At 36.1% G+C, this 54,625-nt stretch overlaps 3 protein-coding genes across 10 annotated transcripts; 1 reads left to right on the forward strand and 2 right to left on the reverse strand.

Annotated features, from left to right (window-relative positions):
- Positions 1 to 437: 437 nt before the first annotated feature.
- On the reverse strand, positions 438 to 24,186 carry LOC120627207 (acyl-CoA Delta(11) desaturase-like). Of its 2 annotated transcripts, none has more exons than XM_039895080.1 (6): positions 24,169 to 24,186; positions 6,364 to 6,709; positions 5,766 to 5,896; positions 4,538 to 4,743; positions 3,382 to 3,564; positions 438 to 1,341 (listed from the first exon to the last, which is right to left on the reverse strand). In XM_039895080.1, the coding sequence occupies exons 2-6, from the start codon at positions 6,704 to 6,706 to the stop codon at positions 1,107 to 1,109; spliced, it is 1,098 nt and encodes a 365-aa protein (XP_039751014.1). In that variant the 5' UTR covers positions 6,707 to 6,709; positions 24,169 to 24,186; the 3' UTR covers positions 438 to 1,106. The 2 variants fall into 2 exon arrangements, with proteins under 2 accessions (XP_039751014.1, XP_039751013.1); XM_039895079.1 differs by lacking the exon at positions 24,169 to 24,186 and adding an exon at positions 17,008 to 17,165.
- Positions 17,296 to 36,996, forward strand: LOC120627205 (probable glutamate receptor). Of its 7 annotated transcripts, XM_039895073.1 has the most exons (13): positions 17,296 to 17,477; positions 17,868 to 18,027; positions 20,221 to 20,331; positions 20,796 to 20,965; positions 24,946 to 25,528; positions 25,927 to 26,131; positions 27,044 to 27,214; positions 28,078 to 28,292; positions 29,725 to 29,933; positions 33,098 to 33,249; positions 34,015 to 34,134; positions 35,237 to 35,403; positions 36,524 to 36,996. In XM_039895073.1, the coding sequence occupies exons 5-13, from the start codon at positions 24,961 to 24,963 to the stop codon at positions 36,601 to 36,603; spliced, it is 1,887 nt and encodes a 628-aa protein (XP_039751007.1). In that variant the 5' UTR covers positions 17,296 to 17,477; positions 17,868 to 18,027; positions 20,221 to 20,331; positions 20,796 to 20,965; positions 24,946 to 24,960; the 3' UTR covers positions 36,604 to 36,996. The 7 variants fall into 7 exon arrangements, with proteins under 7 accessions (XP_039751007.1, XP_039751006.1, XP_039751005.1 ...); XM_039895072.1 differs by lacking the exon at positions 20,221 to 20,331; XM_039895074.1 differs by lacking the exons at positions 17,296 to 17,477; positions 17,868 to 18,027 and adding an exon at positions 18,075 to 18,155.
- A 572-nt stretch (positions 36,997 to 37,568) lies between these two features.
- On the reverse strand, positions 37,569 to 51,680 carry LOC120627208 ((11Z)-hexadec-11-enoyl-CoA conjugase). Its single transcript, XM_039895081.1, has 7 exons — positions 51,588 to 51,680; positions 47,422 to 47,598; positions 42,962 to 43,092; positions 41,690 to 41,895; positions 40,418 to 40,603; positions 39,813 to 39,919; positions 37,569 to 37,789 (listed from the first exon to the last, which is right to left on the reverse strand). The coding sequence occupies exons 2-7, from the start codon at positions 47,588 to 47,590 to the stop codon at positions 37,593 to 37,595; spliced, it is 996 nt and encodes a 331-aa protein (XP_039751015.1). The 5' UTR covers positions 47,591 to 47,598; positions 51,588 to 51,680; the 3' UTR covers positions 37,569 to 37,592.
- Positions 51,681 to 54,625: the final 2,945 nt, after the last annotated feature.

The raw sequence follows: 54,625 nt of genomic DNA on the forward strand, positions 1-54,625 counted from the left end.
GGAGGAGTGGTTTTTTTTATTAATAGTGTTTTTTATTTTTCTTTTTTATTTTCACGGTTTTAAATTTAAAAAAAAGTATATAAATGAATGAAAGAAAAAATAATAACAATAATTTATTCCCAAAAATTGAATACAATTATTTATTTTTTACCAAACAATAACAAACACAAAAAAAAAGTTATACATGATACATTTCGGAAATTCATTTTATTAAATAGTCTGATAGTAGAAAAAAATAACTTATGACTATAAAAATATATTTAATTATTCATAATTATAATTTTAATTATTTAAGAAAAAAGCAATTGAATTTTCTAACAACCAATATATTAAAAAAATGTAATACGTTTTCTATACATACCTAAGTTCTTTCTAAGAATTTTACAATAAATCCAAATATATTTGATATATATACTTTGATATCACAGTGGACAAAAATTATAAATAAGTATAGTTAAAATAAAATTGATATAAATTATTACAAAATCCGGAAATCACTTATTTAAATTAACCAAAGCTAAGGTGTCAACAACAATATCTTGTAGTATTTTATGGTTAACGTGCGTGTGACATTAAAATTAAAAATGCAAATATTCTTTTATTTCAATTAGGCCTATTTCACAAGCACTTTTGAAACGACAAATGTGTCTGTATTTAGTGTCTCTACAGTATAACACGTTATGTCTGAAATAAAATATTTTTTTTACGACGCTATAAAAGTAAAAGTGTCGTAAAGTTAGAATAGTTATGCAGTGTGTTCACCAACATATAACGAACTATTCCAACGCTAAACCACATTTATTCATAAAGGTTCTATTGTTTAGAAATGTAATCACCATTGCCCCACTATTGCCTTTGTACATTATTTTGCCTGGTTACGGGAGAGAAAAACGTATTAGTTTGATACGTATACATTTCATTTGAAATGTAAGGAGCGTCACTTTGAGATAACGCATTAGAAGAAATTTGCTCTACTAAGATTAAAAATTCATCTTGTGGCAAATAAATTATTGAAAAAAAAAACTTTGCAATATAAATAAATACAGTATAATATACATATAAATATTTACAGTATAAATATTTACAGTTAAGCTATTCGTAATTTATCAACTTTTATATCCTCTTTTCTTTACAATAGCTTCTATAAGGGATGGCGACGCCTTCTTCAAGTCATATGCCCATCCCAGGGCCGCAAACAAGTCTATGTACATCGTAGTAACGTTCAGAAAATAAGAGAGCTCCGCCGCTTTGTAGTCCCATGGAAAGGTGTGGTGATAGTTGTGCCAGCCTTCACCCATTGCAAAAAATGATACTTTCCAACTTTCTACGGGCATTATATGTCTGAAATAAAAAAAAAACAAATATGTTCACATTTCCCATATCGTACTTGATTGAACATTAACTGAAAATGGTAAATACCGCCGTAAGAGAGGCGTTTGACCAACGAATTTTTCTGTTCGTTATACATCATATGATATGGACATTATTCAAAATCCGAATTTAATCCGAAACACACGTAGCTTTTTCGCACCCAGTTAAAAGTATCAACTTAGTCTTAGATCTAAGACTTTTCTGAACAGGGGCAAAACATGATTTCACGCACGCGATAGGCGCTTTACTGAAGCAAGTTTTTTCTAAATTCTAACACATGGATTTGGAGTACAGCTCTCTGATATCCCTGAAATACTGAAGTCTTTTTTTCTTTCGTTCTTTCATGTATATTATATACGATGCCTATTCGCTCTTGATTTGAAGGTACTCAAGTATAGGTTGGGAAAAAGGAAGCTGGAAGAGCATTCCAGATCGTTGCGGTGCAAGTAACGAGGATGTAAAGCGCTTCGTATGTGTCCAATGTACAACAACGTTGGGGTGCAGATTTCTAGAGTGCCCCGCGGTTCAATGGTAAAAAGGTGAGGGGTGAACTAGATCAAATAGTTCGAAAAATATCTTGATAGTACACTGGGTACCACATTCTAAGATATTGGTTCTTTATGTACGCATTGAAGACAAATGGGACAGTCCACACATTGAACGGTGGACACCTTTTGGCAAGTAATTTGGACGCGAGGGCTCATATAACGTTTTAAATATTTGCTTCTAATATAAGCTGGGTTTGAAATCGATTTCAGAATAACTGATATCTATAGGTTTGTACCGTTTGATAACGGCAGATCAGAATATTGATGTATTCCAACACCTGTACTCTTCCCGCGGATGTCGTACGATTAAGCGAATGTAAATAAATAAATATACTACGACAATACACATACCGAATCTTACCCCAAAGTAAGCGTAGCTTGTGTTGTGGGTACTAAGATAGCTGATGAATATAATTTTTTATGAATATAATACACATAAATACTAATAATATACAGATAAACACCCAGACACTGAAAAACATTCACAAACATTTTCCAGTTGCAGGAGTCGAACCCACGACCTTGGACTCAGGAAAGCAGGGTCGCTGCCCACTGCGCCACTCGGCCGTCGAATAACTTATAACAAAGGCCAGGCAGCAGCATCTTCTGTGCTAATACTACCATCTACTGCGATCATCAACCCGTCTTTATAGTAAGTTATAATACGCCAACTTTCACATGGATGAGTTTTTTAGTCCAGCAGTAGACTGTTAAAACGCTATTGAGGATCTCATTATTTCGGGTTCTTTTCAAAAAATTATTTGTGAACTGTACCTATATCAAATCAATCTTCAAACTGTTTCTTGCGGCGTGCTTCTTGCACATGTACACGGGGTCAAGAAAATTGTTAGAGCAATACCGCTCAGATTTGCGGAAACCTCGACATGGATTGCGTTCCCTAAAACTTTTTTACAGCGATAAATATGATGACAGAATACGTCGTCTTTCGATTATCGTGGAGTGGTGATAGCCCAATGCTTAGCAATTCAGCTTCACTGACGCGGGGCTCAGTTCGCTTCCCAGAACGCACCTCTAACTTTTCTAAGTTATGTGCTATGTAAGTAAATTAAAAATAAGCTAATGCTTTAACGGTGTAGGAAAACGTCGTGAGGAAACTTGCATACTATATACTGCATAATGTTCTCAAATTAGTGTGAAGTCCACCTATCCGCACTGCGCCAGCGGGGTGGACTACGGCCCGAATCCTTTTAATTGTAGGAGGAGACTCGTGCCCTGTAGTGGGCCGGTAATGGGTTGATATCATGATAAAATTATCGTCGTTAAGGCGTTAGTTGTTGTCGTAAGAGATGACGTTGATGGTTAAAGTTATCGACCGAGTGCTCTTAACCTTTAAAATACCTACAGTTACGTTTAGAGAAAAAAATACAGCAGTCAGCATATCGTTCTGTTTCATTGTCTCTGTATCCGCTGAAAAACATGTTTAAGTTTAGAATAAACTTACTTATCATAGGGCCTGTTACCCCACAGATGTGCAAAGCTGTTCACAGACCAGGTGAAGTTAACGCTTGATAGGTATCTTACTAACGTCGAAACTATGGCGGCTTTCCAGGTTTCATTCCATAATAGCACTTTAGTTATAGAGGGCAGAATCAAACACAATGTTATTTTGAAAAAATTGAAGTATCTGAAAGGAGTAAGTTGATTAAAGTTTTTCTAGGAAATGGTGTAAAAAAATGACAAATCACTTTGCTTGCTGCCAGTTCTACACCGACCAGTATAAATGAAAGCTACGTTTTTAGGGTGCAAAGGGTAAAACGGGACACTATAATATATAAGCCGTTCTGTCCGTCTGTCACCTGGCTGTAACACAGGAATCGTGATAGTTAGATAGTTGAAATTTTCACAGATGATGTACTCGTATTTCTGATGTATATATTATTATTCCTATAACAGAGAATACTTAAAAACAGAATAATATAAATATTTATGGGGCTACCATACAACAGACATGATTTTCTTGCCGACTTGCCTTTATATATAATTGCACTTGTCCGGTTTTTACTAATATACTTTATATATTTGTGTGTTTTATATATTTGTTTGTAGTTATAAAATCGATCAAGGGGCTTTTCTTTCACTTCGATCAAGTAATACGGACTATGTTGCCTTAAACATGTAAAATATGCGTCATACTTATCTGGTGGTGACACCAAAATGTATTGAATTTGGTATCAAATAATCCACAAAATTTTACACTCGATAGGTAATATGACAGGAATATCAAAAGTTTATCATATAAACTTCTATACTAATATTATAATGAGAAAAGATTTTTGTTTTCTGTTTGTTTGCCCAGCCCAATCGGATCCGAAAGTACTGGACCGATTTTTAAATGATGATCCTCAAGAAAATTGCAATATTTTAACCCAAAGTAGCAAAATTTTGTGTGTTTCGCCTGCGCTGATACTTAAAAAATATGTACTACATGATAAAAGTACTCATATTATCTTAAGAAAATCTGAAATAGTCTACAAGACTATTCTTTACCCAATTTATAATAAGTAATCGATACTCCTTTACAGTAAATATAGCTTATGGCACTATCCAATTATTTGTCTGTTATAAATGTACCTAATTTGTTTATCCTTTCGACTTACTTTGTATGAAACTTGACCACTGGGTCATTGATAATGTCACTCATATCGAGTTGATTTCCTTCTTTGACAACAAGAGGATGTTTTTTCATTAAAAGCCACCCGACGTGGGCAAAGAAGAATCCTCGTCGCGCATCGTGCGGGTCCGCTATCGTCTCAGACCTTTTGTGATGGACGCGATGGTCTCTCACCCAATTAAATATATTGTTCTGAAAAAAGGTGTTAATTGTAACAATGTATTCATATACTTAAAACAAAAAATAGCACACAGGGGTATTTTGTTGGGAGTTGTCAGTGAGGGAACAATTTTGGTCATTGGAGGCAGAGAAATGTGGTCTAAGGAATCGTGCCAGCGATTTAGTAGGAATAATCAATAATTTCCAACATTACAAGATTTCTGAAACGTTTTTAAGCCTAATTTTAAGCCTTAAAATTAGGCTCAAAAGAGAAATAAACAGGCTCAGGGATATTGAATCAGAAAAGAGGAGATCTGTAGAAGAATTAGAGTCGCGTTAATAGCGAAGCTGAATCGGTAATGGTTGCAACACATAGATCGGACAAATGATAAACGGTGGAATACCAAGTATCTCGAATGCCGAAACAGCATCGGAATAAACGCAGGGTTTTTTTTATTTAATTTATTTATTATTTATCACATAAATGGATAATGACATAACAAGTACAACAACCAATAAAATAAAACTAGAAACCACGACATGCGTGTACAAATGCAGCCAATAAATGTGACAAACTAACGTACTAGGATATTTTTTTCTAAATAAACTAGTAATTTACACATTATTCACGAATTTACGCGACTAATGTGTAAGTGAGAATAGAGTTTAGGGATATTAGATCCCTTACCAGGTTTATTTGATATCGTCGGTCGGTTGACCGAATTTATCGTGTAAAGCTGTTGTTGGATAATGCTATTTGGAACTCCCTACAAAAGACCTACGTCCCACAGTAGGCGTCAATCGCTTGACAAGTTGACATGATAAAAATGTTGCACGAAGTTAATTGGATAGTGGTTATTAAAATGAATTAATAAATGATTTATTTATTTCTCCACATTACATATATAAGTACGATATAATGTTGCTTACGGACTAGTTTATTACACAGTTATAATGAGAAGACTAGGTTACACCTGTGTCCACTAGGCCCTTTCCCCAATAAAAAAAGATAAGGATGAATATAATATAGTTTAAGAAATAATAATGAATCATACCTGACCCGATAAAGAAAAACAGAGCATGAATATGATTCTTAGTGGCGTCGTAGCTTTGAACGCTCTGTGCGTCCAGTACCGATGGGCACCTGCGGTAACACCAAACCCGCTCACACCTCCAAGGGTCAATTCTGTTGATGGATTCATAAAAATGTATGTTACTAATCGATGTCGAACTTTCATAATTTTCCTTAGCGTTTCGTTAGCGGCACGTCTTTACCGGGGGGGTAACTAGCCGCTGCCGAAGCCTTTCATCAGACCAGATCAGAGAAATATCACAAATTAAAAATTCTCAAATTGCCCCTGATGGGGATCGAACACGGAACATCTCATTTAAAACCGTTCAGTCAGGGAAGTTTTTGTAATCGGCGCAAACGACTATTTGCTGAACCTACCTGACCACACATCCTCCATTGTGTATTTGTATGTGTAACGAATACGCATTTAAGTAATTCTACAATCAAAGGCAGCCATTAATCTTCACTCTTTAGTCTATTTTATACATGAACGAAGCCGTGGCGGGGCATTAGTTTTGTATTCATCCCAAGATAAGTTACACCGGATTATTTATTTATATAAAACAACAGAAATTACTTACCAAAAAGGTTAGTCTGCCATTTAGGCCCTTCACCCATTATAAATATATATGCAGTACTTGCTACAGTTATTATGTGAAATAACGATATGACAATAATGTTTATCCATCGGAGTGGGGTCAGGAACCCCATCCGCTTTTCCCATCTTCTTACGGGTGCAAGGAATTTTGGGTCATTTTTCGGTAGCGCTTCGTCATAGTAATCTACAGCTCTATGAGCTGCAACACTTTTGCTATCGCAGTTTTCTAACAAAGTATCTTTTGTATCATGTTCTTTAATGCTGTGTTTATCATAGAGCAGCTTTTGTTTTTTTAACACTTTCGTAACGGTGACTACTGGTGCCATTTTCTGTAATTACAAAGTAAATTCTGTCAATTTGAGATCTTGAATTGAACATAAATCCTGAGATTTCCCGTAGGTACCTGATTTTTATATATTCAATGTCAAAGGTCTCAAAAATGGGTTCGTTGCGTTTTCTGGTAAAACGGTAATTTTTATGATAAAATTAGGTCAGAAAATTGTAGATCATATAATTATCTATGAAAAAGGGCCCAATACTTTTGCCACTGTCTCTGAGATACATAACGATTCTAAAAGTTGAAAAGTTTTAATCTTCATAATATGCATAAGTATTAAGTAAGCATTACTGGTACTAAAAACATTACTGAAGCTTTATATATACGTGTATAAATATTTTTCTATCGGTAAATGTAATTCAAACATTCAAATTCAAATATGGTTTATTCATATAGGCCTATCACAGGCATATATGAAGCGTTCATACATATATGTTTACATAATGATTGTGAGGTGATGGTGAAAACTACGTTCGGCAACTTAAACTTAAAGCTAGGCGGGTTCCAAACGCGACCTGGTCTAAAAAGAGCCCTCAACAAACTTAGTCGGGTAACTTTTTTTTGTTATCACTATCTCACACATATACAGGATGTTTGGTGCATCGTGTGCCAAATCGAATCTGATGATTGGAGGGGTCTTTGGCTATCTCTTCAGCCCTCGTAAAAAAATCTTGCTCAAACGGTTTTTTTTATACTGATTTTAAATTGTTTTTTTAAAAATTGTAAAAATTCTACATTTAAATTTTAATAAAAAATAAAGTTGTTAAGTATTAATTAATTTTCTTTTTAATCTTTAATTTGTAACGTTTTACGCTTCTTTTGAAACTAGAATTACACGCCAGCAACATCTAGTTTTTGTTTTACAGCCCCGCAAAGTTTTTTTTACGTAAAAAAATAAGCTTGAACGTCAACTTTCGGTTTTAATAAAAAAAAAACTAAAAGTGATCATGTTCTTCCAATTTTTTTAAAACATCTCTGGACTGTCCCCTTTCTAATGGTGTGCAATATGCCATGAAAAGTAATTAGTAACATCACTAATTTTCAAATTTTCTAAACTTGGTCGCAATTTTCTAATATTCAACAGGTGAAAGAAAAACAAGGGTTTGCGTAAATAACACTCACAATTCACAAGGCAGATGACATTTTCTGTCTCTTTCATAAAGTTATACGCCCGTTGTTCGTTTAAACAGGCAAAAATAGTTTTTTCACTCTAGTGAAGCGAAATCTATCTTCTATTCCTTTCTTGCATAGTGCAAACCTGTTTGAACCAATCGCGAACGGGCCCCGCGTCGCGTCGACACGGCGGCCATCTTATTTTTTAGTCGAGACATCACTGCCTCTGCTGCCTAACGTGTGTGCTAGCTTACTGTACTCCACGATTCTTTTATTTAGTTTTCGTTAAGTTTTGTTGTTTTTTGTTACGTTTTATTTACTTTTGGTGTTATTGTTAAACTTTGTTGACTTTTTTGTTGTTGCAATGACGACATACTCTAACGAGGAATATGCGGACATCATAATGGTTTATGGTGCAGCCCGTGGTGTCGCTCGTGCAGCGCAACGACTTTACCAGGAACGCTTTCCTGGTCGACGATTACCTGGCCGCAGAGTCTTCCAAGACACATACCGACGTTTACGCGAGACTGGGAGTGTCAATTTTCATGAACCAAGGGGACATGTTGTGCGACATAATGTTGAAGTGGACGAGAGAATACTGGCACTTTTTGAGGAAGACGACACAAGAAGCATTAGATATGTGGCGGCACAACTTGATATTTCAATATGGAAAGTGTGGAAAGTCCTTCGACAAAACGAAAAATATCCATTCCACGAGACTCCGGTTCAAGGTACGTAATTTAAAACCTTTGTTTGACGTTGCCTTTGTTTAGCAGGTATCCATAATCTTCTAGTGCAATTAATTACTGCTCAAGGGGAATTAAAAAGATTTTTGGTTGTTGCAGGTCTTGAGGGTGGCGACTTTGACAGACGAATGCACTTTTGTCGGTTTTTGTTACACACAGATGTGGATAATCCTGATTTTTTAAAAAGAATACTGTGGACTGACGAATCCAAATTTACCAGAGAAGGGATTCTTAACTTGCACAATTTACACCATTGGGCACCGAAACGGCAAAACCCACATGCCAAAAGACAGCAATCTTTTCAAAGACGGTTTAGTGTGAACGTTTGGGCAGGAGTGATTGGGAATCAGGTAATTGGACCGCACTACCTGCCTGATAACTTAAATGGCGATAATTATTTAGAGTTCCTGCAAAATGATCTGCCGGAATTATTGGCCGAGGTGCCCGTGTTTAATGAAGATGTGCCCATAGTATTTCAAAATGACGGCTGTCCCGCGCATTGGCGTTTAACTGTGAGGGAATACCTCGATAATGTGTTCCCCAATTCGTGGATTGGGCGCGATGGGCCTATTGCATGGCCTCCACGTTCCCCAGACTTAACTCCGTTAGATTTTTATGTCTGGGGACGTGCCAAAGAGCTAGTATACGCCACAGAAGTCCCAACGAGGGAGGTACTAATACAACGCATAGAAGCGGCCTTCGGTACAATTAAGAACGAAATACGGCTTCGGACTACAACTGTAACAATACGTCAAAGATGTCGGGCCTGCATTCGAAACAGGGGTGAACAATTTGAGCAGAATTTGTAAAAATTATGAAATAAATGTTTCAAATGCAATGTATTATTTTTATTTCAAGTAAAACCTACGAAATTTAAAAATTTTACCTGCTTGTGAGTTTTATTTACGCAAAAACTTGTTTTTCTTTCATCTGTTGAATATTAGAAAATTGTGACTAAGTTTAGAAAATTTGAAAATTAGTGATGTTACTAATTACTTTTCATGGCATATTGCACACCATTAGAAAGGGGACAGTCCAGAGATGTTTTAAAAAAATTGGAAGAACATGATCACTTTTAGTTTTTTTTTTATTAAAACCGAAAGTTGACGTTCAAGCTTATTTTTTTACGTAAAAAAAACTTTGCGGGGCTGTAAAACAAAAACTAGATGTTGCTGGCGTGTAATTCTAGTTTCAAAAGAAGCGTAAAACGTTACAAATTAAAGATTAAAAAGAAAATTAATTAATACTTAACAACTTTATTTTTTATTAAAATTTAAATGTAGAATTTTTACAATTTTTAAAAAAACAATTTAAAATCAGTATAAAAAAAACCGTTTGAGCAAGATTTTTTTACGAGGGCTGAAGAGATAGCCAAAGACCCCTCCAATCATCAGATTCGATTTGGCACACGATGCACCAAACATCCGGTATATACATAAATTAAAAATTAAAAAAAAATCCTTTTCTTTCAATATAGTTTACATTATGTTACTAGTCAAGGCCTTTTATATTGAAGGAGATTTAGAAAATATTTTGTTTCTTGCTATTTAGTTGTCTAACAAAGACGGTTTATTTTTGTATTTTTTTTTGTATGCTTTGTTAGGAAGCACATAAATATGTGCTTACGGGGTCATATTTCAGTGAAATATATTAAATTTTAAGGCCTTAGAAAAGTTGTAAAACTGGTGATTAGCTATGCTGAGCAATGTTTTCTCTTTATTTGTCATCAGTAATTTAAAATACGAAAGAAAATAAATATAAAACGTTGCAACTGCAGCTTCAACATGCAACCGCTTTACAACATTCATTAGTAAGGGTGAAAGGGGCCAACCTACTATGGGTACAAAACAAATGACTCACTAATAATAAAATTTCAAGTTTATCATACCCATGTCACTTACTTACCTATTACTTATTAAGAAGAATATAATATTATATATGTTTAAGTTATACCTTTAGAAAATATTGTGTTCGTTAGTAAAAAATAGTATGCATAGTTCATACAGTAAAACTGCTTTAATCAATTAGGCGCGTTATCTAGATACAAGCACACTGTAAGAGTAAATATGAGGAAGAAACTCAGTACTCGAAAAAACATTGCTTTATAAAATATTGTGGTTTTTTGTTTGATAACTTTATTGCACACACATACACACACACACACATACAAAACACGTACAAAACATACATAAAGTGAACATCATCATCATCATCATCATCATCATCTCAACCAATTGACGTCCACTGCTGGACATAGGTCTTTTGTATTTGTGTTGTAGGGAGTTCCACAATGCACGGTCCTGGGCCGCTTGCCTCCAACGGCTCCCAGCTACTCGCCTGATGTCATCTGTCCACCTCGTTTGGGGCCGACCTACGCTGCGTTTACCGGTGCGGGGTCGCCATTCCAGCACCTTAAGACCCCAACGTCCATCTGTTCTCCGAGCTATGTGCCCCGCCCATTGCCACTTCAGCTTCGCAATTCGCTGAGCTATGTCCGACCTGTAGCGACCATGTCTCTGATCCGTAAGTCATCACTGGCAACACGCACTGTTCGAAGACTTTAGTCTTCAGGCACTGAGGGATTTTGGACGAGAAGATGTCACGAAGTTTCCCGAACGCTGCCCATCCGAGTTGGATTCGGCGGTTTACCTCTTTCTCGAAATTGGACCTACCTAACTGGATCGTGTGTCCTAGGTATATATACTCGTCTACAATTTCGAGTGCAGAGCTCCCAACAATTATTGGGTGGAGCGGAACATGAGCGTTAGACATAATTTTCGTCTTGCTCATGTTCATACGAAGGCCCACCTGTTGAGAAACTCTGCTGAGGTCATTGAGCATCGCATTAAGGTCTTCCAGAGTCTCTGCCATTATGACTACATCGTCGGCAAACCGAAGTTGAGTTGAAAGTGAACATACAAAGTAGAAACTTAGAATAGAAAATGGGGTTTGGAAAGGTGGTCTTATCGCTTTAAGCGATCTCTTCCAGACAACTTTTGACGTTAGAAAAGACGAAGGAATGGGTTGGTGCAGTAATTTTACACATAAATCCTAATACTACACATAAATTATTGAGTATATATTAGTTTATTAAATAAATAAATAAATAAATAAATATACTACGACAATACACATATCGCCACCTAGCCCCAAAGTAAGCGTAGCTTGTGTTATGGGTACTAAGATGACTGATGAATATTTTTATGAATAATATACATAAATACTTTAAAATATATATATAAACACCCAGACACTGAAAAACATTCATGCTCATCACACAAACATTTTCCAGTTGTGGGAATCAATAAAAAAAAAAAAATATAATAAATAAATATTATTTTATATTTATTTATTATATTTTTCTTATTTGTGCAATTTTGTTTGTGTATTTGTATTTAGCTATTTGAATGTACGTTTATAATAATTTTACACCACCTGTCCGCTCTCTCTCATCTTGTCCTAATCCAAAGGTTGCCTGGCAGAGATCGCTACTAAGCGATAAGGCCGCCTTTTGTATTCTACTTCTGTCTTTGTATTTCTATTGTTTTTTTTATTTTCCTAACTTCATTTTGGTGTACAAATAAAGAGTTAAATAATAATAAATTATAAGTACATAATATATATAAGTATATAAATATTTATGCAGTACACTATGTATATATTACATAGATAAATTTAAAATACATAATATGACATAGATAAGAAAAGGTTTCCCGAACGCTTCTTTAAGATATTTAGGGATTGAGCCAGACGTACGAGTATGTCAGCAAGCAGGGAATTCCAGGGTCTTACACAATTAACCGTAAAATAAGTAGTATAGTATTTCGTTCTTTTTTGCCTTGCTAAAGTTTTATTCATGTCAAGTCTTGCAAGGCAAAAAAGAGGCCGAATATTAACAAGTGTGTTATTTTATGCACGAGGTGCGAGAGCCTTTATACGCACGAATTTAGAATAGCACTTTTGCCGGGCTGTTATGAGTTAGCCAATTCGCACCATAATCTTATTCTTATTTCGCAGGTGCAGTGGCCCGCTACTTAGTTTTTTTACTTATAGCATAGGTATGATAATGACCGTTTAGTAATGATGAATAAGTTAATTAACTAGCAAACAAAATAAAAAAATGGCCAGCACTTGCGTTCTATAAATAGGTAGCTTATACTATTTAAAAAAAGTTTTCGTTTTAGTTGTCTATTTTACCGCGATAGGGATATATTACTAAATATCCTTTAAGGTAGGAGACTTTAAAATACTAATTTGATTTTTAACTTCACATGAGTCGGCGATCTTTCGATTTTATATATTATAAAGATAAACAGCACTCAGGGACAGTGATGCTCTCGCTCAGTAGGGTAGTTTCAAAGATTAGGTTAGCAAACAAAAAAAAAAATTAAAAATCGATAGATAGAGAAAAGAGTCCAAAGACTCTACGCGTTTATTTTCATTAGCGTTACTTAAAAAAAACAGTTTGTTTTTGACCCTAAGTCAATTATTTTAATTGTCTATACGCTTTTGATTATATTAACCTATGACCGATATACGTCATACACAAATTAAAGGAAAGGCAATGGGTAGTCGAATCAAATTTTTATATACCTATTGTCATCCCTCTAGTTTTAGAGCTTTTTGTGACAGAGCTCGCCCCGGGAAGTACTACCAGGTTGCATAGTTCTGCCGCTGAGCAGCATTGTTGCAATGCTGTGTTCCGGTCTGAAGGGTGTGAGTGACGGTGTAATTTTTATTATTTTATTACTACGACAATACACAAATTGCCATCTAGCCTCAAAGTAAGCGTAGCTTGTGTTTTAGATACTAAGATGACTGATGAATATTTTTATGAATAATATTCATAAAAACGTATAATATCCAGATAAACACCCAGATACTAAAACATTCATGTTCGTCACACAAACATTTTTCAGTTGTGGGAATCTTGGTCACTTGGCTTACGCGACCACAACTCTTCTTTCCGCGGATGTCGAACGAGGAGACTAAGGGAATTCGGCCACAGCCGAATCCTCACACGATACCAGACCTTCAAAATTCAGAAATTAAAAATATCACAAATTGCCGACACCGGGAATCGAACCCGGGACCTCCGATTTAAAACCACAGCGCTCACCGCTGCGCCAAGGAGGTCGTCAAAAAATATCCTACCATATCTAGCGATCCTTACCGGAAGGGTGTCAAAGGATCTTTATTACTCTGCTTCACCTGTCTCTTCGATTGTCCGTCAGTATTTTTTCTACTAGTCTATCTTGACTTAACTTTGAGGATATAGTCTATAGTCTAAGATGGTAGCGGGCTATTAGGATTTAGGGGTATGGCAATTGTATCGAATCCATATTTGTTTACCAATAGGAGAATAGCACCAAAGAAGAATGATTCAATTTGAAAATATACACTAAAACCTACCGCATGAGTCATTCTGTTCATAAGTGAAAACCGTATGAAAATCCGTTCAATAGTTTTTGAGTTTCTCGCGCCCAGATAGACAGACGCGTTGGGGTTTTTTATTATATGTAAAGATATAGACTACAGCTATTGCTGTAATTAATTTTTCATTTAACTTCAAATGAAAAATCTAAAAATATCTCTGTCTCGCTCTGAACCCGTGGCTAACTGCTAACGTACCATAACTATGGTCTCAAGAATTGAACCCCAGGACAAGTGTGCTATTGAAACTGTGTTCCAGTGGTGGATAAATGATAAAAAAGTAATGATTAATATTCAACCCTTTGGCAATAAATAAAATTTAATTGGTATCCACACTAGGTAAGTCTGTTTGTTTATATATTTATTTATTTATTCCTAATCTTACATTTTTGTCATTACAGGAAAAAGTTATCCTAATACGACAATGCAGCATGTTATGTAAACGTAGCGGACCCCAGCGCCATCTGTCGGGCTAATATGTGAATCTAAACCATCCAGGGTGCCACCGAAACGTATAATAAAAAAAATATACAAATCGGTCCAGCCGTCTAGGAGGAGTTCAGTGACATACACACGCACACAAGAAATATATATATAAAGATAATGTATATGATAAAATCCTAATCGCTATATTTGTGAGTTCACTCAGAGTGGAACAAAATAAATTTTACACTCGGTTAATGAAAAGTTTTCTGTAATGAATTATTCAAGAAAACAGTGTGCATGGCTAATCGGAAGAAAGAAGAATTCAGTTTTTTTTGACTACTATAATCCTTACTAATATTATAAATGCGAAAGTGTGTTTGGTTGTTTGACCTTCTTTCACATCCTAACTATGCCCATCCACTTGATTTTTGGCATAGAATTATTTGAAAGGATGGAAAGTAACGTAGGCTACTTTTTATTACATGAAAACCAACGGTTCCCACGGGATTTCTAAATACACTAATATATGTGGGCGACGAACGCGGACAACAGTATTTCAATACAAAAAAACATTTTTTTACTCTTTTTTCATTAGCAGGCACTTTTTAACATTGGTATAATCTGATTGAAGTTATAAATGCGAAAGTATGGTTTTTTTTCTCCCTTCACGCCCTAACTATCCAACGCATCAACTTGATTTTTGACGTAGAGTTACTTGAAATGTAACATAGGGTACTTTTTATCCGAGGAAAATAAATGGTTCATACGCAGTGGCGGCCACAAAATGGAACAATCCTTAGCATTAATGAGTTATACAAAAATTGTAGGGTAGGCAAAACTTATGTGCATATATGTAGTGCACGCCACTGTTTATACGGGATTTTTAAAAACACTTATAAATGCGCGCGAAGAACCCGTGCTACAGTATTTCAATAATAATAAACTTTTTTTTTCATAAATAGGTACTTTTTCTCATAGGTCAACCATTGTAATACCTGACCTGGGCCTCGCGGGCTTACTACACAGGGCCATAACTTATTTAATCATAACTTTTAGAATTTTCAGGTCATCTCTGGAAGATTTCTGTGCATTTAAGCTATTTTGAAAATTTTGACCGGGGGATGCTTTATAATCGATACTGAGTCCGAATTATTTCATTTTTGTCTGTCTTTCTTTCTGTCTGTCTGTCTGTCTGTCTGTCCGGGCATCACGTGAAAACTACTGATTAGATTTAAATAAAATTTGGTATAATGGTAGCTGATATTCCGGGTCAACATATACTCTCTATCCCGATAAACAATAAGTTTCCTCCGGGAAATGGGATGAATTTTTTTATCATTTTCACTTCATAGGTAATGTGAACCGATTTTGATAATTCTTTTTTTACTTAAAAGTATGTACTATGAAGCATGTATTTTCTAATACATTGAAAGCTTGATTGTGTTGTGAATTGAAATAATGACAACTTACTAATTCAGTATACCACGTAAAATAATAGTAGGTACATTAAAAATAAATTTACATATTATAAAACAAAATCCCCGCCGGGTCTGTCTGAACTGAAAAACTTCCGAACGGATTTTCATACGGTTTTCACTAATTAACAGAGTGACTGAAAGTCTTAGAGTATTTTATTAAGGTTATCTGGTTATTGCATACAATTCTAAAATAAACTACCCATTGAAATCTTGGAGATGTCTCTTAAAAGTTCAAAGTTTGTATTAAACGTAAGCTTATAGAAAAGTCCTATTATAGTATAAACGACTACGTAATCGATAAAAAAGCTTGGATGTGAATGATTGCCTGGTTGCTCTTCTAATAATTTGAAATGACAATGTGAGATGGTGATAAAAAAAAACACCCGGCTAAGTTTGTTGTGGGCTTCGTCTTAGACCAGGACGCGTTTGGAACCCTCGTAGCTTTAGTTTTAAGTTTACGAATATGCCATCATCTCAATACCGTGTAATACTCATGTAATAAGCGCATGAAAAGTTCCACCTACTTGAATAAAGATATTTTTGACTTTATTGGATGAAATATAATGATGTTTTTTAAAGATGTCAAACCGACTTGTAGCTTTACTGGCGTACGCCTTGAAAATGATTGATAAGACATAAAAATAATGTACTACATATTTAAAGTAATCATTATCACCTACAAAAAAGTCCGGAGGCTATATGTCTAACTGTTAAGTCACAATAACCGCTTTTTGTTTTAATTTGTCAATCAAAACACGGGTACATTCTAAAGATGGTGACATTCCTATCATGATCTTTGACCAAATAAATAGTTTTATAATTAAATTATTAATTATGTACTTAAATTGGACCTATCGTTTAGAAGTTACGACGGGTATAGAAATGCTAAAATCAAGAAAAATTCAGAGGGCCGCCTGGCCGCGTATTATATAGTTTGGATATAAAACTGGACCCGGTAGGTGACGCTGCAATTAGGTTCTTGGTTTTTTTAAGATATTAAAACCGATAATAACCGATTTGATGCAGACTAAGTTGCACAGGTCAGCTATCACTAAAATAAAAATACCACAACTTCATGCAAAAAAATAACTTACAAAAGTATTTAATTGTTTTTGCACATTCATTCACAATATTTAAAAAATAACATCACTCGTTAAAATCACAGGAATGTGTCTCGTGACAAAGTATAATGTTACTACTGTGATCAAATTATACTATGCGAAAGTGAAAAAATGCATTTCGGTCACGTTTTATGCAGTACGTGTCTTGTATCGTACTTAGGTATATATTACTGTATCTGATTGTGTTAACTTTATCACGTACATTATAAAGGGTATTTATAACTAAAGCATGTTCCAAATTTGTAGTAACTAAGTTGAAATTAAACATTTAGCGTAACCAACAAATCAGAAAATTTCCAAAAGAAGAATAGAATAGAATAGAAAAAAATTATTGCAACAGAATACAATAGGAAAAACGCTAGGAAATAGTTATAGTACTTAGTGCTGGAATGCAAAGGCGGCATCATCACTAAAACTAGTAAACTAGTAGTAGTAATAATTATGTAAGTGTTGTTATTATATATATGTATTAGTTTATTTTTATATTTATTTATTAATTATATTATTTACTTTTTATCTATTTATGTTGTTTATGTATTAGCATGTAGTTATTCGCATGTATGTATTATAATATTTGTACCACCATCAGTCTATTCTCCTCTTCTTTTTTTTTCCTAATTCAAAAGTTGCCTGGCAGAGATCGCTATTAAGCGATAAGGCCGCCTTTTGTGTTACTACTTCTTTCGATATGTTTCTGTTTTTGTTATATTTTATATATGTTAATGTTGTGGTATACAAATAAAGAGTTTAATAATAATAATAAAACTAAAACATAACTGAAATAAACCTTCTTATATTTTTGTAAGTAAAGAGTATTTTTTTTATACATATAGACAAATAAAGCGGTGAAAGCCTAGTGGCTAATCCGTTAGTTGGCCAGCGTTATAGCCCATAAAAAAAAATATTCCATTCCGTGCCCTGTAGTGGACAGTGGGCAAGTAATGAGTTAATAATGATGTCGATGGACAGATCATGAACGGAGATAGCTATGATGTGAGTATCTCTTTGTTATCTATTCAGAAATGGGGAGATCTGTAGACGAACTAGAGTTGCTGACTGCTGTTGGTCGTTTGGGTAATAAGGTGCCAGAGCGACTTCGCAACGTAATATTGGACGTATTGGTAAGACGTACTACTGAAATTATCCCACTAGGTAGATTAGGTAGAGAGGCGACGTCAAAAAAGCTGGCCACAGGCACAAAATACCGTGGAATTCGGAAATACCTACTAAAGATCTATGTCCAGCAGTACAATAGTTTTTATTAAGTTGACAGGTTTGTGGTGATGTTGACGACTAATGATGGTTTAAACTTTCTCGTATTATTATCACTCAAAATCCGCAGCCTATTTATGTTTTACTTCTGGGCAGACATATTTCCGTACAAGGAGTATTTAGGGTTCTATTATGATCTCGATAACCCGAACCGGGAATTGAATGTACGGCCTCCTCATCGACGAACTTACTAACTACTAGATCCAAATGATGAACCGCTTATAAAACTAAAAAAAAATTTGAAGCATAAATCATTACTTTTTATTTTATTTATTTATTTTTTGCGAACCAAAACTTCAATAGGATTTAATTGCTAAAACAGACAGTTTTAAACGTAGCCATTTCACATAGCTTCCTACGGAAATGGGAACCCCATTTCCCCATTTTCTACGGTTTAGTTTTAGAAAGATAAAAAAATCATCCTGTATCTGAGTAAAAATATGTATGTATTACAGTTAGACTAAGTCAGCCAACTTTTAAAAACAATCGTTCCTTGAATTTGTTTCTCAGACCTTAATGAATCATTCCTCTTCCGTTTTGCTTATTCAGTTGTATTCAAACTCTAAACTAAATTAAATTTTATCAGGTTACAAGTATGTAGGCAGAGAACATTGTTAAAAGGATGGTACTATTTAAAGAGCTACTTATTTATTAAGTTGAATATTAAGCAACATTAGGTACCTCTACCTTGTTTCGTATTCCAGTCCTATGGAAATAGTTAATTAATTTCGTCTACCTACTAACTAATATTTATGGCTTACGTATTGGTAGACATTGTGGATACGTTACTGTGCGTACCCAAAATCCTAAGTTAAAAAAAAAAAATACTCTTTTTACGTTCTACAACACTATTGCAAAAAACTAATTCTACGGTTTAAACTTCTGTTTTTGATATTTTTACAGATAAATTTGCTGTTTAATTAAAATCATTTATGAACGTCAGTTATTAAAAGAATACATTTATTTGTAAAAATATTTAGCTCTACGACGCACGGGACTGAGTACCAATCACTCCAAGATAGTACTGAAAAATTCTTAACAGAATAACAATGTCTTTCTGGATACATAAAATCATAATTCCTAAGAAATATGATTTTATTTTTGTACTATAAACTAAATTAAGTTCACCATCATAATTTTAAATGCTTCTGAATAAGAATTATAAAATTAGTATAATTGGTTGTGGAGTCCACATCTCCCGAAGATGCTCTGATTTCTAACCGATGCTGTGGTGGGGCTTACCTAAAACTAATAAAGAAGTTATAAATAACAGCACAGATTTGTCTGTTTGCCGACTAGTTTGTAAAACCAAATCAATATCTATTATTTAAAGTTGTCTATCCCATGGTGAATGTCCGATAAAAATCATTAATCAAATAATTTCAAACACCAGACTGATAAATCTTTTATTAGGATAGACTGAGCGAGAATAAGCTCGCACTAATTAAATGTACGCTTAATTGCTACGTGTACATTCACAAAGTCTGTTACATTTCCATTTAACAATATTCTAAAGCGTAGAATTAAATTAAACATACAACGCTTACCATCAATCAAAGTAACCAATAAATCAATATATTGAAACAATAAACACTACACTACACTAAATAACAATTGAACAATAGCTTATTATATTGTTCTTTACCTACTAGTTTTGGTCGTTGTTCATAATTGTTATTAATATGTTATCAACTATTTTGAATCACGAGCTTGTAGGTTCGGAGTAACAAAGTTTTACTTTAAATTCGTATCCCGGTGAATTATGTCTTCTGATTTATAATATTTGTATTCTGCGGAGATTATTAGCTAATCTTTGGTTATAATAAAATATAACTTCCTGAAATCTTTACGCGATGATAATGATAAAGTATTTGAACCCTTGTATATTTTTGTGTGTCTATGGAATTATTGTAGTTGATGCGAAATGTTCAACGGTCACTCTGACGTCTTTGGGATTCGTTGTTGAGTATGCAGTGTGGCGTGGGTGGCATCAGGTCATAATACAAACACCATTCCATGACGCAGGTTAATTATTTTGTCTAATCAAATCAGTAGGTTCCAATGTATTTTTCAGTTTTAATTTAAACACGTTTAAATTAAAATGAAACATTTGACGTTTTAATATTTCGTAATATTATATTATTATCTGTAAAACAACTCGATCAATTTATCACCATCATTAAAAAGAGTATAGGCCGTTGTACACCAAGCTGGCTGGCTGTGGATTGGTTGACTTCAGACGGCTTTGAGGGCATTATGGAGAACTATCTGGCATGCAGGTTTCCTCACTATGTTTTCCTTCACTATCGAAACAAGTTATATTTAATTGCTTGAAGTGCACTTAACTTCGGAGAGATAGATCTCTTGTGCGGGTTGGCGGGCTTAAACAGTACCGGCACTGACATCTTAACGTACTCTACGAGTTGTGATGTTCTTCGAGAGCGAGTGCGGACGATGCCGCGGGTTATAGCTTATCTCTTGTTTTACAGGTTGTTATTGGACGACATTACGTTTAGTTAAGTGCCTAAGCGTTAATGGGATAGCAGCTGCAGTAAATGTCAAAGAGAAAGCTGGTACAAGTTCCTCACTCGGAATTGTAATCATCACACCTGAGATTAAAGGGAATGCTCTCAAAAGTATTACGTCTGCAATAGACCAGGTAAAATACTATCTAGCTGTGTATTATAAAGCTGTGTATGAATTATGGCGGAAGTTATATGAATTATATGCTAGAGGTTTGGTTCCAATTAAATATTACTTGCTTTAATGGTGAATGATAATATCGTTTGGAAACCTGCATGCTTGGGAGTTCTAAATAATGTTTTTAAAGATTCACACGTCTTTGTCCACCAATCAGCACTTAGCCGGCGTCGTGGACTAAAGTTAAGTTAAAAACCCTTCTCATAATGTATACATAGAAAAGGTTTTTCATTTGTTTGTTTGTTCTCGATTGGCTCCGAAAATAATGGACCGATTTTGACCATTTTGTCGCCAAAAAAAGCTTCATTATCACGAAGTAACAAAGGCTGTAATTTATTGTCAGAAAAAATGGAGATTCTAAATAAAACTGCAATAATATAACGCTAAGTAGCAAAATTTTCCCTATAATATTTATTATTTTGCGTGTGCTGATAAAACTATTGATGATACATAAACATTATGTTATACATAATTGTGTACCAAAAGAGTCCGTGAGGAAATATATCTTAATATATATATACTTATAATAAAACTGTAATTGGAAGATTTCTGTACATTATAATCGAAACTGAGTCCAAAACAGATTTTTATTTAATTTTTGCCTGTCTGTCTGTCCGGGTATCACGTGAAAACTACTTAACAGATTTGAATACAATTTGGTATAGTGATAGCTGATATTTCGGGTCAACATATAGGCTACTTTTTATCCCGATAAACAAAAAGTTTCCTCCGGGAAACGGGATATCCGCAAAACTCTAAATTTGAGCCGATTTTAATAATTCTTTTTTTATTTGAAGCATGTATTGTCTAATTTTAAGAAAGATCTGACAAATGTTCACGGAGATAAAGGGCATAACTCTTCACTGATAACAGCAAGTAGCAAAGCATATGGGACAACGAATGCATGCGTACTGATGTCATATATACGAAAGTTTGTGAGAATGGATGTATGGATGGATGTTTTCCTTCTCCGTTAAATTCTTCCCTTTAAATCGCACTTTAAAAAGTTAGAGGTGCGTGCTGCGATTCGAACCACTTTAGCTATAATATGATACATTATAATATAACGTTACAACCATAAATAAGTTAACTAGCACAATAATAAATAAGAGACTTGCCTTTAGTATTGAGTATATTGAATAACGATCTAACTTGATCCTAAGTTATCAAGCCACTAAGAAGCCGAAGTATAAAGAACAATTAATTGGAAAAATATCCTTGACACAAAGACAAATGGACGTACTGGGCTACAGACAACTAAGAGGTGATTCTATAAGGGTTCTATATTTCATGATGAGGTTCGGTATCCTCGTAAAGCCTAAACATCGAGTTTATCCTCCTTATTTCTCATTTTTAATGGAGGTCTGATTAAATAAGTACCTATCTATAATTGGAATCGTACCAGATACAGTCGCGAACGAGAAGTTAATGCTATTCGACCTCTTTAGGATTCGGTTGTCACATAAATATTTTATTCATTATGAAGGTGTCGATACTCAGTACGTATACCTTCATCTACTTCTATTTTCAAACGGTTTCAAGAATAGTGTTATTTATGATATCGAGGCGTTTCCTTACGATATCATCGTCTAATCTATGCCTTGTAAGTTTAGGATCGTTTATTATTTATTATTTTGTGTACACCCTAACTCTTCTTCTTAACTTCATGTACTTTGGTAGGTTGCCTGGTAGAGATCGCTTTTAAGTGATAAGGGCGCCTGTTGTACCGTTTCTTTCTTTCTTTCTTTCAATTGTGTTTTTCTATAAATTATTTGGCTTTGGTGTACAATAAAGTGTTTTTGATTTGATTTGATTTGACCCACCCAAGGTATCACAAAGATGAGTTGATATCCACCCGCGCGACTTCGTCCACGAATGAGTCGACTTCAAAAATAGTCGTACGTTGTCGTGGACTGTTTTATAGATATTTAAAGTATGTAATCCGATATGCTTCTAAGTTACTACATACTTCCGTCGTTTGGCGTAACGTTTACCGTTCACGCATTGCACGCATCAGAATCTCTCACAAATGTTATTTTTTGCAGTTTTTGCAACATTTCTCATTAATGATAATAGCCATTGGTCGTAGCGTGATGTTATAGAGCCATAATTGTTACTGCCAATCCATAAAAAAAAAACGAAACAGCATTTTCTGAGATTAGCGCGTTGAACCAAACAAAATTTAAAAGCTTTATTATATTTCAACTATGCCTATCCAAGAAACCTCGTCAATCTGAAACTCCGTTGCCGGATTTTGAAAGACAAATGCGGAAAAAATAGCGATGCTATCCTGTAGAAGCTGTTTGCTTTTGCGGGATAAAAAGATAAAAAGATGCCTATGAGCTATCCCAGACTATATTGTACGTATGGCTCTGCCAAATTTCAGCCAAATCGGTTCATTCGTTGTGGCGTTAGAGCGTAACAAACATCCAACATGGATAGATGATCCATCCATACATACATCCATCCAACATCTATCGTCACAAACTTTTGCATTTATAATATTAGTAGGATGGTACGCATGCGTTCGATCGTTGTCAAATATGCCTTGCGACTTGCTTTTATCTGTGAAGAATTATGTCCTTGATCTCTGCCAATATTCACCTTCATTAAAATTAGGCAATACATGCTTGGTATACAGTTTCAAATAAAAAAAGAATTATTAAAAACGGTGCAAATTTACGGGGATATGAAGTAAAATTGATAAAAATTTTCATCCTATCTCGAATAGGAAACTTATTGTTTATCGGGATAAAAAATATCCTTTATGTTGACCGGAGATATTAGCTAGCACTATATCAAATTTTATTTCAATCCGCTCCCGGACAGACAAAAATTAAATAAAAATCTGTTTTGGACTCAGTATCGATTATAAAGCATCCCCCGGTCAAAATTTTCAAAATATATTTAATGTAAGGAAATCTTCCAGTTACAGTTTTATTATAAGTATAGATAGGTACATACTTTAAAATAATTATGTTCTTACATGGGTCAACTTACTTTATGAAAACCGAAACGAATTGCTTAAATATTGAAAAGCAAATGTAGCACTAACGAATACGTATTTAAAAACTATTGTCAGAATTCGTTTTTTTATCTCCAAGAATTTATTGCATAGTTGTCTGAATTTCTATTTAAAATGTTGTATTGTAAAATACTTACCTACAATGTTATCCAACTAGATGACCCGCGAAACTTCGTCTGCATTAAATCGTTTTAATATAAGCAGCTAATTGCAGTGCTACCTACCAGGTCCAGTTTTATTTCCAAACTATGTTATTTGCGGCCCGTCGACGCCGAACGTGTTGTTCTATACCCATCGCAAATTCTAAGCGATAGGTTCAAATTGAATAATTTAAAAATGAATTTGCAGGTATATAATCAAGCTTAATATTTATATTATTTTATTTCTTTCGCATTTACAATATAAGCAGGATGGTACGCATGCATTCGATCGTTGTCCAACATGCCTTGCGAATTGCTGTTATCTGTGAAGGGTAATGTCCTTTATCACCGACAATATTTATCAGATATCCATTAAAATCAGACAATACATGCTTGATAGTATAAACTTACAAATAAAAAAGGTTTAATAAAAATCGGTTAAAAATTAACGGAGCTATGAAGTAAAATTGATACAAATTTTCATCCCGATACCCGGAGGAACCTTATTGTTTATCGGGATAAAAAGTATTCTATATGTTGACCCGGAATATTAGCTACCACTATGCCAAATTTCATTTAAATCCGTTCAGTAGTTTTCACGTGATGCCCGGACAGACAGACAGACAGACAGACAGACAAAAATTAAATAAAAATCTATTTTGGACTCAAAATAGATTATAAAGCATCCCCCGGTTAAAATTTTCAACATATATTAAATGTACAGAAATCTTCCAGTTACAGTTTTATTATTATAATTATTGATGATTGTTTTAGTTAAACGAATGGGAAATGAATACATCCTCTTATGACTGGTTAGTGATGGCTAAATCAGTGAAAGATTTTGAAATTTTAAGTAATGTTTTGAATGCAACCGCTTTGCGATTCGATCAGAATTTGGTCTTGGGTATAACTGATGAGCAAAGATCAACCTATTTTGGCCTCTGTGAACAAAACTTTAGGTACAAAGAGAATGTTAGAACATGGCAAAATATGAACATACCGCATAATTCAAGAGCTAATTTATTATCTTATTCCGATTCAGAAAACATGTATTCTTTTGACGATGAGAAAGAAAAGACGGTGAGACATTACTACCGAACGACAGAGAGATTTAAAAATATTGCGAGAAATCGGAAATTCGAGGAGCTTGAAAAAAGTTGGCCATTGTCACGATCAGGAATTCTTAGTTACAATTTTTCTAGCACTTTCGATTTCTTGAATATTAGCCAGTTTCATTTAAAAAGTTTCGTAAGGAAGTGGAGTGGTTTAAATAATATCAACAAAACAAGTTTCAATGTCTATCTTATACAATGTTTCAAAGTACGCATCAATTCAACGCTTTATGTAAAATATTTGGGTGAGTAATTTTTGCGATAAAATATTATTTATATTTATCTGTTTCCTTAGGATTTCACTTGCCTTTTGTGAATAAACTTTTATGACAGTTTCAAACCTGTTGGGTTTTTTATTTCGGTAAAAAATAGTGATGACTGGATGTTGAGACGCGAAGACTTCCGTGGCACAGTGGGCTCTTTGGTCTTATGAGCAGAGGTCCATTCGGGAGTTTATGATTTCTAAAGTTTCTTGTTCTCATTGGTGGGAAGCTTCGGTCGTGGCTAATTACAATTTTAAAAATTTAAAATGCACATAAAAAATTTCGGAACCGACTGGATTTGAACCGGCAACTCTCTCACTCTCTCTCAGGCCAGAGAGTCGCAGGTATAAAAGTTAATCTAAAATGTATTGGAATTACAGGTGCATGGAGTATAAAACGATCTATGTCTTTAGTGGATATCCCATACCCAGTTGAAGCTCGCAATTTTTTGGGGGAGAAGTTTATAGTGGGGAGGTGTAACTCTTCCGTAGAAGGTTCTGCCACCGCCTTAGACGATGATGGACCATCTGCTCCTCAGTTATTGGATGACATACTTCAATTTGTCGCTCTTCGACTGAACGCTACGTAAACAAACAATTATTTCTACTATTCACATCTTCATTATCAAATTAAAATTAATGTTCGGAGGGCAGCCGGTTATAGATCTGACGATGAAGTGTCTTATTCTCGAACTATTCATATCCATACTTATTTCGTAGATGTTACAGTATGTCTGTTAGTTGTACCGACCTGGTGATGGAAATAGACTTTTTAGTTAAAAAAAGCTAAAAAAAACGGGAGAGATGTCATTCACAAATAAATTAGTAGTTTTTGTAATTACTAGCAGTGCCTGCGGCTTTGCTCGCGTGATTAGCAAATTATTAAACGCAACGTACTGCTACATAGTCTACAACTTTCCTAAATAAATCAGTTACCGAACGTAAAGATGCTTGTGTACCCGTTCATACAACCCTTCTCTGTTCATGCTCTTGGATCATAAATCATAAAGACAAAATCGTAAAGACTGCTTATCGCAAATGACCGAAATAGTTTAAAGTCCCAATAAAACATCAATGCAAATGATGATGCAGTATTAGAGAGGGAGATAGTTTATTGTGCAAATACACTATAAATGCTGAAGAGTGTCACCTTTAATCGATCCGATCCGATCCGATCACATCACACATGCATGATATGATAGGTCTAAAGCACAATTTTTCTAATACCTTTTTACGCTGAAATTTTAGTTTTATTAAATAGGTCTTAGATAATTTATATACGCAGGATACATTTATTTTACGTAGGATTTCAAGGGCTCTGGATAAGACAGCTCATATTAATTGATTAAAGTTAAGTGGCATGCAAGCTAGCCCTGTATTCTTACTAGCTATGTGAGTTTTAAAGCAAGCTTTATTGAGTTCTGTTATTAAAAGAGCCTTCAATTATCCCAATAAAGTTATACGAAGCTTTGTTTGAAGCGGTTTCTGTGTATTTAAGGTACCTTACACGATATTACGGCAAATTGGGATTCCGTACATACGAAGGCGCTTGGACCGGCCTTCTTGGAGCTTTGATGGACCATTCCGTAGACATGGCGTTAGAACCAGTAACAGCGATAGCTCCACGGCACAAGGATATGGATTTCATTTTTCCTATAGCTGATACAATGTAAGTATTTTATAATCCGCTATAACCAGAAAAATCTATATTGTTTAATTTATAACTTCTTTAGTCTTTATAAGCTACACGTCACATCACACAGTCAGTGGCGTGCATAGATGGTATGCACAGGGTATGGAGATGATATTAAATGAAGAAAAGTACGAGTTATAAATACTTTATAGGCTTTTTAAAACTCTTATAATGCCTATCCTTAAGTTTCTTATAACTCGTACTGGATATTTTCTCCATTTTATATCATTTGCATAGCCTGTGCAAAACCTCTATGCGCACACAGTATAATATTTTGTCTTCAATACGGCTGATTTTTGAACCGCCAAATAATCTCTAATTAAGGTATAAAATTGTGGCCTATAAAATTACATTTATTCGTCAAGCTTTTCTGCCGATTGAAAATTCTACTCTACATAGACTTCCGCGAAGTAGCGCCTGCTTCAAAACAACCTGCTTAAACAGATAAGGGGCGTGGGTTTTATGTTTAACTGTTACACCCCTGACAGGATAGTCTGCAAACATCTTAGCTTGCGCTTGGTACAACTCAGCCATGGGCTAAGTATAACAATAACAAAAAATTAATGGAAAGGAATGAAGTTCTGTGCTCTATCTGCAATGATCATCAGAAAAAGCTACATTTTCCTAATAGATATTGTGATGTATATTAGTATAGCCGCCAGCGATTGTCGATAATATCCGACCTGCGACGGACAGAACCGAATGACTCGCATAGACGTATAACGATTTTTCCTTACGTGACTATATCTACCAGTAGCTCATAGCGCAGTCCGCAAGCATACTTAAAAATTTGTTATAAAAAGGCTACATACGGCTAAATGTACTTTCAATTTTTACAGATGCAACATTTATATTCGTCACCAAGAAACTTCAGCAGTTCGTGACATATTTCTAGCACCATTTAGCTCAAAGCTAATAGCTTGTGTTGCGTGTATGGCAATTGTGGCTGCTGTCGCAGTTGTGATCATAAGTAGATCTTCCAAATCACAGGGCACGAGGCCCATTACCTGCATTGAGGGTATCATTTGGTCAACTGGAATTCTTTGTCAACAAGGTTCTTAAATTTATTTTACTACACCTACCTAAATAAATCAGATACCAAACGTAAAGTTATTTAATACAAACCTATCGTATTAAGTCCAGATAGTATTTCAATATATTTAAACAAACGACTGATTTGTGGGCAAATAATATATATGTTCTTGCTGTTTACACAATTGTTTTATATATATATATATTTATATATCATCGTAATTATTCCAATCAATTCATCGAATCGCATTATGCAATTTACCAGAGATTCTTATTTCTATTCTTATTAATGCGACCCCTTTTCATTCTGAAAGGTCTACTACAGGGCACAGATCCGAAATATGTGATGTGTTGATACTGATGATGATGTAATTTGCATTGAGCTGTTTATACGGCGAAGTTTCTATACCAGTATAACTTTTACATCTCTTACAATTAATTGGCTGGCAGCGTTATCACCAAGTCCACTGTTACAGAACTGATATTAAAAGCATTGATATTTTACTTGATGTTATACGATTTAGTTTTTGACGTGACAACGTCTTATAATTCGATGGAGCCGGCTGCACGAAACGAAAAAACATGACGTATGCGGCGTTACCTCGCTCTGAGGCGTTCCATTCAAGGCTTGAAGTGCAAGCGAGAGCTCGAACGAGCGACAAAGAGGCACAGTCGGCCTCCGCGTTCGACATCTGTCTCTCTCCTACTTGAGTGAGCGATGCGTCCGCGTGGACAGCTTCTATACAATAATACATTTACATGTTTTCGGCAAGGATGAAGTGCAGTTGAAAGTTAATGTGGTGTCAATTGTTTATAGCAACGATAATATCTATCAAACAAATAAAATTAAAATTTTCTTTTGAAAAATGCAACAATTCCATCAATATTTTCTTACGAAGTTGTCACTTTACAGACAATCAATTTATTTTTTAATAAGAAAAAAAATAATGTTGCATATTTCTGAAACGAACAAGAGTTTTGGGTGTAATCTAATTAAATAACACAAATAAAATAAAAACAGCAATCTCTTCGAAATCAGCTATAATAAAAACATATAATATATATTGAAACTCTTAGAATTTCTTTAAGTTTTAGGTTGAAATATTACAAATTTGAGGTTTGCAAGGATAATTAATATCCCCGGTGATTATTTTCTAATTGGTTGGCCATGTTCAAGATCCAAGATCCGTAATATTTCTAGCAACGTAAAGTTTAACTTATGGAACTGTGGTAGCCTTGTGGGTAAGGATTCGGCTTCCCTTTCGAGGGCACTGAATTCTACCCCGGGCAATAAATCTAATCACTGCCTTCAACGGTAAAGGAAATCATCGTGAGGAAACCATATGCCTGAGAGTTAGTTCTTCATGACGTTTTCGAAGGTGTGTGAATTACCAATCTGAACTTGGCAAGCGAGGTGGTCTACGCCCCTTATGATAGTTTAAACATTTTCATAGGTGGAACATGGACTCCACAGACTCCGGCTGCGAGCATCCTGCTCATAGTATGCCTATTTTTTGCTCTGGTCACCTATAACGCGTATGCAGCTTTTATAACCTCTGTGCTGTCTGTACGAGTGGCCAGTGTGAGTTCCCTCACTGATGTGCTTCAGTCTAATTTGAAGATTGGCTACGTAAGGAATGGAGTCGATCAAATGTATTTAATGGTGAGTGAGAGTGAAGAATTTCGTAATTTATTCCATATTTCGCAGACCTCTCTGGCGCAGTGATGAGCGCTGTGTTACAGCAGGGACAATTATTAAAATTAAAACTTTTCTGAATTTTCTCTGGTCTGGCCGGGAAGCTTTGGCCTTGGCTAGTTACCACGTCAGATTTAGAGTTCCGATGCGATATCATGTAGAAACGCGTAGGGATATGGGTTTAATATAACTAAAATAAAGTTGTATAGTAAAAAAGGTTAGCTCGCTTCCTACGTAGACCACATCATTACTTACCCCCATGCGAGATTGCAGTCAAAGACTAACTTGTTGTGGCACTAAAAGATATACCCTTATAATTGACAATGAAAAACTTGTTAACTTCATCTGCTTTGATGAAATGATGGAAAGAAAAAAAGACGATGGAAAATTGTATTTTGCGGACGCTCACTTACAAAATAAAGTAATAATATGATATCAATGATCAATTTCCTCCCTTTGTGCTAAATTTTAAGACTGTAGATGTCACAAGAAAGTTCTATAGGTTTTATTGACAGGTCACAGTGAATGGAACTTTGAAAAGTCGTATCATTTTATGTTTGCCTAGTATTCGATGTTAGTTTTAGGCTTTAGCGACGTTTTTTTTAAAAGAAAATCCTAATTGTTGGTTACACACAAAAGGCCCTATTTCTCCGCTACTTACCAGATGGAGAAAAAAGTATTTAGATTTAAATATTTCATCACCGACAAGAAAAACTACTTTATAAGCACTTTTGAAGCGTAAAGTTGGTCTGCCTGCTGTGGCTCTGTACTACTATCTAAATAGGCAGATTATATTTAGAAAAAGCCTGCATAAAACTCAGCAGTAAAACAATCTTTTTTTTTTTTTTTTTTTTTATTAACGATAGGCCAGCGTTTGACGACAATCATGCCCGTTAGAAAGCAATGATGAGGTCTAGGTTGGAGCACGCTTGCCTAGAAAAAGCCTATTCACTCTAGCCTTGAAGGTACCTAAATTATACGTGGCAGGAAACACAGTTACCGGGAGGGCGTTCCACATCTTAGCGGCACGTATCAGAAACGTGGATAAAAAACGTTTCGTGCTTGTTGATGGGATATCAACCACATAAGGATGCCACCGCTCTCGGTGTCTCGCTGTTCTGTGGTAAAACGGGGAAGGGGGAACAAGATTGTGAAGTTCCTGAGCACACTCACCGAAGTATATCCGGTAAAAAACCGATAAACAGGCAACATTGCGTCGGTGCTGGAGACTATGTAGTTTCGCCTGCGTTAACGAATTGTCGCCTATAATTCTCCTGGCGCGACGATCCACCGAATCCAAAGCTTCAAGTTGGTACTTGGCAGAGCCACCCCACAGGTGACTACAGTACTCCATGCAGGTTCGCACTTGAGCCTGGTACAGTGCGAGGCGTTGACCTGGCGTGAAGTACCGCCTAACCTTATTGAGGATACCAAGTTTTTTAGCTGCCACTTTGGCTTTGGACTCGATGCATTTGCCAAAATTGAGATTGGATGAGATGTTGACACCCAAGAGCTCAATATGGTCGCTAATTGGTACGGATACACCCCGGAAAGTGGGAGCCAAGGTGAAAGGGCTCTTTTTTGCGGAAAATAAACACGACTGCGTCTTGGCAGCATTGAACTTAACCAAATTGGCGTCACCCCAATCAGACACCTCTTTTAGAGTCAAGTTAATACGCTCCACCAAGGACTCTCTATGCTCAAGGATATCATTAGCACTGGCCCTAGGGCTGGACAAGTACCTCTCCGTAACGGTGCTGTCATCAGCGTACCCAAAAAGATTGGGATTCAAAAGATCGTTGATGTGTAGCAGAAAGAGAGTAGCGGAGAGGACAGATCCCTGAGGAACACCGGCATTGACAGCCATGAGGTTAGAAGAGTGGCCATCGACAACCACTCGAAAAGACCGTTCCCTCAAAAAATCAGATATCCAGCTGCAAAGGCCAGCAGGTATTCCGTAAGCAGAAAGCTTACTGAGAAGGCCGCCGTGCCAGACCCGATCAAAAGCCTTGGAGATATCCAGAGAGACAGCAAGTGCCTCACCGTGTTTCTCAATGGCTTCGCCCCATGTATGAGTGGCATACACTAGAAGATCACCAGTAGACCGGTTCTTACGGAAACCATACTGTCGGTCTGATATAAGATCGTTTCCTTCTAGGTATGAGAGGAGCTTGTTATTGAGTACACGTTCCATAGTTTTACAGAGTATGGACGTGATGGCAATAGGTCTGTAATTGGCCGGGTCCGCACGACTACCTTTCTTGGGTACTGGCTGCACATTCGCAATCTTCCAAGATTTTGGGACTTGAGCAGAATTTAGAGAGAGTCGAAACAAGCGTGTCAGCACAGGAGACAACTCAGGAGCACAGTTCCGCAGGACAACTGCAGATATACCATCTGGGCCACTGGCTTTACTCACGTCAAGGTTGCGAAGTGCTTTTAAGACCTCGTGCTGGTGTATATGGATCTCAGACATGACTGAGTCGCACGGTAGAAGGCGCGGTGGGGGGGTACTTCCAGCATCCAGACGCGAGTTTTCCGCAAACAGAGATGCAAGGAGATTTGCTTTTTCTGCTGCAGACACTGCCAATGACCCGTCAGGTTTCTGCAAGGGCGGCAGCGAAGAACGACAAAAGTTTGCCTCGACCGACTTCGCGAGTGACCAGAAAGCTTTACTACCACTGGGAAGAGCAGCTAGTTTACGTCCAATGCGATTGGTGCGGCCGAAGCGAGACTTTTTGAGGACCCGCTTGTAGGATTTGGCGGCAATATTGAATTCTTTTTTCTTCTTTCTTCTCGTTTTACAATAGCTTTTCTATCTCGTGACTTATTAAACCGGAGCGGCCTATTCCCAAGCAGCGAAATTCATCAAGTTTGTAGTAACCATCATCATCATCATCATCGTCAATTCAACCAATTGACGTCCACTGCTGGACATAGGTCTTTTAAGGGGAGTTCCACAATCCACAGTCCTGGGCCGTTTGCCTCCAGCAGCTCCCAGCGACTCGCCTGATGTCGTCTGTCCACTTCGTACGACCTAAGCTACGCTGCGTTTACCGTAACCATGATTTATTAAATGTATTTTAAAACATTGTTTAGAAGGGATTTCCTGTTTCACATATTATTTTCAGTCAACTAAAGACGTGCAGCTCAATGCTTTCTACATTCGCGGTTATTCTGAGGCAGAAAATTTGGTGTCTTCAGCAGAGGAGGGCTTGGTGAGGGCTGCGAGTCAAGATTACGCCTTTTTCGCTGGACAACGTGTGGCTCGTTCTACACTCAGGTTATTTTTCACAGCATAGAACACCATCATCGGCATATTACGTCCCCTTGCTCACATCAGGCACAGGCCTTTCCGATTTTAAGAGCGAAGATCCAGCCAGCTGCCCTCACGCGGATTGATGGACTTTAATCATTATTATCACATGTCAGTGATAATAAATGGACCGACAGCTTAACGTGCTTTCCAAGACACGAAAGTGGACACCACCAATTCCCTAGCTCCGCGCTGTTACTGTCATATTTCAACAGAAAAAACAGAGAAATCAGATTCGCTTGTGACCACCCTACAAACATAAGACGTGACCAAGACCCAGTCCGATACTGCGTAGAAACCGATTAGGGGTATTGGGATGGGTCTAGGTATACTCCTAAAAGGTTAGCTTGCTGCATTTTTAGACTGCATTATCACTTATGCGTTTATGCAGTTCGCATCACCGCGCGTTTTACCCGGGGAAAAAAATACCAGCACAGCATGCTAGCATGTCAATTTTTTCCCCGGGTAAAACTCATTAGCGTAGAGGTGGAAACAATATATGTGATATAATAAACGGGGTAAACTTCTGCTATTCCCTTTTGCCATGCTTTGGCAAGTGAACACGTTAATTTGATCCCTTGTCAGGGGATATAATCAGGTAATCGAATCCTGCCTTTGCTAGCCGTGCAGGGAAGATTGTAGTAAAGGTAAATTTGTAGTTGAACAAAAAAAAACTACTGTAATAATTAATGACTGCCCTAAAAGATTTTATTTTACCAAATATTATGGCAGGTCTCTTAGCCAAGCCCGTGGTCGCTGTGACTTGCGTGAATTGCCCGTGCAGTCAACGCGAGCTCAGCTGGCCTTTCCCCTTCCTTCAAGATCTCCATATGCGCGACCTATCCTTGTGAGGTAAAGGTTATTTGTTTAGGTCTGCTTATTTTTTCTATTTTCTCTAATCGACCACTAGACACCTGCACCCTAAGCAAAAATATAAGGTAACTAGCTGACCCCAGCGCCATCTGTCGGGCGGATTTTTGAATCTAAACCATCCAGGGTGCCACCCAAACGTATACCGAAAAATTCATGCAAATCGGTCCAGCCGTCTAGGAGGAGTTCAGTGACATACACACGCACACAAGAAATATATATATTAAGATTTTAACACCGGAAAAGCATCTTGTAACCGTTATAAGGATCTGATCTTCGTAACCTGTATCTGTTGTAGGAGCAACGCTGGTATAGATGAAATTTTGCATAGAGTTTGTTGCAACGATACAGAATAATTTTTAGTCTGGGAAATAAACGGTTCGGGGGGATGTAAAAACTAAAACCAATGACTGTTTGACTGAAAATAATATGATGTGTAGGACACTAAGAAACCCAAATTAGCACCAATCAAAATGGACCTAAAGCTACTCGTTTAAGAGCCGCAATCCTGTTTTTTATCTTCCAAGAGAGCTTATTAGTGTAGACTCTGGATGAATATAAGACTTACCTTTACCAGAGTGCATAATTCCACTTTACTCTAACGATACTAGAGTATCGATAGTTGAAAACGACGTTCTGATGTTTCTAACATACAAATATATACTAAGCGTAAGAAACAAGGACCAGTAAAAATGTCTACATCGTCATCAAAACTCGAATCCAACTGCTACATGGAGATTCAGAGTGGCAGGTGTCTTATGCATCATATTTTTCCGGTTGTGTCCCATTGCGATCCTAAGAGGACCCTTCATCGGTCAACTCTGTTCATTATCTGGTAATGAACCGAGTTGAAATATGATGGGCTGCATGCATATTTTAAAGTTATGTAGCTGCTATGCTGTCGAGACTTGAAGCGGAGTTGATCCCAGCTTTTCCATCGTAACTCGCAAATCCAGCTGCTAATTGGGGTTTCGGAATGACAGGTGTCTCATGCATAACATTTTTCATGTTATGATCCGTTGCAATCGTAAGAGAATAGCCCTACATCGGTCAAATTAGTCCATTACCAGACACGTTGCGTTAGTCTTTTACAGTTACGTAGTGGGGCTGTGCTGTCGAGACTTGAAGCGGCGTTGGTCCCAGCCATGCCGCAGTGCACGCCACCATCCGGTTTTGCCTCCGCCCGCGCAGAAGATGTCAGAACCGCGCTCTTTGTGATTCTGGCGGGACTGCTAACCGGGCTATTGCTAGGCAAGTTGCTTGGGTTTCATATGACTTTTAATGACTTATTATATATTTTTTTAGTTATTTTAGTTCGCAAAAGTCAACTGCCCTTTTAATTTTTTATCTTGGGGAAATCGGTCGGAGCCTCGGGAACTCTTTCGCACACATCCGTGACAAACAAATAGACTAGTCTAACTTAACTACGATACTATTTGACAAGCGTATACAACTATGTCTACTGGTTGCGAAATATAATTAATTGAATAAAAACGAAATTAACTTCTTGTCCGCATAACATAATTATGTTCTCTTTAATATCTATTCTTATCTATATCTAAATACTTAGAGATAAAAATAAGAATAATGAGTCTACAATGATTTTGATAACATTAAACGTGCTTTTCACCATCTTACATGACATCTTGTGAGTCCTTGTCAGTCCACGGTCCACGGATGACAATACCCAGGATGGCAGGAAACTCCTCACTTAAGGTTTAACGATACCAATACATTAAGTATAGCAACATTTATGAGGAATAAATTGCTAGGACTGAACAAAAAATGATACAAATTTCTTGTTACATTTTTTGTTCAGTCCGAGTTGTTTAAGCCTTAAGCATACGAATCAAGTAACAATGCGATTTCGGTTCTTCCTTTAACGATTATTATTCTTTGTTATTGGCAGGAGCTGAGCCTGATGGATACCAAATTAACTTTCAGACTTCCAAGCATAGGCATCCATTCATTTACTGACTTGGGTGAACGTTGCTAACTTAACGCTGTCGACTAATATGTAGTGCTATTGTAAAGCCTCATATTACTAATGGATTCATTTGTTACCGCGAATTCAAAGTATTTTAAATAAGGAAAAACGGGAGTTGGGAGTAGGGAGTAGGTCCTCGGGACAGACATTTGCGATTGGCAATGTTTATGTTATTGAAAGTTCAAAATAGTGGTTGATTAAACCTCCAAGAGCAAGAAAAGATACAGTATTCGCCCACAACTCAGTCGTTCGTTTAAATATGTTGAAATACTATCTTTAATTATTATCTTAGGTTTGTATATTTGGCGCTTCCAGTTCTACTGAAAAAACTTTACGTTTGGTTTGATTCATTGTATTGTTTGATTCATAATCTTTTCTCCATAGGAATTGGAGAATATTCTTGGAATAATCGGAGCAAATACAGCCGTCTGTTCAAGAAACGCTTTCAACGTCTTCTTTTTTGAATATTTTTCTTTTACCTAGGTATTATATTACATAAATTTTTAGATTTATTTGTTACTTATTGTTATATAGTCTTTTCATAAGATTTTGTCATTGAAATTGAGATTCAATATAAAATTTGGAAGACTTTTCCTCTTAGTCTTAAGTTGAATAAATGTGAAACTCTTAACTGTAGAAACTTAAATTGCTTTAGACATTTGTAATGACGATTAATTAATTCACAAAAATGTACACAAAAAATAAATTTTATCAGTTTAAATAACTTTAATTTAACATATTAACGCCCGATGTTAAGAATCAACTGTACCTTACCTCAATCTTCAAATGGTGGAGTGAATGAAATAGTGCTATCTTTATCTAGGGGTAAAAATAGGGAAAGGAACAATCAAAGTCAATCTGCGTCTGAATTCAAAGGATTAGATTGATTATTAATTTCTTACGAAATAATGAGTTGATTGATTACAATTAATTACAGTTTCCTTATGTTTAGAATCTCAAACTGACATTGCAAAATAATACTGTTTGAAATTATTTAGAATGTCTTCTCATTAAAGTTTTAGAGATTTAATTGTCATTCTCATTCATACCACTGACTATCGGCCCACTACAGGGCACGGGTCTCTTTCGGCGATGAGAAAGAGTTATCTTTTTTACATAGTATAAAACAAAGCCGCTACTTTTGTTTGTACTCTTAGATCTCTTAAATTACGCAAGGGATTTTAATTCAGTCAGCAAAGAAATTCAAAGATTTTTTATTTGATTTCGTAAAAAACATATTTTTGTGCGTTTACGTGCTGGCTAAAGCGGACCAAAATTTGTCGAGACTTTAAATTAGTGTACTACGGAATTGTATTAAACACACCAAACTGCCCAAGATTAGTATCTTTATTGCACCCGTGCGGACGCTAGTTGAGAATATAATCACCTGTATACTTAAAGTAATTCAAATTGAATAAAACATCTTACATAATTAACTTAATATTTTTAATTATCATTTAGACTTTAAGAAGTGATCATCTTCCAAGGTCTGACCATCAATAGCTTCTGCTATACACGAAGCTACTGGTTTCTTAGTTTTGGCAGCCACAGCGAGAGCCTTTTGTAATGTTTTCGTCTCTAAAGTGCAAAGATTCGTTGCTTCGCCCAAAGCGGCAAACACACGGATGAAAGCAGTAGAACAACCAGAACCTGAAACATAAATATTATACTTTGAGTATTTATTATGCCTTCGGTACAGTGCATGTACATATACAGATAGTAGGCCTATTGATGCCTACTAACGACAAACAAGGTATAATAACGCCTAATCAAAGGAGACTGTTAAGAACACGTAAATATAATAAATAAATAAATATACTAGAACAATACACACATCGCCAACTAGCCCCAAAGTCACAGCCTTGGACTCGGAAGCAGGGTCGCTGTAAACTGCGCTAATCCGCCACATTTAGGTATCTTTCACCAATCGATTTCACTAGGTAACTCATCCTAACTTGTCAATGTTTCTGGCCACAAGGAAGGTTAAAAAAAACCATCCTTTTTTCATCTCGCACATGTCAGTATACGAGTTTCCTAAACATGACACGCCGCCAAATCGGTGTGGAAACTTTAGATGGCGCATAACGTCGTTAGTCATCATCTAAGAGTTGTTGAAACGTTTTTTTTCAACGCATCATCTTTCATTTAAGCATACGATGTAAGCGTTTCCTAAGTTTAGTGAAAACGGGCATAAGCCACGGATAACATAGATTTATGATTGATTTCATGTGTTAAGGTTAAATGGATTTTGAGTTATTTAAAGTGGTTCGCTTAATATAAGACACGGTAGCTGCGTCGCGAGTTCCTTTGACGTGGCTGAATTTTGCTGACACGCTCCGCATGTTTTAATGATATGCTTAGCAGTCATACAAAGCCGAATTACTATTTACCTATGGCTTAAACTTTAGGTCTTGGAGTCTTCTCCCTTCTCGTAAGAAAGCGATAATAATTTTGGTTGTTCTTCGAGGAAAGAAAAAGTGTCGTTAAACAAGCAAAAGGATTTTTATTTATTCATATGTCCATGTCCATTAAATTATTCCAGTCTTTAGAATAAAAGGCATAAAATAAGCTGGTGAATTATATTTAGTATATTGCGTGGAATGTTTGTTTATTCACATTCATGGGTAAATCTGGAGGATTCCCAGCGTTGTTATAGTAGCAGTAATAGTAGTAGAAGTATTGTGTTACATTGTGTAATATTATGAGCACATAAATAATAAAATTGTACTCATACTAGAAAATCAACAAAATAACTAACAACAACCAACTAACTAACTGTATTTGAGAAAGTTTGTTTCGGACTTACTCGGATTAATTTTAGCCAAACAAAATCCCAGCAGGCTAATGTCAGTAGTTTGCGGCTGGTTGACAAAAGAATTGGACACAGAAAATCTTTGAGTCATACTAATAGAAAAATTTAGCGATATGAATAGCGATTGGCACTACAGCTACAGGATTTATCGATATTGAATTCCTTGAATACAGGGCTTAATTAGTTTCTCTTTCAATATTTTAATCTAAATATTTAATCTTTTCCCAAATAGATGAATTACTATACAAAGTGTAAATGAAAACATTATACATCACAGGCTATATTAAAAGGTACATTATGTACTGTCTCTGAGACTTCTGGGAAACCGAAAACCTAATCGGTTTTGAGTAAACCACTGCCATAGTTTTATTGAAAGAAATTACACTTTATTAGGTACGCGTCGCGTAGCGTAGGTACTATACGCGTATCGGTATCTTCAACAGGGTTGTCGTTAGTATACACTTAAAATGTTTTTAATTCCTTTGGAAAATTAAATATGCTTCTTTTGAATTAATATCTTCACAGGGTGGTTTACTTTAATTATGAAATATACTTATGCATCCTTCAAAATTATTTCGTAATTCTGTTACAGGTTGTATAGTCAAGTAAATTCCCGGAAAGTAGAGTAGTGTGATATTGTTATTAGATTGTTTTGTTGTCTGCTTTGTAAACGGTATGTATCATAGCCGTTTAAAAGTAGAAACTTTGGATTGTCGAACATTTATTTTGGGACAAGTATTTGTAGGAGGAAACCCTGCCCGAATGTAGAACAATTCCCACGCTCCCTAAAAAAAGCTACCACTCGTCACTACTGTGCTCCTTCCATTTGCATAAAATATTGATAAGGAAATAAAAATTTACCGTAAGTGCCATATTCTCCAGACTTGTAGTCGCGAGGGTAAACATAATGGTATTCTGGCCAGTAAGTTTTTGAGAAGATAAACACTAGATTTGTATCTGGAGGGTACCTGGAAATGTGAAATTTGGTTACTATTAGCTGTTGCCAGCATTATGTATGTGTGATTGTTTTCGTGGAATAAAAAGTAGCCAATGTAACTCTAAGCCAAAAATTGAGTACATTGGTTGAATAATAAATTTAAAAAAAAAGTTTTAGAGAAATAACTACAAAGTTTTTAAAAATATACCCAGTGACATCCATAGCATCAGCTGTGTTTACATTTAAGGTCAAACGAGGTCACGGATTACTATGGCAATAGAAAAAAGTTTATGGCCCTAGGTAATATTAAAACAATAATTCACTCACACTTCATAATGCACATACAACGATTTTAAGACATAACAATATTTTTTTAGGGTTGTCAGTTTTTTTGCGTCGTTTAAATGTGGTAAATTTGGTTATCAAATGAAAAATAAACACAATTGAATAATATTGAGTGATATTTGAAATTTTAAATCGAGTATTAGTGGATATTTTTATGGTCGGTGTCTTAGTTATTAAGTCTTACTTTTCGCCTTCTTTGAGCCCCCAAATGCCCATTCCGCTTTCCAGCAGCCACGAGGCGTGAAGAACAATAGCGTAGCGGACGAAGCCAATTACGAAAACAGCACTCAATATGGAGTCGTTCCAATATTCAAGGGGCGCATTTATTGGCAGCAGAATAAATAGAATGCCATATAAAATCCAGTAAAACCTAAAAAGTTAATGAATTAATTAATCATTATAAATAGTTTATTTCGTAATATTTTTCTATTAACCTTAAATATATTTGAAATAAATGTTAATAATCCCTTTATTATCTATAATTAAAAAGCATATTCGATCAAAGTATGTCGCTTCCTCGCTTTAAAATCAGCCGCCGTGCGCCGGTTCAGGACGAAAGGTAGGAGTCGGCTACTTCAAAGATTCGTTTCGTTATATAGGTACAACCGTAGTGTACCGCAGATATTAAAAGCGTTTCTTTGATTGATTGAAATGGTGAAATAAAAAAAAAGTATCAAACTAAAACTGTGCTACAAAAATACTAAAAAGAAGTAAAAAAACTTATATTCTAAGCCTGAAGCCTGAAATAAATACATTTTATTTATTTATTTTAATTCTTAAAGTGGTACATAGATAGTTTCACTTCATATTATCCTTCCGTATTCGGTAAAAAATTGGCTTAAGAACTGCCCCTTCTTGGAAAGTTCATGTAATTTTCTTTCAAAGAAACAAACTTCCTTAACTAAGTTAAGCGTCCTTAAGTTTTTTTTACATCATCTTTATTGTCTTTCTCAGTTGATTGATGAGGATAGAACGGTGATTCCTTTACTTAATTATTTTTCTTTCTCTCGGTTAATTATTTTACTCAGTAAACGCAAAAAAGTGTTCTACCTTGCTTTTGTATGAACAATGGATAAGAGTTCCAAATTGAACATAATTTTATAATGCGAATACTAAAGGGACTTCCTGCTTTAGAATTTTACTCTCATTATATTTTTGCCTCATTTTCTTTTAATTTTTGGTGTGACATTTTGTTTTGAAATTTCCGCTGTTGTGATCTCGAAACCTTTACCGAGTGCGAGATTTTTCATCTATTCGATCGCGTAAAAGTTAACTATGATTTGCCTGGCGTCGAAAGAGTGCCATCTGTGGTCCCTAGATGGCACTCTTTCGACGCCATTTGCGAGATACCAAACAATATATACATCCATAACTGTGAACGGTATCATGCACAGACCTTATGCCTAAAGATTCAGGTTTTATATTCATAACATTGAACACGTGGTGAGCATCTTACCTTTTTTGAAACATAACAACCGAATCTTTTTCAATGTCTGTCATATCAATGGAACTTTTCAAAGATTCTTGATATTCGCTCAGTTTTTGTAGCCTAGTGGTAAAGTGTGCGTAAAGAAAGCCTTTTCTTATATCGTAAGGGTCGGTGTCAGTTTTGAAATAAGCATGATGAAACCTGTGGTTTTGAACCCAGTCGTATATTGATCCCTGAAACGAATAATAATTTACATTTTAGAAATAAGTAGGCGATCGATTTGTTTTAAATGCGGCATCGCTTGCATACATAATTTTTTGTATTTAAATAAGACATTAGGCACACGTTTAAATAAAAATATCGTTTCGAACGAATTTTCAGTATCATTAGAATAAAGAACATACCTACTAGGACAGCAGTAAATATATGAGCTTATATTTACTGTGGTAGAACCGACCGACAATGACGTGCCGCCAAGCGATTTAGCGTTCCGGTACGGGTTTAATAAAACTGCCATACACCAGAACAGGTTACCATCTTAGACTGCATCGTCATTTAGGTGAGATTTCAATCAATGAATAACTTGTAGTGGTATAAAAAAGAACAAAGTTATAGAACTAAGGCATCTGAAATATTTATTTATTTATTCAATTACAAGTCCATTACAATGTCATATAGATTACATAATTAATATATTTTCAAAAAAGAATGTCAATGTAATGTTTACATTTGAAATGGAACCCTGTGAGGGCGCTGTAACCAGATTGAGAGGCGGACATATTATTGTCAATATTAAATATTCTCATTTAGGAAGTCGTTTATTTTATAATAAGCTTTCTCCAGCGAATAATGTTTTAAGGATTTTTTAAATAAGTTTACTTATATATACTTTCTTTTTCTTTTATATATCCCGGGAATAATTTGTAAATTTTTGTGCACATGGGGTTTGGGCCGGTGAATATGACTAAAATTAAAGCAATTTTTAAACAAAAATTCAAACACATGTTTACACGCCTATACAAACACATGTAAAGGCGTGTGTGTGTGTGCCGCAGCCGAGTATTAATGATACTTGTTAAAGAAACTAGCGGTTGCCCGCGTTTTACGACAGTGTTTATTACGTTTTTTTAACAATTTGTTTTTCTGAGACAGAGAGTTACAAAAAGCCTTTGTAACTCTCCGTCTTCCAACTACTTAACTCTATACCGAAAATAAAGTTAATTGGTTGCTTAGTTAAGGTGTGAAGAAAGGACAAACAAATATAGTAAGGAGTAGGAAAACGTAGTTCAATTTACTTACGTGCCCAGCTAAAGTTTGAAAAAGCATTAGAGCTATCCTTAGAGCTGTACTGGCTTTGTATGTTTGGTGAGCCCATAGCCTGTGCGAGCCTATAGTTACTCCGAGTGTGGCGATTGATGTCAGGAAAACCACTGGGAACATAAAATACGCCTTTCGTTAGAATCATCATCATCACATCAACCAATTACCGGCCCACTATAGAGCACGGGTCTCCTCCCACAATGAGTAGGGGTTAAGGCTGTAGTCCACCACGCTGGCCCAGTGCGGATTTGAGGACTCCACACACCTTTGAGAACATCATGTAGAACTCTCAGGCATGCCGATTTCCTCACGATGTTTTCCTTCACCGTTGAAGCAAGTGATATTTTAATTGCTTACAACGCACATAGCAGAAAAGTCAAAGGTGCGAGCTAGGATTCGAACTCGGGCCCCCCGAAATTGAAATCAAGCTCCTAAGCAATGCGCTATCACCGCTTCGTTAGAATATGAAGTGGGAAATTCATCATCATCGTCATCGTTAAGTATCTTTGTGACGGAAAACTGTACCGTCCACCTCTTCCAATCTTTTCAACTGTCGATATACAGGAAGCCTTTCCAAACCTGAAGGTGGTCGGTCTAATAAAAAAAGCACAGACCATTGAATTGAGATCTTTGATCATCTTGTGCACATAATTCACTAGATTCTGGAGTAAACGGGGGTGACAGAACAACGTGAGGTCTACTTGAGATCCCCAGCAACTCTTCCGGAAGTCCTTGGGGTACATGGGCAGCTTGCTAGGCTTCTGTTAGGAGCTGCTGAGTAGTAAAAAACGTTGAAGATCAACTCACAACACAAGACCGAGTAAAGAGAATACCATGACCTATTCACCACCACTCAACAATCACTGTACTCCAGACGGATTTGATTTGATTTTCTCGTCCAAATACTCAAAATAGAATGTGACCTACCCCTAATTTAATCCAGAACATGCCTCACGTTCCTCTTAAGGCATATTTTTATAAACCTACAATGATTATGATTTCAATAGCTATAAAAGAGGCATTTCTGAATAAGGTTATATAGTTACTTTTTTTAATTATTTTTCTATTCCTTGTTTATTTATAAACCAAGTACAACAATCCGTTGTTCTATTGCTTCTGACTGACAAGCGACTGACAAACATAATTTCACATTATAAATGTGAAATTATGTTTGTCAGTCGCTCGATAGCGAAGTAAAGGTATTCGGTAACTACGTCAAAAAGATGTTTCTGAAATCTATCACAAATGTATGAGGCAACTGCCAGAAAAGTGTATAGTATATAGGTATTACAATATTTATGATATAATCATGCGTTTTTAGAGACACATAAATTTTGTCTGGTATACACATAAAGTTTTTATCTGACCACCCTGTCTAAAAATAGCGACATTTTACATACACATCGGCAGCCCATTTCGTCTCGGTCTATCCTACCTTAAGTATATCTATAGATATCTAATAATTTAAAATAAAATGTTTCATTTGATTGCATTTCTGAAATCGAATTCAGAATTGCTAATCGAATTTCGAGCTAAACCGATTTTTCGCTTTACGATGACTGGGAGATTTTTTTTAACCATCTGAACATATAATGGTTAAGACAGCGATAGTGACTGGAGTGGCGTACGTCAGAAAGCTCTGCAAAGAAGTCCTTAGGGCTCGAAGAAGCAAGAGATCGACAGCGAAAGATTTCAGCGCCTCATATTCTTTACTACGGTAGTACTACGTACTATGTACTAGGTATATTAACGTAAGAAGTTGTGTCTACTTTTAGATTACTGTTAGTTTTTCACATTTAATTATTTTAACATTACATTTGACTCAAATGCAATAGCAGACTGGCCCTGAATGCCAATTGTGATATTTTTGGGGTGTGAGGGGGAGACTAGTACCAGTTAGCCTTCCCAACCGTCCACCTCACCTGCCCGTGGTGCACCCTGCCGATTTACCAACGAGGCTCTGACGACCGACCAATGGCGCTTTAACCATTAATTTTCTTCTGGTCCAAAATCAAATGACTGGTAACTACTAAACTAAACTAACTTGACAGCGCTATCGGTACGAGACTAGCACTGCGATCACCAACCCACATGATTGGCATAACTTTGCTATGGGAAGTAAAGACCAACGACAGATCGTTCCTGGTGGCCCTGATAGTTGCTGGGAGCCCAGCGGCTCGGCGGACGGTGGACTTTTGAACTTCTTATAACAGACCTATGTCCAGCAGTGGACGACAATCGGTTGAAGTGATGTTGATGATGATACCATAAGTTTTCGAAACAGCGCTTTCTAGTTACAGTACGGTTTTCCAGTATTCTTCGATAACATATGGTAAATTGTAGTTACCTTTCGGGCGATGGAAATAATCCTACGTGGAAAATGTCACACTTGGCACTCTGGAAGCATAGACAAAATCGTAAAAGAAAACACCGCTCAAAAGTTATGTGATGTCGTGAGACACGTCATTGTTGCAATGAAAATTAATCGTTGAAAACAAGTGAACACTACTTAATTATAAACCCGAAGGTCCGGCCATTTTAATTGTTAACGTAGGAAAATATAGGCATCGCATGTTAGCTCGTGCTGTAGAGATGAGGTCAATTTTTTAATTTGTCACTGTTTTATTGACTTCAATCTTACTTGGTGGTAATGCTGTCTAAGACCCATAACTAGCAATTTTTACGCGTCATTGTATCGGAAGGCTAAATCGCTCGGCGACACGTCTATACGGACGAAGCCTCCTACTAGACTAGAAATTATAATTATACTAGAAATTATGAATTACCGAAATGCCCCTGCCGGTATCGAACCTGAATAAAACCACTGTTCTCACTACTTTGCCAGGGAGGTGGTTAAAACTTTTTACTTGTGTTATTATGTAAACATTTTATGCATTCATTTTTAAAGTAAATTGACAGTCGGCTATATCCTACGGAAGTATCTACTCGTCTTAAGTAAATTTATTATCTCTTATAAATAAGACCTAAAAAGGCCATTATACATGACGCATTTTATGTCAAAAGAATAAAAAGTTAAAATATTATTTTCCAACGTCATTTTTAGTCTCAAAATATTAATACTTTAAAATGTGGTAATTTGCTGCTTGATCCGCGATCAATATACCTATCTCTTTTATAAAATATAACCCACAATCACGCACATAGGCGAAAATAATCTTAACATTAAAAGGTGTTTTCAATCGTCATCTTTAGTTATTAAATATTAATCTTTACGCAAGTTACATTTTAAAATCTTACAGCATGTTATTTGGTCGCGAAGCTTTAGAGATAATGAAAAAGAAATTATACAGGACGTCCGTAATTACGTCTCGTACCTTATATTAATATGTATATTCTTTTTATATTTTAGGACAATAATCTCAAATATAAAATATAAACTGTTAAATATTTAGGCTTAAATAATATACAAAAGTACTTAAAAGATAAACACCCAGACCTTGAAAGACAGTCATGTTCACCACACAAACATCTTCCAGTTGTGAGAATCGAACTCAGGGCATTAGAATCAGCAAGCAGGGTCACTGCCCACTGCGCCAATTAACCGACGACCGATGAAGAACGGATCTCCTTAACGGATACGAGTTAGTCGCTCGCCATCAGTGTGACAGTTTATTAAACTGATGATTACGGATGGCACCAGTAATAAGGATTTTATGAATTACGATTCGATTACTTTAATATGATTGCAAAGCGATTTTTCTTATACTTTATTTATCCCCTTGATATGTTATTCGGAGATCTTTCGATGTTCGATCTCTTTATTTTATTTTAGGATCTGTGTGTAGGTATTTCATGAACGTTATTGCTTCTATTCTATTAATACAAGGTAACTTTTACGAAAAGCGGTGATAGCGCATTGGGTAGAACTTAGAAGCTCGATTTCACTTTCGGTGGGCCCTTTTCGAATCCCAGCACGCACCTGTAACTTTTTTAACTTATGTGCGTTTTAAGTAATTAAAATTTCACTTGTTTAAACGGTCGTGAGGAAACCTGCATGCCTCAGAATTCAACATAATGTTTTCAGGTGTGTTGAGTCCACCAATCCTCACTAGGCCAGCGTGGTGGACTACGGCCTTTACTTATCATTGTGGAAGGAAAGGAGACCAGTGCTCTGTAGTGGGCCGGAAATGGGTTGATGTGATAATGATGAAGAACTTTTACGAGTAAAGATTTGACTTCAAAGCGATTAGAGCTCATGATAGCAAAGGTGCTTATGGTAAGGTTACGTTAAGTTACTACCAGCTCCTCAAAAAGTGGGTAACATCAGTGCATCAGAAAAAGCAATATTTGTAAAAGGTAATCTTTTTCCATTACGGTTTGTAAGGTTTCATCCGCGTTAAGGACCCACATTTAGTTAACGCGGTAGAAACTGTAGGAAACAGTAAGTTCTACATAGTTATAATTAGCACAGTACTTACAGAATAAAACAGTCAACAGCTTCGCTTCAAAGAATAGCAGCCATATGCCATAAACTGACAAAAGGTGAATATGTATGAAGAATAGCACCGCTGGCCAATTTGCTTCACGTGACTTGCTCAGCGTTGACGCCTGCACCGTAGTTTGCTCAATGGTCATTGTGGTGGACATACCTAAAACTGTATATATACTGTTATTACATAAAATCTTTTTTTCTTGCACTTCCCAAGGTGGGCAGGAATAAAATACTTAAGCTTTAAGTCAGTCTTTCGTAAACCATTTTTTTTGTCGATGTATATTTGTTGTGGTTGCTATGAATGTCTACGAAATTAAAGCAGAAAATTTCCCTCGATTTTTCCAGGAGCCCTCCTATAAATCCTGATGAAAATGGGATCACTTGGAAAGTACATTATCAAACAAAAATAAAAGAATTTTCCAAATCGGTTCATAAATGAAATAGTTCTTAGGTAACAAACAACAGGTAACAAAAAACTGAAATGAATTGAAAACCTCCAGTTCTGTTTCATTCTACAGTTCTGAGTTCTTTGTTTGTCTGAGTTCAATCCCCGGGACGCATGCGCAACTTTTCAGCGATACGTGACGTTTCATGCAATTGGGTATCGGGCCCTTTTGCGATGAAGGTATTAATCGTGAGAAAACCTACAAGCCAGCGAGTTCTCCAGAATGTTTTTAAAAGGCTCCACACGCCCTTGTCGTGGCCAACGTGGTTGGACTACGGCGTTAACCTTTCTCATGCTCAGAGGAGTGCTGTGGTAGCCGCGTGGGTAAGGCTTTAGCTTCCCTATCGGGGGAACAGAGTCCCATCTCTCTCTCACCTCAAACTTTTTAGAGTTATGTGCGTTTTTTATTTGAGCAACTAAATATCACATGCTTTAACGGTGAATGAAAACATCGTGAGGAAACCTGCATGCCTAAGAGTCGACCAATCTGCACTTGTCCAGCTTGGTGGTCTACGGCCTAAACAAATCTCATTTTGAGCGAGACCCGTGCCATAGTGGGCTGGCATATGGGTGGTCCGGTAATGCGTTGATAATAAATCTCTTTCTACCTTTAATGTGTTTATAAGTGTACCTTTATAAGTATTCTTAAAACTTATTGCTGCAAATTCACTAATTACAAGAAATGGAAAGTAGTCACTTTTTCATTATTCCAGTGCGTGTGTTTTAACTTAAATGTTATTTTTGTTAGTTCTCTGAATTATTTTATTACTTATTGTTTGGCAATTGAACTTATACGAGTATACTAAACCTACTTTAAAATTATGTTTTTGCTTTGTTAATATTTTATGCTACGAGTATATACCGTTTATACTAAATTATAAATTCTTAGTTTATGCACTACACACTTGTTGAACCCACCCCTTCACTCTAGCGGAGTTTTGCGTCATCTAGCTGTTATGGCAAATCATTCACCACGGTTATGGAATATAAATTGGCTGCCTCATTCCGTGAATGATAATACTTCTCTGGATGTTCTTAAGAGAAGATGGCATTACGTACGTGTACAATAAAGAATAAAAAAAATTAAGTACAGTACTTAGGTACATTAATAAAATACTTGACCACGACTATGTGAACCCTCCTGGCGCCAAAGCTGGATCTCCTTTATTATTTGTCCTTAATTCGATAACAAGGAATTCAGCGGAATCCTGATATTGTGGATTCAACTTCAAACAAACTACATATAAATCATCATTTTAAACCATCGCTTACTCGAGTGAAAATACTATTCCTACTAAAGGCACTGGATTACAATGTAAAGATTTATAAAGGCCACATTAACTTGAACTCAGCATATTAAATTTTCGTCATCGTTAATGGAATAATTTAAAGCTAACTATTCAAAATACGCAAATGCGACACTCGACATGGGCACATGGTATAATTTTTTTTATCACTACAAGTTAACCGTTGACTGAACTCTTTCAGTAAGCGATGATGTAGTCTAATAGCACGACAGTTATATTATATGCTTTCCAATATTCGGTTTCAACGCGGGCTCGTCTTTCCAACCAAGACAGATCAGAGGATATTCAGAAATTTTATAACCCTGAATTACCCCTACCTATTTAGGGATCTAATTCGGATTCTCCCACCTTTCTACCACTGCGCCAGGAGGTCGTCAAAATAAAGTATAATATGTAGATATGAAATATTTTGCCCTCAAAGATTTCATCAATTGTTTTGTATTTTAATTATTTTTTTATATATTTTATGCGTTTAAGATTCATCGAATTAAAAACGAGATTCACCAGTTCTATTTATATAATTAAAATAATTCAAATAACTAATACAAATTTAGGCTGACTTCTGTTTCAGCAAAGTAAAATGAATTAATAAAACTTCCCTCTCTCAATAAACAGACCATCTAAATAAATAAGAGGTTTAAAATTTTCCAATCTGGTGTTCAGATTATCTTTTTCCTCATCATCTAGCCATTACTTAAAAATTAAAACACATATAGCTCTTAAAAGTTAGAGGTGCGTGCCGTTTTTCCCCCTAAAGGGAGGCCAAAGCCCTAAAGAACACTAGGCTATCATCATTTCATAAATATATTAGCTGTAGCCTTCGTCCGCGCTTGTTTTGGTTCAAAAATAGTTTTGGATGCTAAATCATAAATAAACTTAGTATACATAAATTTGTACAAGAAATAAAAAAAAAATTGGGTCGGACCAGGATTATCTTGTAGGGGTTGTAAAAATAGATTACCAAAAAAATTCATAAGTATCGGTGCAGCCTTTTTGGAGGACTGCCCTGAGCACGAGAATTTTATACGTAAGATGTATATTTATAGATTGCTTTTATCAAAATAACTATTCTCCTACTCGTAGCCTCTTTTTTTCGTACAGGCAGTAGGTAAAACTGCTAAAGAAAAATCGTAAATTACATTTTGCATCGATATTATACAGAGGCAGGTACTCGTTTATTCAGGCTAATGACCGTTAATAGACGGTTCAATTGACGACAATAGGTAACTTCTAGTAGCTTCATCTTCCATGTGAATAAGAAACGGGGTTCAACATAAGAAACCTAAATGCTTGTAAACTAAACGTTAGGTGATCCAATGAAGATACTAACATAAATGTTTGTCTGTTGGGAGGCTTCGGCCGTCACTTACCATCCCAAGGCGTGGCCCTAAGTGATTTAGCGTTCCGGTACTATGTCGCGCACAAACCTATTAGGGGTATGGGTTTACTTTAACTGCCGTAACTCTAACAGGTTAACCCGTTATCATCTAAGATTGCATCATTACTGACCACCAGGTGAGATTGCAGTCAAGGGCTAACTTGTAGTGGAAATAAAACACACAGTACATACTTTTAATCGGTTGATAAATAAAAAAAAAAAGATGTATGAACTTTCATAAAAATATTTCCATATTTTATTATATTTCTGGCAAATGCTTGGGTTTATAAACTATTACAATGTATCAGTCTTACTGAATGGTAGGCAAGCGTTTAGGTTGGTGAGAAATTCTGGTCAAATGACGCAATAACGTAATATTATCATCATGATTATATCAACCCATTCCCACTCCACGGGTCTCCTTCCACAATGAGGAGGGATAAGGCCGTAGTACACCACGCTGGCCCAGAACATAATATACTAAATTATATTTATTGAAATTAGATCTCTTTAACGTTTACTACATTTTACTTTCGTTTATAAATCATTTAATTATTGGACTAAATGTGTCCACGGAACCCGCAGGCGCGACTCTGGCTGGCACTTGAATTTTTTATTTTATTTGTGACAATATTGCACGCACATATTAAGCACATATTGAAAGCAATGCAAAATAGTTTGGAATGAAATGTTTGTTATCAAATATGAATGATAATTGTTATTATTCCGAAGGTCAGCACTAAAGCTTGTGGTCGAATTACGAATTCGATATATAAATTCCATATGATATGTTTATTGCCATGTATGTAAACTTCAAAATGCGGGCATTTACATACATTTCCAGGATTTCGTTTTCCATATTCAAAATACGAATAATTTGCGAAGAAATAAAGTGATGATACTCAAAAATCGATTACTTTATACTAGGCATATACTAAGTCTGACAATTAAATTCAGGTCATACCGAATTTATACATACCTACTACAACTTCTCGTCAAATTTTATTGAAACATGGGCTTACCTTTTCAGCCGCGATGAATGTGTCCACTGCCACCTGCCTTGCTGACGTACGAACACTGTGGCAGCGTTAGAATGACTGGCATCAAATTATGCATGTCGCCCTACTGCATATTTATTATCATGATATACTTGAATTGTAGTCTTATTGCGTTGTTCTTTTTGTTTGACTATTTTTTTAATAGCTAGTATAATTAAATATTTAAAATATTTAAATAAGGAAGTCTTAATTTCGATGGAAGTCTAGTTTTTAATTATTTTTTTTCAACAGTACTTCTTGTTTTTGGCCGCCCACTTGGGGCTACGTTTACATTCGGGTTAATATCTTAGTCTGTCGTACCATCGCTTAGAGCAGTATTCTTTAAAATTGTTGCCGTTTTGTATCTGTATTGCAAGCCTTATATTGAAGACGTCAAGGTAGGTCAAATACATCGGCAAGTAAAGCTTTTTGAGACTACATAGCTCGCCCGGAGAAGTATTATAGCTATGCTTATTTCTGTCGCTAAGCAGCATTGTTGCAATGCCTGTGCCCCGCAGCAGCAGACAGCAGTGATTGCAAGATTTACGCCTTCGCATTGCTGTCGCAAGATACGTAATCACCCTGCCGGTTTAAAGGGAGTGGTTGCCGGTATAATTACAGGCCTAAAGTTTTAATAAGAAGAATAATGGAGTATATGCTAAAAGCTCTGGAGGTGCTGCTCAATTGTAGAGTAGCGTGCAACGTGATGGTTTGATAGAGTTTTTTGACGACCACCCTGGCGCACTGAGCTGGTCTGGTGGCAAGCTTCAGCCGTGGCTAGTTACCACCCTACCGACAAAGAGATAACGCAAAGCGAATTAGCGTTCCAGTACGATTTCGCGTAGATACCGATTAGGGATATGGATTAAACATAACTGCCACACAGGGAGTATGTTTATGCGCTAAGAGATTAGCCAGCTGCCATCTTAGACTGTATCCTTAATTACCACCAGGTGAGTTTGCAGTCTAGTGACAGAACCTCAGCAGATTTGTGTGAGAGAGGTAACAGAACATTCCATCCAGATTAGATTATTGAAAAGGTAGTTAAACCTTTTAATACCACCATATTCCATAGCCGAGAATGGTTCTTGCAGCAAGACTCAACACCAAATTGATAAAACGCGGTCCACACAAGCGTGTCTGGAAACACTGTTACTGGAACTAACTTTAATCTTTCTTGAATGTGGGTTAATGAACTTAGCATTCCCTATTTAAAACCAACGGCTGATTAATGATAACTTCCGCTACCCTGAGGTTAACTAAGAAGGTGGTTGGAGTAAAAACCAGGGCACATAGTCAGAACGTTGGCTTTTGAACGTACAACAAACTACGTGCTTATGTGAAAACCGGTGGTAAAGTAACTAAACAGACCGTCTAATAGTTTAAGTCTAATTAAAATAAATTAATTTTGAATCTTGAATTTTCTTCGAAACCGGGTCAGAGAAGAACTAGAATAAGCACATCTATATTGAGCAGTGTTTTTCTGGTTCACAGTTATTTATAGTGAGAAAGGAAAACCTTGAATAGTTATGGGAAATTATATAAGTTGTTACGCTCACTATCGGCTGACGAAACTACTTTGGTCTTTGTAAGTTTCTTCGAAAATTGTTGTTTGAAATAAAGGCTCACAAACATAATGGGTTGGCCAAAAACGCTATGCGCTACATTTGAAATTTCCACTTATATTCATTTTACAAGTATATTTATAGCAACACAGCATCCCGAACAAGGATAAAGGATACTTTTTTGCGCGAAAAACCAATCTTGTCTGCGGGATTTCGGAAAAAACCAAAAAACGCGGGTGTAATCGCACGCAAGTAATTCTGAAATGTTTTTACAGGAGCGTTCGCGCGCATCGTCTCTTTCGCAAATCACCCTCACAACTCTTACGAGGACAATCTCTACTGAAAGCTCGAGATTTTTAGATATTGAGCTATGGGATATGGTTCAATACCTTAAAATCTCTCTAAATCTTACTTTTAGCGAGCCACCCGACATCCCCACCCGCTAGTGGCTGTGAACTCTACTTACACTCCTGACTCCCTCCCCCCCTCGGGAACTCTCGTAGCTTTAGTTTTTAGTGTACGAATGTATTTATCGCCATCACTACACTGCTATGTACACATTTTTTATATAGTATCAAAAGTGCCATCTACTTGCCTATTTGAATAAAGAAATATTTGACTTTGACTTTGTCGTCGATCACATACGGTGACAACCCAAACACGACCTTTCTAATAACCGGATGGTGCAAATGGTGAAATGTCATGACGTCATCCGCACGTGGGTCTTGGGGACTTTAGCCCAACAAACCCAAATGGTCCAAAAGTCAACCAAAGACGTGGTCCGAGCCTTGCAGAAGGTGTTCATAGGTAGACACCTCCTTCTCCTCTTTTGGGGCTCAGCTATTGCTTGGGACTGTTTTTGCAATATACTAACATTGATTGTGTTGGACTAACAGAAATAGGTACTGTTCTGTGTAAATGCTTTTAACTGTGTCCATATCTTCAGCCACAGGAGCGGTACCTGACGAATTACTGTGTAAGCATTGGCCAGCGATATCGATCTATATATCGATTTTAATTTTTTTTAAGTATTATTTTTAATAGTTTGGCCATTCAAAGGAGCAATGCTGCCAACATCTTAGCCTCGCTGCGGTGGTTTCGAAAACGTTTTAGATTTTACCTACTTAGCTTTATTTTAGAACATGATAGGTAATTTTAGGTTATTTTTTTTATGAAATCAATATATGTTAAAATTTAATATCAAAATCTATGTCATCAAGACATCGATTTTCACCGATATACTGTCATATAAGTATAAGTATCGTTATTATTACTGGCCTATTTGTAGTGGTCGAAATATATTTGCGATACGGCGCGTCCCACCCTAGTGTGTTCGAGGTTTAAGCGTTATAAATATAAACATTCGCCGAAAGTGTCATAGATTCCGGCTTATTTTCCCTTTGCCAACCTCAGTGTCCCTCCCACTTTATTATTATTTTCGAAGTAAAAGAAAATCTT

Source organism: Pararge aegeria, chromosome 11 (assembly GCF_905163445.1).
Source record: "Pararge aegeria chromosome 11, ilParAegt1.1, whole genome shotgun sequence".
Classification (NCBI taxonomy): domain Eukaryota; kingdom Metazoa; phylum Arthropoda; class Insecta; order Lepidoptera; family Nymphalidae; genus Pararge; species Pararge aegeria.

Excerpts from the sequence above, each read along its gene's own strand:
- LOC120627207 (XM_039895079.1), bottom strand. The coding sequence starts at position 17,037 with ATGAATGTGCAAAAACAATTAAATACTTTT. Across the intron at positions 3,565-4,537 it reads GTGGTCAAGTTTCATACAAA|ATACTTCAATTTTTTCAAAA; the intron begins GTAAGTCGAAAG and ends TACTCCTTTCAG. Across the intron at positions 1,342-3,381 it reads GGTAACAGGCCCTATGATAA|ACATATAATGCCCGTAGAAA; the intron begins GTAAGTTTATTC and ends TTTTTATTTCAG.
- LOC120627205 (XM_039895071.1), top strand. The coding sequence starts at position 18,007 with ATGAACGGAGATAGCTATGAT. Across the intron at positions 29,934-33,097 it reads TCGATCAAATGTATTTAATG|TCAACTAAAGACGTGCAGCT; the intron begins GTGAGTGAGAGT and ends TATTATTTTCAG. Across the intron at positions 35,404-36,523 it reads GCTAACCGGGCTATTGCTAG|GAATTGGAGAATATTCTTGG; the intron begins GCAAGTTGCTTG and ends TTTTCTCCATAG.
- LOC120627208 (XM_039895081.1), bottom strand. The coding sequence starts at position 47,590 with ATGTCCACCACAATGACCATTGAGCAAACTACGGTGCAGGCGTCAACG. Across the intron at positions 40,604-41,689 it reads GTTGTTATGTTTCAAAAAAG|GTTTTACTGGATTTTATATG; the intron begins GTAAGATGCTCA and ends TTAACTTTTTAG. Across the intron at positions 37,790-39,812 it reads TGGAGAATATGGCACTTACG|GTTCTGGTTGTTCTACTGCT; the intron begins GTAAATTTTTAT and ends TTTATGTTTCAG.